Below are 70661 nucleotides of genomic sequence, written 5' to 3'. Positions count from 1 at the left end.
CCTCTGGAGGGACTTTGCTACAAACTGAAGCTCTGCACAAAGGACTGAATGACCCATCCCAGCGGGGGATGTTCCAGAGACTTGATTTGAACTGCAGTTTACTCCATCACTGCTACAAGCCTGAACTAAGAACTTTGCCATTACTGTATGTAATTGATTCCATTTAACCAATTCTAACTCTCATCTCTACCTTTTTCCCTTTATGAATAAACCTTTAGATTTAGATTCTAAAGGATTGGCAACAGCGTGATTTGTGGGTAAGATCTGATGTGTATATTGACCTGGGTCTGGGGCTTGGTCCTTTGGGATCGAGAGAACCTTTTTCTTTTATTGGGGTGTTGGTTTTCATAACCATTCATCCCCAGGACGGGTGGCACTGGTGGTGATACTGGGAGACTGGAGTGTCTAAGGAAATTGCTTGTGTGACTTGTGGTTAGCCAGTGGGGTGAAACCGAAGTTATTTTTGTCTGGCTGGTTTGGTTTGCCTTAGAGGTGGAAAAACCCCAGCCTAGGGCTGTGACTGCCCTGTTTGAGCAATTGGTCCTGAATTGGCACTCTCAGTTGGGTCCCGCCAGAACCGCATCGTCACAGAAGGGAACTCAGGAGATCATCTAGTCCAACTCCCTGCTCAAAGCAGGACCCATCCCCAGACAGATTTTTGCCCCAGATCCTTAAATGGTCCCCTCAAGGATTGAACTCACAACTCTGGGTTTACCAAGCCAATGCTCAAAACACTGAACTATTCCTCCCCCCAAACAACATGGAGGAATCCTGTATGAGACCTTGTTCTAACAGACAGAGAGGAGTTGATCACAGAACTAAAAAGTAATGGAGGCTTAGGTACAAGTGATCATGACTCAATCAGATTTATTATGTGCATGCAGAACAAAGTCCTGACCAGTAATATAGAAACTTGGTGCTTTAACAAGGCCAATTTCACAAAGCTGAAAATAATTATGAGCCATATCTGCTGTGAGGAAGCATTTAATCAGAAAAATGTCAGTGATAATTGGGAATCATTTAAGACGACATTACTAAAGGCCCAAAAAGGCACAGTCCCACAATCAAGGAAGAAGGCTGTGCTGGTTAAAATACTGACTTAGTTTAGAAAGGCAGGCAACAGTAAAAAAACAACTATATAAATTGATAATAATGAATATAAATCAATTAGGAATTGTAGAAAATTGATAAGGGAAGCCAAGAGACACAAGGCGAGGTCTATGGCCAACAAAATTAAGGACAGTTAGAGGGAGTTTTTTTAATATATTAGGAAAAAAAGTAATCCTGACAATGATTTTGGTCCATTACTAGATGGAAATGGTAGAATTATAAATAATAATGCAAAAATAAAGAAGTTCAATAAATATTTCTGTTCTGTATATGGGAGAAAACAGCTTATATAGTCCCCTCATATAGTGATGATAACACTCTTTCTATTCCATTAGTATCTCTGGAGGATGTTATAGAGAAGCTACTAAAGTTAGACATTTTTAAATCAGCCAGTCCAGATAACTTTCATCCAAGAGTTTAAAAGAACTGGCTGAGGCACTTGTGGGACCATTGCTGTTGATTTCTAGTAAGTCTTGGAGCACCAGGGAACATCCAGAAGACTGGGAGAAAGTGAATGTTGGGCCAATATTTACAAAGGGTAAAAAGGATGACCTGGGTAATTATAGGCAAAATAATGGAGTAGCTGACAGGGCATTTGAGTAATAAAGAACTAAAGATGGGTAATGTAATGAAAGCAAATCAACATGGGTTTATGGAAAATAGGTCCTGTCACACTAACAATATCTTTTTTTGTTGCGATTACACGTTGGCTGATAAAGATAATAGTGTTGATATAATATATTGAGACTTCTGTAAGCTGTTTGACTTGGTACCCCATGACATTTTGATTAAAAAACTAGCATGATATCAAATTACCACGGCACAATTTAAATGGATTAAAAATTGGCTGACTGACAGGTCTCAAAATATAACTGTAAATGGGGAATTGTCATAGAGAGGGTCTGTTCCAGTAGGGTCCCACTGAGACTGGTTCTTGGCCAGATGCTATTTAACATCTTTATAAATGACCTGGAAGAAAACATAAAATAATCACCGATAAAGTTTGCAGATTATGCAAAATTGAGAGACTGGTAAATAACGGAGAGGACAGAGCACTGATTCAGGACGATCTGGATTGCTTGGTAAACTGAACGCGAGCGAACAAGATGTGTTTTAATACAGATAAATGTAAATATATCCAACTGGAACAAGGAATATTGGTTGTAGGGGACTCTATCTTGGGACGCGATGACTCTGAAAAGGACTCGGGGTCATGGTGGATAATCAGCTGAATGTGAGCTCCCAGCCAAAAGAACCAATGTGGTCCTGGTATATATTAACAGGGAATCCCTGCGTGGGAGCAGAGAGGTTATTTTACCTCTGTATTTGGCACTGATGTGACCACTGCTGGAATCCTGTGTCCAGTTCTGGTGCCCACGGCTCGAGATGAACGTTGATCATTTGGAGACGGTTCAGAAAAGAGCCACAAGAATGATCACAGGATTAGAAAACCTGCCTGACAGTGTCAGATTCAAGGAGCTCAGTCTATTTAGCTTAACAAAGAAAAGGTTAAGGGATGACTTGTGTAACCCTTCTGCCAGGTGCAGTTGGCAGCAACAAGGGCCAGGTTCAATGTCTAGGGGTTTCTGTTAACAACATAAAATAGAACTGACTTGAATTCCCACTCAGTAATCTGGGAAACTAAACACGACCGCTGGTCACCTCTACCAGGCAATACTTCCCCTCTCACAAGCACTAAGTCTGTGTACAACAAATAAAACTTTGATTAAAAGGGACAAAGGGACCCAATATTAATTTGAGAAAATATCACAACCACAGTTCAGTAGTATGCAACTATAAGCAAACCCATAGGCACCGACTCTGTGGGTGCTTTGGGGCTGGAGCACCCACAGAAAAAAATAGTGGGTGCTTAGCACCCAGCAGCAGCCCTGCAGATCAGCTCCCCCGTCCCTCCCAGTGCCTCCTGTCCACCGCGATCAGCTGTTCAGAGGTGTTCAAGAGGCACTGGGGTGGAGCGGGAGGAGTGGGGGCAGGAAGAGGTGGGGCAGCAGTGGGGTGGGGGTTTCGGGGAAGGGGTGGAGTGGGGGCAGGGTCTGAGTGGAGTGGGGGTCTGGCACCCATGGAGAAATCACACAGTTGGCGCCTCTGAGAAAACCTGCCCCACAGTGTGTTGGGCAGTGTCCTTTGCCTCAGTTTCCCACCTTGCAGTGGGAAAGTCCAACCAGCAAATGTCCCTCAACGCATCACTCCCCTCTCCCTCTGCTGTGCCCCATTCACAGCTGGCTGGCCTTGGTCAGAGAAGACCCAGAGTTCAGAAGCGCGCTCATGGGGTTCACCTCCCACCCTCGGGGTGGGGGGAGGCACCTGATCAATGCCTCTGCTGCTGCCACCTCTGCAGCTGGTTCACAGCAGCTGCTCGCTCTCTGCCATCACTGGGCACCACGCCTTCTCTGCCACCACTTTCCGCACCTACTGTCCCTCTGCCTGTGCCTCTCTGCCGCCTCTACTGCGACATCACCTCCTCAGGCTCCGTCACTGAACCCCCTCTCAGTGAGTGTGGCAGACAGCGGGGAACCTGACTGCCAGGCCATTTGTGTGTTGTCTGTCACTGTACCCACACCAGGTCTAAGGTTTACCCCTAGACCCGCTCAGGACAGACCTAGGAACCCCAGCTGGAAACAAGGACTCTTAATCGAGTCTCATCAGTGTGGTGGAGTAGGGGCTGTCGAGATAGGTGAGAGACAGGCATTCAACCTGTAACATGAGTAGGCAGGGGGGAGGGGAGGCCGACACCCCTGCCCGGGAAGCTAGACAAAGGAAAGGAGCTGAGTGGAGAGGGTGGGGTCAGTGAGTCAGTTTTCGGTTTGGGAGCTGGGTGGGGGGTTTGCAGGAGAACCTGTGCTGGAATCCAGACACCCTGAACCCCCAGAAGGGCCAGATGGAGGGGCCCTGGCTCTGAACACGAGCTCTGCTGTATCCTGTGTTCCTGTTGTCCAATAAACGTTCTGTTTTACTGGCTGGCTGAGAGTCACTGTGAGTCCCAGCCGGACTCCCCCACACTCCGTGACAATCAGCTCCGCTATTGAACACTGACGAGCACCTACGACACTTTGAGCAGCAACCACGCCACAAAGCCGAAACACCTGCCCCCCTCTGTGACGTTATTGACTTGAACGGGAACTGTATAGAACATGGTTGCAACCGAGGTCCTGTAGTGGCACCAAATCCTGTATAAAGGGGGTCAAATGAGGTGTCTATGGAAAGGTTGTGGTTGGCTGGTTATGATTATGCTGTCTGTATGTGTGTATCATTTTTGTGGTTGAAGTTATGAGTATTGGCTCTGTCCTGTCTGTATTTCACACTTGTGCTGTGCTTCTGGGTGACACCCCAGACAAGTTGGTGTCAGCTCTGCCTAGCCTGCTTGATGGCCCATTAAGGACCATCAGCTACACAACTGACCCACTGAGAGAAGGCAGATCCGCCTTGTGACTAAGCAAGGCAGGGCCAGGCCTATGGACAGAACTCTAAGGGTACGTCTACACTACCCACCGGATCGGCGGGTAGCGATCGATCTATCGAGGATCGATTTATCGCGTGCAGTGTAGATGCGGTAAATTGATCCCCGATCACTCTGCCGTCGACTGCTGAAATCCAGCAGTGTGAGAGGCGGAAGCAAAGTCAATGGGGGAGCCGCGGCCGCGGCCGTCGATCCCGGGCCGCGAGGATGCGAAGTAAATAATTCTAATTCGATCTAAGATACGTCGACTTCAGCTACACTATTCTCGTAGCTGAAGTTGCGTATCTTAGATTGATTTCCCCCCAGTGTAGACCAGGCCTAAGGCTTTTTCTTGCCATGTGTCTGAATGCTTGTCTTTGGGGAAAAGGAAGAGAGGCCACATGACAAGAGACTATAAAAGGCTGCTGCAGCTCCTCCATCTGGTCTTCAACCCTGCTTCTGACCTCTGGAGGGACTTTGCTTCAAACTGAAGCTCTGAACAAAGGACTGAATGACCCATCCCAGCGGGGGATGTTCCAGAGACTTGATTTGAACCTGCAGTTTATTCCATCACTGCTACAAGCCTGAACCAAGAACTTTGCCATTACTGAATGTAACTGATTCCATGTAACCAATTCTAACTCTCATCTCTATCATTTTCCTTTTATGAATCAACCTTTAGGTTTTAGATTCTAAAGGATTGGCAACAGCGTGATTTGTGGGTAAGAGCTGATTTGTATATTGACCTGGGTCTGGGGCTTGATTCTTTGGGATCGAGAGAACCTTTTTCTTTTATCGGGGTGTTGGTTTTCATAACCATTCATCCCCAGGACGAGTGGGACTGGTGGTGATACTGGGAGACTGGAGTGTCTAAGGGAATTGCTTGTGTGACTTGTGGTTAGCCAGTGGGGTGAGACCGAAGTCCTTTTTGTCTGGCTGGTTTGGTTTGCCTGGGTGTGCAAAGGAACCCCAGCCTGGGGCTGTAACTGCCCTGCTCTGAGCAATTTGTCCCGAATTGATTCTCTCAGTTGTGTCCCACCAGAACCAGCCTCGTTATGACTACGCCACTGTAACTGTGTGAACCCGGCTGCTCCTTAAGTCCTCCCGCAGTTTGTCACTAGGGCTCAGGAGAGAGCCCACTCACACCCCGCTGTGCTAGCTGCACCTGTGTGGGGAACCAAGCTTTACCACTGGGCACAGGAAGGGCTGACACCACCCAGCAGCTGGACGTTGGAGCAGGATCATTTCAGGCAGGAAATCGGTGGTAGGTTTTTAACAGCAGGTAACGAACCGGTGGAACAACATCCCCAGGGTGGTGGGGGAGTCTCCAGCACTGACAACGTGTGAATCCAGAAGTCTCCATGCTCTGCTCCAGGAATTCCTGTGGGGCAGGGCTCTGGTCCGTGTGACACAGGGGGTCAGACCGATGTGGTTCCTACTGGCCTGAGATCTAGAAACCATCCCCAAGCCCTCCCCTGCATACACCCCCCACGTGCCCTGCACAAGTCACTCCCCTGTGCACCCTACACCCCTCCCTCCCCCATGTCCTCTCCACACCTCCCTCCCCCATACCCTCTGCCCTCCTGCCTCCCCCATGACCCCAGCCCTCCTGCCTTCCCCATGTCCCCTACACACCTCCTGTCATAGAGTGCCCGGGCGCTGCTCTGGAACTGCTCCCCACCAAGCCAGGCAGGACTCTGGGAGCCGCCTCTCCCTCGGAGCAGCCTGTCTGCAGGGCAAGCAGCTCCCATGGCTTCACCTCCTGGGTCTCTCCTTGGAGCATTCAGCATAGATTCATAGAATCTCAGGGTTGGAAGGGACCTCAGGAGGTCATCTAGTCCAACCCCCTGCTCAAAGCAGGACCAAACCCAACTAAATCATCCCAGCCAGGGCTTTGTCAAGCCTGACCTTAAAAACCTCTAAGGAAGGAGATTCCACCACCTCCCTAGGTAACCCATTCCAGTTCTTCACCACCCTACTAGTGAAAAAGTTTTTCCTAATGTCCAACCTAAACCTCCCCCTCTGCAACTTGAGACCATTACTCCTTGTTCTGTCATCTTCTACCACTGAGAACAGTCTAGGTCCATCCTCTTTGGAACCCCCTTTCAGGTCGTTGAAAGCAGCTATCAAATCTCCCCTCACTCTTCTCTTCTGCAGACTAAACAATCCCAGTTCCCTCAGCCTCTCCTCATAAGTCATGTGCTCCAGCCCCCTAATCATTTTTGTTGACCTCCGCTGGACTCTCTCCAATTTATCCACATCCTTCTTGTAGTGTGGGGCCCAAAACTGGACACAGTACTCCAAATGAGGCCTCACCAGTGCTGAATAGAGGGGAATGATCACGTCCCTTGATCAGCTGGAAATGCCCCTACTTATACAACCCAAACTGCCATTAGCCTTCTTGGCAACAAGGGCACACTGTTGACTCATATTCAGCTTTTCGTCCACCGTAACCCCTAGGTCCTTTTCTGCAGAACTGCTGCCCAGCCATTCGGTCCCTAGTCTGTAGCAGTGCATGGGATTCTTCCGTCCTAAGTGCAGGACTCTGCACTTGTCCTTGTTGAACCTCATCATATTTCTTTTGGCCCAGTCCTCTAATTTGTCTAGGTCCCTCTGTATCCTAGCCCTACCCTCCAGCGTATCAACCACTCCTCCCAGTTTAGTGTCATCTGCAAACTTGCTAAGGGTGCAGTCCACACCATCCTCCAGATCGTTAATCCACTGCCCCTCCGTGCCCTTCCCACAGCGAGTCCGCCCAGGCGGGGTCCTGGGGAAGCCACAGGGTCCTGCCCCCCCACTTTGCAGTCAGACGTGACTCTCAGCCAGCCAGTAACACAGAGGTTTATTCGATTACAGGAACAGGGTCTAAAACAGAGCTTGTAGGTACAGAGAACGGGACCCCTAGGCCGGGTCCATTCTGGGGGGCAGGGAGTCCAGACTGTGGGTCTGGGCCTCCCTTTCTTTCCCCAGCCAGCTCCAAACTGAAACCCCCTCCAGCCCCTCCTCTCCCTTTGTCTATTTCCGGGGCCAGGAGGCACCTGATCTCTTTGCTCTCCAACACCTTCAGTTGGCACCTTTGCAGAGGAGGGACCCAGGTCATCAGTTGCCAAGAGACAGAGTGTCGGCCATTCTCTATGCAGACGGCATCACAGGGGCCCTCTTGCAGCAATCACACACCCTGATCCCCCCACCTAGATACTTAAGAACTGCATAGGGGAAACTGAGGCACCCACCCAGTATTCAGAGAAAACATTGAGAACATTCCCATGTTGTCACACCTCCCTCCCCCATGTCCCCTGCACACCTCCCTCCCCCACACCCTCTGCCCTCCTCCCTCCCCCACGCACACTACACACTCCCTCGTCCACACCCTCTGCCCTACCTCTCTCACCCCCGACCCCAACCCTCCTCCCTCCCTCATGCTCCTGAGCACTTCCCTCCCCCACACCCTTTGCACACCTCCCTCCCCCACGTCCCCTGCACACCTCCTTGGCGCGCTGCTTCGCTGGGAAGCTGGACGGCCAAGGGGCTGGCTGGCTGGGGTACCGCACCAAGGCATAGGAAGAGCTGGTGTCTGACCGGACGGAGCGAGGCTTCATCCCTCGCTGTGTTAGCCCGGGGCCTGCGCGTGACAGGAATGCGCTCTCAGTGCAGCTCAGGGTGGGAGCGGGAGGCCAGCTGCTGCTGGTCCCTGGGCCGCGAGAGGGGCCACTGGGTTTGGCTGGTGTTACCAGGGAAGCGGTTTAAGCTGCATTGAGCACAGCCCTCCTATCCCCGACTGTGCACTCCCCGGCCGGGACTGGGCCGGGCTAGCAGCGCCCACCGCTCGGTGCCGCTCACACGTCCCTGGAGACCTCTGGGGCAGAGCTGGGGCCTGCCCCCAGCCCTGAGCCAGACGCACCAGGCCTGCTCCCAGCCCAGCCCTGGAGAGGTGTCCCCGTCTGGCCCCAGGGAGCTGGGGAAATGGCCACGGCGTGGGGCAGGGAGGAGCAGGCCAGGTGGGCCAGGTGCACTGGAGGCCCCTGTGCTGCAGCAGGGCTGGCTGAGGCAGCCGAGGGGGTGGGGAGCGGGGGAAGCTGTCTGCCTTGCTAGCAATGGGGCCGGGCTGATGTGTCATCCCCAGGGGCGGGGCAGGGAAGGGTTTAAATCAGGCTCCCGGCCCAGGGGCTCAGCCTGGTGCAGCTGCAGGCCGGAGAGCACCTCGCCCAGCCCAGCCCAGCCCAGCAGGTAGGACAGAGCTGGGTGGAATGGGGGAGGAGGGCACCGTGCTCACAGTGCGGCTGCAGCCCTGGGGCGTTGGTGTAGCAATCAGAGCTTTGCTGCTGCCTCTGGCAGGGCTGCACCTGGGTAGGGGGCAGGAGGGGAGTCACAGGCACCTGGGCTGGCTGCTGCCAGGGCCAAATGTTCGGGAGGAACCAGCCGGGGCGGTGCTGGGCTCTGACCCCAAAGGGGCCTGAAGTGGAGACTCCTAGGCCATGGGTCTGGAAGGGCCCTGGTGGGTCAGCACGTCCCACTCTGCTATCGCAGGCAGCCCCGTCATTTCATCCTGCTCCGAACTGGCTCGTCAGCCCCACACCTGGGGGAGGCCTCGTGCCTCGGGCAGCAGGGGCTGTACGAAATGCTCAGCAAAACCCTGTAAACCAAGGGACATCTGGGGAGTGGGGCTCAGAGCCTCAGGCAGGTCTGACGGGGGCAGCCGGGGCTCAGAGCCAGAGGGCAGGCTCCCGGGGGCAGTGCAGAGGCCCCAGGCTCCCCCATACTCTTGGGAGCTTGCCCTGTAGGGAACAGGCCCATCTGCTGCAACTCCTGTGCCCAGGCTGCTCTGCTCCCGCTGGCGGGGTCACAGGCCTGCTGCTGTTCCCTTACAGCGCACGTTGCTGCCTGCTGCTCCCGCCAAACAGACCTGGGGCCAGATAATGCTCCTCCCGACTGCCCCTGCTGCTCACTGCCCCGTGCCCCTGCTGCTCACTGCCCCGTGCCCCTGCTGCTCACTGCCCCGTGCCCCTGCTGCTCACTGCCGCTCACTGCCCCGTGCCCCTGCTGCTCACTGCCCCGTGCCCCTGCTGCTCACTGCCCTGTGCCCTGTGCCCCTGCTGCTCACTGCCCCATGCCCCTGCTGCTCACTGCCCCGTGCCCCTGCTGCTCACTGCCCCGTGCCCCGTGCCCCTGCTGCTCACTGCCCCGTGCCCCTGCTGCTCACTGCCCCGTGCCCCTGCTGCTCACTGCCCTGTGCCCTGTGCCCCTGCTGCTCACTGCCCCGTGCCCCTGCTGCTCACTGCCCTGTGCCCCTGCTGCTCATTGCCCCGTGCCCCGTGCCCCTGCTGCTCACTGCCCCGTGCCCCGTGCCCCTGCTGCTCATTGCCCCGTGCCCCGTGCCCCTGCTGCTCACTGCCCCGTGCCCCTGCTGCTCACTGCCCCGTGCCCCGTGCCCCTGCTGCTCACTGCCCCGTGCCCCTGCTGCTCACTGCCCCCTGCCCCTGCTGCTCACTGCCCTGTGCCCTGTGCCCCTGCTGCTCACTGCCCCGTGCCCCTGCTGCTCACTCCCTTGTGCCCTGTGCCCCTGCTGCTCACTGCCCTGTGCCCCGTGCTCACTGCCCCATGCCCCTGCTGCTCGCTCCCCTGTGCCCCGTGCCCCTGCTGCTCACTCCCCTGTGCCCCGTGCCCCTGCTGCTCACTCCCCTGTGCCCCGTGCCCCTGCTGCTCACTCCCCTGTGCCCCGTGCCCCTGCTGCTCACTCCCCCGTGCCCCTGCTGCTCACTGCCCCGTGCCCCTGCTGTTCGCTCCCCCTCATGCTGCTGCTGCTTGCTCCCCCATGCCCCATTCACCAGCAGCTCATGCCTCTCCGTGCTGCATGCCCCTGCCGCTCACTGCCCCGGCCCTGTGCCCCTGCTGCTCGCTCCCCCCCCCCCGGTGCCCCTGCTGCTCGCTCCCCTCTGTGCCGCATGCCCCGGCTGCTCACTGCCCCGGCTGCTCGCTCCCCCCATGCCGCTGCTGCTCACTCCCCCCCTGTGCCCCTGCTGCTCGCTCCCCCTGTGCCCCTGCTGCTCGCTCCCCCATGTCCCGTGCGCCTGCAGCTCACTCCCCTCCATGCCGCATGCCCCGGCCTCGTGCCCCGGCTGCTCGCTCCCCCCTCTCCAAACGGAATGTCAGCATGCTGCCCCCTGGCTGTTGGCTGGCGTGTGTGCACGTGCTCTCTGGGTGCGCTGTGCAGGTAGCGGGTGCCACAGCCCTCGCCAGCACTACCCCGTTGGTTAAGTGCTGAAGGCTGGAAGGCGTCTGAGTAACGGCTGCCCAGAGCTGGGCTTGGAGCTCTGATGTTATCACTGTTACCAGCGGATACGGCAGCTGGCTCATTCAGCAGCCAGATAGACCCCAGGCACGGTTTAGTGACGAAGGCACCCAGCCAGGCTTGTTGCCCCCTAGGCAGTCCCAGCGCCCCGTCTCTGTGGTTACAGGCACACTGACACACCAGCACTTAGGAGCAAGGAGTGGCTCAGTCAGCAGCGGGAATTTCTGCATCCCTGTTCATTGCTCTGTTAAACCGTCGTCTCTTGTACCAGACTGGGATGGGACTGTACACGCGGGAATAGCTTTATGGAAATATCTGCTGCCTAGATATTGGCCAGCTTCATGTACTGGGAAGGGAACCTCTGAGCATCTGCTTTCATTCAGGGCCTGACTTTGGTTCTCAGCCTCTGGTTCAACCTCAGGCCTTGCACCAGGCCCAGTGCTCCAGGCTCACTCTCCCTACTACACCTCTGTGGATGTGTCAGGCTGCGAGCTTCCCGCCGGCAGTGACCAGCCCTGGCTGCTCCCGCCCCCCCAGCAGGGCCCAGCCCTGGCTGCGAGCTTCCCCCCCACCCCCAGCAGTGACCAGCCCTGGCTGCTCCCGCCCCCCCAGCAGGGCCCAGCCCTGGCTGCGAGCTTCCCCCGCACCCAGCAGTGACCAGCACCCAGCAGTGACCAGCCCTGGCTGCTCCCGCCCCCCCAGCAGGGCCCACCCCTGGCTGCGAGCTTCCCCCCCACCCCCAGCAGTGACCAGCCCTGGCTGCTCCCCCCCCCCAGCAGGGCCCAGCCCTGGCTGCGAGCTTCCCCCCCACCCCCAGCAGTGACCAGCCCTGGCTGCGATCTTCCCCCACCCCCCAGCAGGGCCCAGCCCTGGCTGCTCCCGCCCCCCCAGCAGTTCCACAGACAGTGTGAGGCTGGGAGGCAGCAGGGCAGGAAAGGCAGGTGGGGCTGCCCCAGGCTGAGGGGCCCTTTCCCATGTGACAGCAGCCAGCACAGTCTGTGGTTCCCTGCTGGGGTGTCCCATCTGCTCCAGACTCTGCCACGCCCCCATCCGTGTGTGACCCCCCGCGCAGACCATGGGGCAGCAGGTCAGTGCATGAGCCTGAGACTAGCACATCAACAGGCACAGCCAGCCGGGGGTCAGGGCCCCCTGGAAACATGCCCCACCCAGCATCACCCCCACATCACATCTCCCTTGCCCCTCCCCGATCCATCATCAGCCCCCTCTGCAGCCCCTCCCCCCCACAGCCAGCATCAGCCCCCCTCCTCTGCCCCTCATCCCCTTCTCTGAGTTCCCCCCACATCACAGCTCCTCCCCAGCCCCTCCCCCATCCAACATCAGCCCCCCGCTGCTAAGCTCACTGCCCCCCACCCTTTCTCATCAATGGGCTTAAATTGCAGCAAGGGCGGTTTAGGTTGGACATTAGGAAAAACTTCCTATCAGGGTAGTTAAGCACTGGAATAAATGGCCCAGGGAGGTTGTGGAATCTCCATCACTGGAGACGTCTAAGAGCAGGTTAGACAAACCCCTGTCAGGGATGGGCTAGATCGGGGTCAGCAACCTTTGAGCAGTGGGGTGCCGAGTCTTCATTTATTTACGGTAATTTAAGGTTTCATGTGCCAGTCAAACATTTTACATTTACAGCGGCCGGCGGACGGAACCCCAGACCGGCAGTGGGCTGAGCCGCTCATCCCACTGCCGGTCTGGGGTCCCGGCTGCCGGCCCCGCTCGGCCCGCCGCCAGTCTGGGGTCCTGGCTGCCGGCCCCGCTCGGCCCACCGCCGATCTGGGGTCCCGGCTGCCGGCCCCGCTCGGCCCGCCGCCGGTCTGGGGTCCCGGCTGCCGGTCTGGGGTCCCGGCTGCCGGCCCCGCTCGGCCCGCCGCCGGTCTGGGGTCCCGGCTGCCGGCCCCGCGCGGCCCGCCGCCGGTCTGGGGTCCCGGCTGCCGGCCCCGCTCGGCCCGCCGCCGGTCTGGGGTCCCGGCTGCCGGCCCCACTCGGCCCGCCGCCGGTCTGGGGTCCCGGCTGCCGGCCCCGCTCGGCCCGCTGCCGGTCTGGGGTCCCGGCTGCCGGCCCCGCTCGGCCTGCTGCCAGCCCAGGGTTCTGTCCATCCTGGCCGGCAGCAGGCTGAGCGGGACTGGCAGCAGGGACCCTGGCTAGTGGCAGCGTGACACTGAAAATCAGCTCACGTGCCGCAGGTTGCCGACCCCTGGTCTAGACAATACTTAGTCCTGCCGTGAGTGCAGGGGACTGGACTAGAGACCTCGTGTCCCTGCCAGTCCTACGGTTCCACGAGTCTCTATGGCTGCCCATGCAGAAGCCCCAGGTGCACGAGGCGTTACGGGGGCAGGGCTGTGGTGGGTGCTGCACTGGCTGCCAAAGCAGATCCCCCAACGGGCCCGTCTGGCCTGAGCCTGGGAACAAGCCGGGCCCACATGCCCCATCCTGGGAGCAGCTGGGGCGAGTCTGCCCTGAGCCCTGCACCTGAGGGAGTGGCAGGTGCCGGCAGCCTTTGAAGCCCAGCCAGGAAATTCCCTCATTTGTTAGGAAAAGTCAATTATTAAAAGTTTCCACAGGACCAACACCCTTTGAGAGTGCTGAGAAGCATCCGCCCCCACCCAGCTCCTCCCTATTGCCCCCGCCCCCATCGCCTGGGACTTGGCACGCAGCCTGCTCTGCAGTGCGGCAACCGAGAGCAGGCCTGAACCCATGTGCCAACCCCAGCCCTCGCTGCTGGGCCGGGGGGGGAATCCTGGCAGGCAGGTCCCTCTGCTGGGAGAGGCCGGGGCAGAGTAACCGGGAGCTGCCCCTCTGCCCCGCTCCTATCCACAGCGCCCCCTGCTGGGAACCCCCCCCCACCCATACTGCTGCCCTGCCCCCCACGGCACCCCCTGCTGGGAACCCCACCCATACCGCTGCCCTGCCCCCCACAGCGCCCCCTGCTGGGAACCCCCGTCACCCATACTGCTGCCCTGCCCCCCACGGCACCCCCTGCTGGGAACCCCCCCCCATACTTCTGCCCTGCCCCCCATGGCGCCCCCTACTGAGAACCCCCGTCACCCATACTGCTGCCCTGCCCCCCATGGTGCCCCCTGCTGGGAACCCTGCCCCCCACACTGCTGCCCCCCCACAGCGCCCCCTGCTGGGAACCCCCGTCACCCATACTTCTGCCCTGCCCCCCACGGTGCCCCCTGCTGGGAACCCCCCCATACTGCTGCCCGGCCCCCCACGGTGCCCCCTGCTGGGATCCCCAGTCACCCATACTGCTGCCCTGCCCCCCACAGCGCCCCCTGCTGGGAACCCCCATCACCCATACTGCTGCCCTGCCCCCCACGGTGCCCCCTGCTGGGAACCCCCCCATACTGCTGCCCTGCCCCCCACGGCACCCCCTGCTGGGAACCCCCGTCACCCATACTGCTGCCCTGCCCTCCTCGGCACCCCCTGCTGGGAACCCCCCCCACCCATACCGCTGCCCTGCCCCCCACAGCGCCCCCTGCTGGGAACCCCCATCACCCAGACTGCTGCCCTCCCCCCCCCGGCACCCCCTGCTGTGAACCCCCACCCATACTGCTGCCCTGCCCCCCACGGCGCCCCCTCGTGAGAACCCCCGTCACCCATACTGCTGCCCTGCCCCCCACGGTGCCCCCTGCTGGGAACCCTGCCCCCCACACTGCTGTCCCCCCACGGCGCCCCCTGCTGGGTTCTGAGGTCTCACATTGCCCCTACCTGACCTCACCTCTCTGTGTGGCTAGGAACGGGGCGGCGTTAGCTCACAGAAGTCCCCACGGTCCTAGTGCAGCTGCAGGAAGAGCCCGTAGCTGGCCCTGCTCCCTGAGCAGCAGCAGGCAAAGCCCCCCTGGCCCAGCACGGCCCTCGTGGCATCCAGCCCTGGTGACTGGGGCAGGCGCCATGCACAGGCAGGGCCGTGCCCAGCCGAGAAGCTGGCAGGCCTGTTGGGCATTGAGCCTGGGCCTGGGTCTGGCAGAGGAAGCGTCACATCTTTTAAGCCGCAGTCCATGGGGCAGAGGGAGGCCCCTGACCAATTCCAAGCCTGCCCCCTCCCTGCCCAGTGCTTGTCCCGTCCCTGCATGGTGTCGGGCTGGCGGGGGAATGGGGTTCCTGGGACGGACTCAGCCTACGGTGGTGCGCTGGGCTGGCGACACAGAATGCTGCAGCCAGGTCTAGTGCTCCCGGGACTCGCTCATGGTCTTGTGCATGTGGCTGGGTGTGCCAGTGCCGGCCGTGTCTGCACAGGGCTGTTCACACAGCACACGCTGGGCTCGGTCAGACTGGCAGCAACCGACGGCACCGCCCATTGGACACGGAACCAGGCCACAGCCCTGTGCAAGCGCGGCCATTCCCACCCCGGGGATCCTGCAGCACAGGGACCAGGGACTCACACAGCACCACAGCCGGAAACCGTCCTGGCGCCCAGCCCCACTGCCAGGGCTGGCTCTACCATTTTTGCCGCCCCCAAGCAAAAAAAAAAAAAAAAGGCCACCTGGACTGTGCTGCCCCAAGAATGGCCGGACTGCTGCCCTGTAGCATGTGCTGCCCTGTAGCATGTGCTGCCCGTAGCATGTGCCGCCCTGTAGCATGTGCTGCTCCAGGCACGTGCTTCCTCCGCAGGTGCCTGGGGCTGGCCCTGCCCACTGCTGTAGCTACTAGACCCCACTCCCCTCCCAGAGCTCAGGCTAGAACCCAGGAGTCCTGGCTCCCAGTCCCCTACAGAGCCAGCCGGCTGCACGCTGGTCAGCCAGGCTCTCGTGCAGTCTCCAGGCCGGGCGTGCGCAGGGAGACACTTGTAAATATTCTCTGTGATCTGCACAGGGCAAACCCAAGCACGTTCTGGCCAGGCAACTTCCTGCCATGAATGGGGCACGCACAGGATTGTGGGGCTCATATCGCTGGGGGCTGCCGGAGCCCCGCTGCCCCCCCGGGAGCTTCCCCAGAGAGATCCAGGGCTTCCCATTTACTGGCGGGGGGGGGGACGGGGGCGGGGAAAAGGAGCTAGAGTCAGAGTGAGAGAGTAACAGGGCCCCTGGGCGGGGGGGAGGGTTGCCAACTTTCTACTAGCACAAAACTGAACCCCCTTGCCCTGCCCCTGCCCTGCCCTGCCCCTGCCCCGCCCCTCCTCTGAGGCCCCCACCCCCACTCACTCCATCCCCTCCCCCTCTGTTGCTCGCTCTCCCCATCCTCACTCACTTGCTCATTTTCACCGGGCTGGCTCAGGGGGCTGGGATGGAGGAGGGGGTGAGGGCTCCAGCTGGGGGTGTGGGATCTGGGGTGGGGCCAGGGATGAGGGGCTAGGGGTGCAGGAGGGGGAGCCAGGCTGGAGGGGGTGGAGCTGAGGGGTTCGGCATATGGGAGGGGTCTCCAGACTGAGGCTGGGGGTTGGGGTGTGGGTGGAGGTACAGGCTGTGGGCTGGGGGTGAGGGTTCCAGGGTGGGGCCAGAAATGAGGGGTTCAGGGTGCAGGAGGGGGCTTTGGGCTGGGGCGGGGGTTGGGGTGCAGGGTGGGTGGATGAGGGCTCTGGCTGGGGGTGCAGACTCTGGGGTGGGGCTGGGGATGAGGGTTTTGGGGTGCAGGAGGATGCTCCGGGCTGGGATTGAGGGGTTCAGAGGGGGAGAGGGGGATCAGGGCTGGGGCAGGGGATTGGGATGTGGGGGGAGGGCCTCAGGGGTGCAGGCTCTGGGTGGCACTTACCTCAAGCAGCTCCCAGAAGCAGCAGCATGTCCCTTCTCTGGCTCTTATGTGGAGGCGCGGCCAGGCGGCTCTGCACGCTGCCTCGTCAGGTGCCACCACGCTGCCTGCACGCTGGTGCCACCCCTGCAGCTCCCGTTGGCTGCAGTTCCTGGCCAATGGGAGCTGCAGGGGTGGTGCTTGGGGCAGGGCAGCATGCAGAGCCCCCTGGCTGTCCCTACGTGTAGGAGCTGGAGAGGGGACATGCCAGCTGCTTCCTGGGAGCCGCACGGCGCAGAGGCACTGCCAGCCGGACAGTCAACGGCCCGGTCAATGGGAGCTGCAGGGGCAGCACTTGCAGGCAGCGCGCAGAGCCCCCCCAGCCCCTACACCTGGACCAGGGCGGGACCAGCCTCTCTGTACAACTCAGGGCATCCTAAGCTCAGTTATCACAATGAACGTATGGTCCCTACTGGGGAGATCAGCCCCATCCCCCCCTCCGACAAGTAGCAAAGCCAGACCCCGCCTCAGAGAATCCCGATCTAGGGCCAGGCAGGCCCCAGCAGGTGGCACACAGACGGGAGGGGGTGGCTCTGGGCTGGAGGAGGTGGTGACGGCAGTTCCGGGTGCCTCGATGCAGGGGGGAGAGGCCCGGTGCACAGCTCTGGGCACAACCTCACTGGCTCGGAGCAGAGCGACCGCCAGGCTGCTGCGGGGGCTGAGCCGGGAGAGCAGCACCCCTTTGGCTTGGTGCAGGGGGCATGGGCTTGGCGAAACGGGCGCTGCTCTCAGGGCGATGGCTCCAGCTGGGCACATCCCCCCCGCCCGCAAGGGGCGCGGCAGGAGGGGCAGGGACTCAGCGGTGCCCCAGAGAGGCCGGCGGGAACAATCCTGCCCTGGAGCCCAGCTGGCTGGTGCCCTGTCTCCAGCCCTGGTAGAGCCTGAGACCCCGCAGCTTGGGCCCCGCCCGCAGGCCTAGAGGTGCCAGTTCTCAGCGCGCGTCATGACACAATCGTTACCGAACATGAAGCTGTAATTCCTGGGGCCGCAGACAGCCCTGAGTGTTGGCATGCGAGGCAGCCGCGCTGGCTCTGCCCTGCAGAGCAGGAAGCCGGCAGGCGGTGATGACCCATGTCCCTTTGCCGGGGGACACGCAGGCCGGCTAACGGCAGCGGCCTAAGGCGGTGCCCGGCGTCTCTTTCAAGTCCCCTGGGTGGCTACATGACACTGCTTGGGGGCATCTTCCCCCAGCATCTCAACCCTTCCCCGACGCTCCCTGCATGGGGTGGGTCGCCGGGTCCCCTGCACTGGGGGGGGGGTCGCCAGGTCCCCTGCGCCGGGGGGGGGGTAATCGCCGGGCTCCCTGCATGGTGGGGTTCGCCGGGTTCCCTGTGCAGGGCAGATCGCAGGGCTCCCTGTGCAGGGGGGAAGAAATCGCTGGGCTCCCTGCGCCGGGCAGATCACCAGGCTCCCTGCACGGGGCGAATCGCCGGGCTCCCTGCATGGTGGGGTTCACCGGGCTCCCTGCATGGGGGGGTTCGCCGGGTTCCCTGTGTGTGGGGGGGCATCGCCGGGCTCCCTGCGCCGGGGGGATTTGCCGGGCTCCCTGAGTGGGGGGGGGGTCGCTGGGTCCCATGCGTGGGGGGGGGGGTCGCCGATCTCCCTGCGTGTGTGTTGGGGGGAAATCGCCGGGTTCCCTGCGCTGGGCAGATCATTGGGTTTCCTGCGCTGGGCAGATCACCGATCTCCCTGAGTTGGGGGGATTACTGGGTTCCCTGCGTGGGGGGGGGGGGGGAATTGCCGGGTTCCCTGCGCTGGGCAGATCACCGATCTCCCTGAGTTGGGGGGGATTACTGGGTTCCCTGCGTGGGTGGGGGGATCGCTGGGTTCCCTGCGTGGATGGGGGGATCGCTGGGTTCCCTGCTTGAAGGGCCGGATTAACCATTTCTGGGCCTGGCGCCAAACATATTTGTGAGCCCCCATGGGGGCAAAGGAGCAGGGCGTGGGGAGGTCAGTCCCCGGAGAGAGGGGCCAGCCAGGGGCAATGGGGCAGAGCATGGGGGCCAGCCCCACCCCGCCCAGTGCAGGGCACTATTTACAAACCAGCAGTTGCCAGACACATAGTGACCTGCCCGGCCCTGTGCTGCCAGCCTGCCCCTTCTCCTCGGGGGCAGGTCTATGCCACAACACACAGCCCCCCCGCCCAACACCCCCCGACTCCCTATGCCCAGCGCCCCCCAGCCCCCTCCACAGAAATGCACAGCGCCCTGCACACCATCCCTGCCCAGCACCCCCCCCGCCTACAACCGCCCAGCACCCCACACAGATCTTCCCTGCCCCCTCACAGCCCAGCACCCCCCTGGATCCCCCAGAGACCCACTCCCCCAAGCCCAGCTGGGAGGCGACTGTATCTGCTGGGCTGAGCCGGCAGCGTGGCCAGGGCTGGTTCCGGGGCAGGGAATCGCTCCAGCCCCTCGGGAGCGGTGGGATCACCCAGGCCAGGGCCTGCCCCAGCCAGGCTCCCTGAGCACCCACTTGCCTGGAGAGGCCCAGCCAAGGCCCCCCTCCTCCCTCGCCCCCGCCCCACTGTCATCCCCCCTCACTGGCTGAGACCTGAGACTGGCCAGGCTTCTGCACCATCCCAGGCGGCTCAGCTCCAGGGAGACCCACAGGTGGTGGGAAGCAGAGACTGCCCGGAGCTGGACGTGCCCTGGGGTCCGGCCAGGAGGCAGAGAAGCCGGGGGGTGGGGACGGGGACAGAGAGGAGCCCTCGGCCAGTTGGCGGGCAGGCTAAGCGGAGCAAGCGGTGGGTGGGTGGGGAGCTTGTGGGGGGTCTCGGGGTGCAATGCAAGCGGAGCAGGTCGGGGCCCCTTCTGAGCATGGGCCCGGCTCCATGGCGCCATTGTAAACCCGGCCCTGCCTGCGCGGGGCGGATCGCCGGGTCTCCTGCGTGGGGGGGGATCGCTGGGTCCCCTGCACGGGGCGAATCGCCAATCTCCCTGCGTGAGGGGGGATCGCTGGATTCCCTGCATGGGGGGGGGAAATCGCCGGGTCTCCTGCATGTGTGTGTGTGTGGGGGGGGGGTTGCCAGGCTCCCTGCGTGGGGCAGATCGCCGGGTCCCCTGCGTGGGGGGGTGGATCACCAGGTTCCCTGCACGGGTGAGATTTCCGGGTTCCCTGCACGGGTGAGATCGCTGGGTTCCCTGCGTCGGGGGGGTCGGGGGGGGGAATTGCTGGCCTCCCTGTGCAGGGGGAGGGGAATCGCCGGGTTCCCTGCATGTCTGCCAGGAGCCGGGTGGATCCTCATGGTGGGCGGCTGAGCCTCTCCCTGCCACTCCTGAATTCCAGGCCTCTGTGCACACAGTTTTGCTCCTTGTGGCGCAGACAGTGGGGCTGGGAGAGACCTGGATTCCACCCCCCTCCCCCGCGAACGTTTGGCAAACAGCAGCCCACAAATGGGGTGGAAGCAGCAGAGGGGAGGGGAGCTGGACCCACCTCTCAGCCTGTGCTGAGCCTGCAGCTCTCTGGGCAGGGGCTGTCCCACCTGGCCCTCACTGCTCCCCCAGAGACCGGGCCCAGGCAGCTCCCTGCTCCTGCCCCCCCCGGGGGGTGGCTCTCAGGGGTGGGGGGCCTGTGCGAGGGGTGGGAGGCAGGGGCCTGGGAGCCGGGCCAAGTGGCTGGGGGTGGCTCAGGATGGCCAGGGGCGGCTGGAGACTCCAGGCTGCAGTTGGGTGAATTTCAGGTTATTTTCTCCTTTCTAAGGAGAGCTGGGACACACCAACCCCATGAAGTGCTCATGTAAGCGGGGGAACGGTCCCACTATTGTGGGGAACTTTCCTGGCTTCTGCACTACCCCGGGGAAGCAGGCTAGTGAAAGGAGCTGAGTCCTCACTCCCACTTCCTTCACCCAGAGGCCTCCCAGCCCTTGAGGGCTCCCCTGCCACTCTCCTGTGTGGCAGAGTCCTCGTAACCCCAACAAGGCTGGGCCCAGGATTCCTGGGGGGCTCGACCCCCAACCCTGCTGTGGTCACCCAGGACAGGGGCTAGGGTGTCCCCACTCCGGGGTGCCCTCTCTGCACGGGGCACCTCCCTGACCCACTGATCATTTCATACAATTTAAAGCAAATGCAAGTTGTTCAATTAACAATTAATTAAAAAAAGGAATAAGGGAAAATGGGGAAGGTTAAAGGAAAACCCATCACCCCACTCTGGGGCAGGGACCATCACAAACAATGTCTCTGGAACGTCAGGGCCATTCACAGTCTGTTCCTCGTAGGTCCCAGGTCTCCTCCTCAGGCCCTGACTTTGCCGCAGGGACGCTGCGGGTTGGACACTTGCAATGGTGGTGGCCACACACCTCCGGGCTTTGGGTGGTGGGACCCTTCTTCCCAGCGCCAGCCCCCCGTCGGGTTAAGATCCCCCTCCCAGCCTGGCCTGCAGGGACCCTTGGCAGGGGGCGTCTTTCTGCGCTGGGCCCTTTGCCCAGGGTCACCCCTTGGCTGGCCCCAGTTGCTCACCACAGGCTCTATGGCTGCAGCTCTGCTCCCAGCACAGGATCTGCTCCCCCTGGGCTGCTTCTGTGACTTTGCTCCCAACTCTGACCTGCTTCCTGGGCTGTTTCTCTGGCCCCTCTGGCTCTGGCCCAGCTCTGCTCCCAGCTCAGCTTGGGCCCCTGCTCTCTCCTTAGCTCGGCCCCACCCTGTCTGACCCAGGCAATTCCAGCTCACACAGAGGATGGGACCCCCCTGGCCTCCTGTCTCCCTCATTATCCTGCCCGCCCTGTCAATCAGGCTGACCTGGAGCATTGGCCTCTCCCCATTGTTCCTGGGGACTGTCAGTCTCAGGTTCCTGATTTCCCCTCGACCCCTCCCCTTTTAGTGCTGGGAGCTAGCAACCAACCCCCCCCTGAATGTTAGTAAGGGGGCAACAGTCCCCTCACACCCAGATAAAACCCTGCCGGGGCTGGCAAGGGGCGGCCCTGACTCCATCCCCATGAACGTGTACGCCAGCCTTGCCCTGCTCTTTCAGAGCCTCCTCTCCTTCCACCCCCAACCCACAGGGCGTCTGCCTTTCTCTGCCCGCATGTGTAGCCCGTCTGCCAGGTGGTGTTGGCAGTATCGCGCTGGGTTCAATATCTAGGGATCCGCTTAACATTACAGAACAGAACCGGCTCGAGCCCCGAGCCAGAGACCTAGCGACCAAGCCCCGGGCGTCCCTCAGAGGCAGCGCTGGGTCTGCGGGTAACAGAGTAACTGTTACTAAAAGGGAGAGGGAACCCGGCATTCGTTTGGGCAAACACCAACAATGCCAAAGTATGGAAACCCCCTAAACGCCCGCCCCGTGGTGTCACAGGCAGTGTCTTTTGCCTCAGTTTCCCACCCTGCTGGGTGACAGCCCAACAGCCAAATGTCCCTTTCCCACGGCGGCACCCACTCAGCATTGGCTGGCTGAAGTCCCAGGATCCAGGGGGCGGGGGCAGCAGTCCCAGGGGTCACCTCTTTCCCCTGAGGGGGCTGGTGGTTGAGCGGTGCCTCCACTGTGGCTGCGGGCTCTGCCCCCAGCACTGTCGCTGCGCCGTCACTGCTGCGTCTAACTGCGATGCCACGGGCTGGCTGTCCATCGCCTCGTCTACCTTGTCTGTCCCCCAGCCCAGGTCTCGGGTCACCCCTCCACCCCACGCCCCGGCCAGCTGATCGGTGGGTCCAGCTCTGGCCATCCGAGAAAGCGCCAGGATTCTCAGGTGGCGCTGGTCAGCGGGCACGGCACCAGCCAGGAACCAGCTCAACCGCTCTGTCTGTCCCTTGGCTTCGGCATCACTTCCCGCTTAGTGCGTGTGGTTCATCCGGGTGACCCCCCCTTGGGCCCATTCAGTGCAGTTCCGCTGCCCATACTCACCCACCCAGGAAAATAACTGCCTTGCTCCTGAGCTAAAGGGAAGCTTAAACCCAAACCGGGCACTTTGGGCTGCTGGTCACCTCGCCACAGTAGGGCACCCATGCAAATACTGGGGTTCCTGAGGTTTCTTCCCGCAATTCATCACTGGATGGCAGAGGAGAGCTCGTTCAGACCCCCAGCATAGTGACTGGACCCCGTCTCGCAGGCTGCCCGTCCCCCAGCAGCGCCAGCTCCCGCTGCCCGTCCCCCAGCAGCGCCAGCTCCCGCCGCTCGCCCCCTGTCCACTGAGCAGCAGCTGCAGCCGGGGAGGCACAACTGGAGCTGGTGCTGCTGGGCACAGAGGAGAGGCAGCAGGGGCAGCTGCCCCAGCGCTGTCCCCGGGACACTGGCCAGGACGCCAGCCTCCCAGGGATGCCCCCTTGCAAAGCCCAGCTCCGTACCAGACAGCGCCACGCTAACCCTGGGCAGGCTGCTGCTCAGCTGCGAATCCCCCAGACTCGGCACTGGCTCCTGCAAACAAGGCAGCCACTGCCCCAGGGCCAACGGGGAGAGCACAAATCCCCAGTGCAGTGACCTGGGCCTGCAAGTACAGCCCAGGCTGGAATGTCACTGAGCCGCCAGCATCCGGCCCTGCCCTGATTCCGCACACTCATGGGAACCCACTCCGGCCCATTCCCTCCCCCAGAACCCTCCCCCAGCCACCTCAAAGCACGCAGCCTCCAGCGCTTCCCGCTCCAGGGGGTTTCCAGCTGGCTTCCCCCCCGGTGCTGCTGTACTCTCCATCCCCACCCTCCCATCAGGGAGAGACGGTTGGAGTCTCAGCCTCAGGCTGCTGCTTGTACAGGGCAAAGGGGGGTCAGTGAGCCCCTTCCCGCTCGTCTCTGACACCTCTAGGCCGCTCCGTGTCACTTCTCTGGCCACGCTGGTGGCTACACAGGAGCAGGGCTTGCGGGGAACGGGTGCCTCCACACAGGCAATGGCCTTGCGGGCGCACGGACACTCCCAATGGGCTCCTCGCACGGCAGGCACGGCAGTGCACTGGGCCAGCATGTGCCGTGCGAGGGTGGGGGCTCAGGGGGAAGGGCTTCAGGGAAAGGGGCGTGGCCTCAGGGGAAGGGGTGGGGCTTCAGGGGGAAGGGGTGGCCCCGCCATGTTTAGGGGCCTTCTGCTGCTAATCCAGCCTGCAGGGGGGAGTCTTGCCTCTGGCATTTCTCATCTCACTCTCACTGTTGCCTGGATGCCCCCAGCCCAGGGAGCTGCACTGGTTCCGCTCCCTGCCTCTAGTCCAGTTCCTGGCATTGTGTCTGCAGAGATGCTTCTCTTGTCCACACGTACCATGTCTCATGGAGCCTCTTTTCTCTCCACAGAGACGCGGGCGCTGCCCCAGGAGCTGAGCGAGGCCCCACCGGAGCGGAGTGTGGCAGCCGGCATGGCGCACAAGCAGGCAGTGAATGGACATGCCACCCCCACAGCTCACCCAGAAGACATCCCAGGAGGAAGTCACTTCCATCAGGTCATGCAGCCTGGCAAGCAGGGACAGACGGATGTGGAGCCACACAGTGTCAGAGAGGCCCAGCCGGGGACTGGGACCATTGCTGGGGTGTATGTGGAGGCTTCCAAGAAGACAATGAGTTTTTATGATGCCACCAGAGAGCATTTCCTGATGTCTGAGCCAGCACTTGCTCTTCTGGAGGCTCAGGCAGCCACAGGCTTCCTCATTGACCCGGTGGGGAACAAGCAGCTCTCCGTGGCAGAGGCTGTGAGATTGGGGCTGGTAGGCCTGGAGCTGAAAGAAAAGCTGCTGTCTGCAGAGAGAGCAGCAACTGGCTTCATGGACCCCTACACGGATGAGAAGATCTCGCTCTATCAAGCCATCCAAAAAGAGCTGCTTGGGCGGGAGCAGGGTGCCCGTTTGCTGGAGGTCCAGATCGCCACAGGGGGCCTTGTGGATCCAGTCACCAGCCACCGCGTCCCCATGGAGGTTACCTACGAGCAGGGACACTTTGGTGACGAGATGAGCCAGCTCCTCTCTGACCCCAGCTCTGCTGCTGCCAGAGGGTTTCTTGACCCAAACACCAGCGAGAGGGTCACCTATCGGGAGCTTAAGAAACGGTGCATCATCGATCCGACCACAGGGCTCCTCCTCTTGCCTCTGAAAATCACCTTCCCGGGGCTGAGAGGGAGAGTGAGCAGCAGTGAGCTGCTCAGCTCCAGCATCATCGACATGGAAACATTCAGGGCCCTCCAGGAAGGCCGAGTCTCTGTCCAGGAGGTAGCAGAGATGGACCATGTCAAGCAGTACCTGGAGGGCACGGGAAGCATTGCAGGTGTTGCCGTACTGCCTACTGGAGAAAGGAAGAGTCTGTACCAGGCGCTGACAGAGCATCTCCTCATGCCAGGCACAGCACTGGCCCTCCTGCAGGCCCAGGCTGCCACCGCCTGCCTGACAGAGCCCACCAAGACCCAGAGACTCTCAGCTGATGATGCTGTCAAGGCTGGTGTGGTTGGGCCAGAGCTCTATGAGAAGCTGTCGTCCGCTGAGAGAGCCGCCACTGGGTACCGAGACCCCTGCACTGGGGAGCTGCTCTCTCTGTTTCAAGCCATGAGTAAGGGGCTCGTTGCCAGGGACCAGGGGACTTACCTACTAGAGGCCCAGCTGGCCACTGGTGGCCTCATCGATCCAGTCCACAATCACCGTGTCCCAGTGGAGATGGCCTGCCAACGGGGCTACCTCGATGAAGACATGAAGCAGCTCCTCTTCCATCCCACCCATGACATCAAAGGGTTCTTCGACCCCAACACGAAGGAGACCCTGATGTATGCAGAGTTATTGGAGAGGTGCGTCACTGACCCAGACACCGGTCTCTGCCTGCTGCCACTCTTCGGAGATGATGGGGAAGGGTCTCGGGGCGTGCAGTCCTTCATTGACCACAGGACCCGAATGGCTTTGGAAAACACAACAGTACCTGTAGCCTGTGGCAAATTCAAGGGGAAGTCGGTGTCGCTCTGGAAACTCCTCTTCTCAGACTACTTCACAAGTGAGCAAAGGGCCACACTTACCCAGCAGTGCCTCACCGCGACTCTCTCCATGCAGGAACTGGCTAAGACCGTCAGCACCGCCGTTCAGCAAATGGCTTCCACTGCCAATATCACCTTTGAAGGCCTGAGGCACAAGGTGACCCCTAGCCAGCTCTTGAGTGCTGAAATCATCAACAGGGATTTGTTTGAGAAGCTGAGCCAAGGGGAGACATCAGCCAGAGAAGTTGTCGGCATGGACACAGTCAGGAAGTACCTGGAAGGGACAGGCAGTATCAGTGGGCTGCTGCTGCCCGATTCCCAGGAGAAAATCAGTATCTACCAGGCAAAGAGGAAAGGCCTTCTAATGCCAGGGACGTCCCTCATCCTCCTCGAGGCACAGGCTGCCACTGGATTCATCATCGACCCAGCTGCTAACAAGAAATATTCTGTGGAGGAGGCTCTGCGAGCCAACATCATCGGCCCAGATATTTACAACAAGCTGCTGGCAGCAGAGAAAGCAGTCACTGGCTACAAAGACCCCTACACTGGCAACAAGATTTCCCTCTTCCAGGCCATGAGCAAAGGCCACATTGTCAAAGACCACGGCATCCGCCTGCTGGAGGCCCAGATCGCCACCGGCGGCATCATCGATCCCATGCACAGTCACCGAATCCCTGTGGAGGTGGCTTACAAGCGAGGCTACTTCGACAAGAAGATGAACCTGATCCTCTCTGACCCCAGCGATGACACCAAGGGCTTCTTCGACCCCAACACGCACGAGAACCTCACGTACTTGCAGCTGAAGGAGAAGTGCATCACAGAGCCCTCCACCGGACTCTGCCTCCTCCCTCTGAACAGCAAGAAGCGCCAGTTCATCGATGACACCACCAAACAAGCCTTCAGGAGCACCTGGCTCCTCGTGAAGTACGGGAGATTCCGAGGAGAAAGGGTCTCCGTGTGGGACCTGTTGAATTCTGAGTATTTCAGCGAGGGAAAGCGGCGGGAGATATTTAATCACTACCAGCTGCGGAAGCTCACTCTGGAGCAGATCAGACTCATGTTGGAGGAAGAGATGAAAAAATGGGCCCACATCAAATTCCCAGCCATGAGAGGCAGCGTCACGGCCTACCACCTGCTAGAAACTGGCATCATAGACAAGGCCCTATTTGAGAGGGTGCTGGAGGGAGCCGTGAGCCCGGAGGATGTCCTGCGCATGGACTCTGTCCATAAATACCTCTATGGCTCTGGCAGCATCGGGGGGATTGTGCTCCAGCCATCAAACCAGAGAATGAGCATCTATGAAGCCATGAAGCAGAAGATTGTGATGCCAGGGGTGGCTCTCCCACTGCTTGAGGCCCAGGCCGCTACTGGTTTCGTCATTGACCCAGTGAACAACCAGAAGCTGTGCGTTGATGAAGCTGTAAGGGAAGGGGTTATTGGGCCAGAACTCCATGAGAAACTGCAGCACGCGGAAGGAGCCGTAATGGGCTATAAAGACCCTTTCACTGGGGAAAAGATCTCCATCTTCCAAGCCATGAAGAAGGGCCTCATCACCAACAAACAGGCTGTTCAGCTCATGGAAGCCCAGATTGCCACAGGAGGCATCATTGACCCCCACCGCGGCCACTATGTCCCTGTGGAATTTGCCCAGAAACAAGGCTACTTGGATGAGGACATGAGCAAAACCCTCTCTAGTGCCTCTGACAATACCAGGGTCTACTGCGTTCCCAACAGCAAGGAGCCTGTGACCTACGCTCAGCTCATCGCACGCTGCCAGAAGGACAAAAACTCTGGCCTCCACTTGCTGCCTTTGCCACAGACAGCGATGCCTGTCCGCACGGATGAACAGATCCAGCAGCTATTCAAGGAGACCATGGTGAAGGAGAAAGGAGTCTCCCTCTGGGAGCTGATCCACTCTGGCTACTTCACTGAGGAGCAGAGAAATGACTTTGTGGAGAAGTACCGGTCTGAGGACGTGTCTGTCTGGCAGCTGGTCACTCTTGTCCTGAAGCTTGTTGAGGAAATAGAGATGAAAGCCCATACCCACATCACCTTCGAAGGCCTCAGGGGCAGCGTGCCTGCCGTCTGGCTGCTCGATGCTGGCATCATTACCGAGAAGACGTTCGAGGATCTGGCTCAGGGAACACGAACAGCCAGAGAAGTAGGCGAGATGGAGAGCGTGAAGAGATACTTACAGGGCACGGGGAGCATTGCTGGGATTTTCATACAGGCCTCCAAGAAGAGGATGAGCATTTACCAAGCAATGAAAAACAATCTCCTCCTGCCAGGGACAGGGGTGTTGTTGCTAGAGGCTCAAGCAGCTACAGGAGCTGTTATAGACCCAGTAACAAACCAGAAACTTGGTGTGGAGGAGGCGGTCAAAGCAGCCATTGTCGGTGAGGAACTCATGGAGAAGCTGCTTCTAGCAGAGAGAGCAGTGACCGGTTACACAGACCCATACACGGGGAACTCAATCTCAGTCTGTCAAGCAATCAGGAAAGGCCTCATTCCCATGAGCGATGGTGTTCGCTTAATAGAGGCCCAGCTGGCTACAGGAGGGGTCATCGATCCCATCCACCATCATCATCTTCCTCTTCCTGCTGCCTACATGCACGGCTTTTATGATGAAGAAATGAACCAGGCCCTATCCCAGCCCACTGACAACACCAAAGTCTTCTTTGATCCAAACACAAAGGAAAACTTGACCTACCAGCAGCTGAAAGACAGGTGTGTCCCTGATGCTGGGACAGACCTCTGGCTGCTACCTCTGTCTGAAACTGCAGCATTCTATGTGGACAAACAAACCATGGAGGTGCTGAAATCTGTGACAGTCTGTGTTGCAGTAGGACGGTTCAAAGGGCAGACAGTTTCCGTCTGGGACCTTCTCAACTCCGAGTACATCACAGACTGCAAGCAGAGAGAGCTGGTGGAACTATACAAACAGGAGAATGCTGTGGCCCTGCAAGAAATCATCACCACCGTTACCACAATCATTGAAGAAACTGAGAAGCAAGGCAAGAGGTTCACGTTCAAGGGCCTGCGGAAGCAGGTGTCTGCCAGCGACCTCTTCCAGTCTCAGCTGATAGACAAGAAAACCCTGGATGAACTCAAGCAGGGACAGAAAACTGTCAAAGAAGTCACGGAGATGGACTCCGTCCGGAGATACCTGGAGGGGGGTAACTTCATAGCTGGAGTCCTAGTACAGCCAGCCAATGAGAAGATGAGCATCTACCAGGCTATGACGAGAGGAATGCTGAGGCCGGGCACTGCGCTGGTGTTGCTGGAGGCACAGGCTGCCACCGGGTTTGTTATTGACCCGGTGAAGAACAAGAGGCTGTCAGTGGAGGAGGCACTCGCTGCTGGGCTCATTGGACAACAGGTCTATGAGAAGCTGCTGTCAGCAGAGAGAGCAGTGACTGGATACACTGACCCCTGCACAAAAGGCCAAATCTCCCTCTTCGAAGCCATGAACCAGGGGCTGATCCTCAAGAGCCACGGCATCCGCCTGCTGGAGGCCCAGATCGCCACCGGCGGCATCATCGACCCCGTGCACAGTCACCGCCTCCCCGTGGAGGTGGCTTACAAGCGGGGCTACTTCGACGAAGAGATGAACCGGATCCTCTCTGACCCCAGCGACGACACCAAGGGCTTCTTCGACCCCAACACGCAGGAGAACCTCACCTACATGCAGCTCCTGGAGAGATGTGTGCAAGACCCTGAGACTGGACTGTACATGCTCCAAATAGTAAAGCATGGGGGGACATACTTCTATATCGATGAGTCAATGAAACAATTTTTACACTCAAAACCCATTAAAATGCAAGTTGGGAAGTTCAAAGGCCAAACTGTGTCCCTCTGGGACCTGCTCTGCTCTCAGTACATCTCAGAACAGAAAAGAAAAGAACTGGTGAAGCAATATAAATGTGAAACTCTGACAATAGAACAGCTCATCACAGTTATCACCACCATCATTGAGGAAATGGAACTCAGAACCCAAGCCCTTCAGGTTAAAGGACTCAGAGGACATGTATCTGTGTCAGAGTTATTCAACGCTGAGATCATTGACAAGACAACACTGGACAATCTGCAAAAAGGAACTCTCACAGTCCATAAACTGACACAAATGGACTCTGTCAAGAGGTATCTGGAAGGAACGGGCGGCATTGCTGGAGTTCTGCTGCCAGCCAAGAAAGAGAAGATGAGCATCTACCATGCCCTAGAGAGGGGTTTCCTAAAACCAGAATCAGCGCTGGTACTGCTGGAGGCGCAGGCTGCCAGCGGCTTTATCACTGACCCGCTGAAGAACGAGAAGCTGTCCGTCGATGAAGCCGTCTCCACCGGCCTGGTGGGCCGTGAGATTCACGAGAAGCTGCTCTCTGCAGAGAGAGCAGTGACCGGATACACTGACCCCTACACAGGCAACAAGATCTCCCTCTTCCAGGCCATGAAGAGAGACCTGATAGTCAAGGACCACGGCATCCCGCTGCTGGAGGCCCAGATCGCCACCGGCGGCATCATCGACCCCGTGCACAGTCACCGCCTCCCCGTGGAGGTGGCTTACAAGCGGGGATATTTGGACGATGACACATTTCTTCTTCTTTCTGATCCAGAACATGGCAACAGAAGATTTATGGATCCTAACACCCATGAAAAACTCAGTTATGCCCAGCTCCTGCAGAGATGTAGCAAAGACCCAGACACAGGACTGTGCCTGCTCCAGATAACAGAAAAGAAGGAAGACTATTTCTACATTGATGAGCAAACAAAAAACACAATGTTATTAACCATGGTTCAAGTACCAGTACGGAAATACGAAGGACATACTCCATCTCTATGGGAACTTCTGTGTTCTGACTATATAAGTGAGGAACAGAGGAAGGAATTGGTAAAACAATACAAAAAAGAATGCACAGCTATCCTACAAAAGATCACTGATACAATCTTAACCATTATACATGAAAAAGAGAGGAGCAGACAAGATATATGGTTCCAGGGAATAAGACAACAAGTCACTGCATCAGAACTATTCAATGCACAGATAATTACAAAAGACACAATGGTAAATCTAGACGAAGGAAAACAGACTGCAAAAGATATAGCAAAGATGGATTCTGTAAAGAGATACCTCGAAGGAACTAGCTGCATCGCCGGAGTCCTTGTGCCATCCAACACGGACCCGTCCAAGACAGAGAAGATGAGCATCTACCAGGCCATGGGGAAGGGGATTCTGAGGCCGGGCACCGCGCTGGTGCTGCTGGAGGCGCAGGCTGCCAGCGGCTTTATCACTGACCCGCTGAAGAACGAGAAGCTGTCCGTCGATGAAGCCGTCTCCGCCGGCCTGGTGGGCCGTGAGATTCACGAGAAGCTGCTCTCTGCAGAGAGAGCAGTGACCGGATACACTGACCCCTACACAGGCAACAAGATCTCCCTCTTCCAGGCCATGAAGAGAGACCTGATAGTCAAGGACCACGGCATCCGCCTGCTGGAGGCCCAGATCGCCACCGGCGGCATCATCGACCCCGTGCACAGTCACCGCCTCCCCGTGGAGGTGGCTTACAAGCGGGGCTACTTCGACGAAGAGATGAACCGGATCCTCTCTCACCCCAGCGACGACACCAAGGGCTTCTTCGACCCCAACACGCACGAGAACCTCACCTACATGCAGCTCCTCAGCAGATGCGTCCCAGACCCAGACACGGGGCTCCTGATGCTTCAGCTGATGCACAAAGGCTCCGTGCTCTTCCAGCTAGATGAAAAAACACGAATCTCCTTACAGTCTGCCCCTGCCAGCGTCAGCGTGGGACTCTTCCAGGGGCAGAACGTGACCGTGTGGGAGCTTCTCTTCTCCAGATACGTCCCTGACCAAAAAAGGCAGGAGCTTCTGAGGAAGTACAAAGCGGGGACGCTAACCATTCAGGAAATGACAACCATCATCACCGCCCTCATCACCGAGGCAGAGCAAAAGAGCAGCAGAGAGCCCAGGCACGTGAAAAGTCCGAGCACGCAACGGGCAACGTCACAGAACGCCGAGGCTGCCCGTTCGCAGAGAGACGAAAAACGGGAGAAGGCCTTGAAGACTACGACAGTCGACGGGCCGGGGGGCGAGTTCCAAGGGCGAAAGGTCTCTGTGTGGGATCTGCTCTTCTCCAAATACGTCCTTGAAGAGAAAAGACAAGAGCTTCTAAAGAAGTACAAAGCAGGGACGCTAACCATTCAAGAAATGATCACCGTCGTCACCACCCTCATCACCGAGAGAGAGAAAAAGAGCGGCCAACAGCCCGGAGGCGTGGAAGGCCCCTGCCGAGAGGAGAGAACATCCGGGAGAGCTGCCAGCGCCCCTTCTCCACAGGACCAACAAGCGGAAAAGACTCTCCGGCTCGCGACCGTCGATGTATCGGTCGGCGAGTTCCAAGGGCGAAAGGTCTCCGTGTGGGAACTTCTCTTCTCCAAATACCTCTCGGAAGAGAAAAGGCAGGAGCTCCTGGAGCAGTACCGAGCAGGGACGGTGACTCTGGAGGAGCTGGTCAGAATCCTCACCACCATCGTTGAGGAGACAGAAGAGAGAAGCAGCAAAGTGAAGTTCTCAGGCCTCAGGAGGCAGGTGACTGCCTCAGAGCTGTTCAGCTCTGACATTATTGACCAGAACACGCTGACTGAACTCACCCAGGGCACCAAGACGGTGCAGGAGATCACGGAAATGGATTCCGTAAAGAGATACCTCGAAGGAACTAGCTGCATCGCCGGAGTCCTTGTGCCGTCCAACACGGACCCGTCCAAGACAGAGAAGATGAGCATCTACCAGGCCATGGGGAAGGGGATTCTGAGGCCGGGCACCGCGCTGGTGCTGCTGGAGGCGCAGGCTGCCAGCGGCTTTATCACTGACCCTCTGAAGAACGAGAAGCTGTCCGTCGATGAAGCCGTCTCCGCCGGCCTGGTGGGCCGTGAGATTCACGAGAAGCTGCTCTCTGCAGAGAGAGCAGTGACCGGATACACTGACCCCTACACAGGCAACAAGATCTCCCTCTTCCAGGCCATGAAGAGAGACCTGATAGTCAAGGACCACGGCATCCGCCTGCTGGAGGCCCAGATCGCCACCGGCGGCATCATCGACCCCGTGCACAGTCACCGCCTCCCCGTGGAGATGGCTTACAAGCGGGGCTACTTCGACGAAGAGATGAACCGGATCCTCTCTGACCCCAGCGACGACACCAAGGGCTTCTTCGACCCCAACACGCACGAGAACCTCACCTACATGCAGCTCCTCAGCAGATGCGTCCCAGACCCAGACACGGGGCTCCTGATGCTTCAGCTGATGCACAAAGGCTCCGTGCTCTTCCAGCTAGATGAAAAAACACGAATCTCCTTACAGTCTGCCCCTGCCAGCGTCAGCGTGGGACTCTTCCAGGGGCAGAACGTGACCGTGTGGGAGCTTCTCTTCTCCAGATACGTCCCTGACCAAAAAAGGCAGGAGCTTCTGAGGAAGTACAAAGCGGGGACGCTAACCATTCAGGAAATGACAACCATCATCACCGCCCTCATCACCGAGGCAGAGCAAAAGAGCAGCAGAGAGCCCAGGCACGTGAAAAGTCCGAGCACGCAACGGGCAACGTCACAGAACGCCGAGGCTGCCCGTTCGCAGAGAGACGAAAAACGGGAGAAGGCCTTGAAGACTACGACAGTCGACGGGCCGGGGGGCGAGTTCCAAGGGCGAAAGGTCTCTGTGTGGGATCTGCTCTTCTCCAAATACGTCCTTGAAGAGAAAAGACAAGAGCTTCTAAAGAAGTACAAAGCAGGGACGCTAACCATTCAAGAAATGATCACCGTCGTCACCACCCTCATCACCGAGAGAGAGAAAAAGAGCGGCCAACAGCCCGGAGGCGTGGAAGGCCCCTGCCGAGAGGAGAGAACATCCGGGAGAGCTGCCAGCGCCCCTTCTCCACAGGACCAACAAGCGGAAAAGACTCTCCGGCTCGCGACCGTCGATGTATCGGTCGGCGAGTTCCAAGGGCGAAAGGTCTCCGTGTGGGAACTTCTCTTCTCCAAATACCTCTCGGAAGAGAAAAGGCAGGAGCTCCTGGAGCAGTACCGAGCAGGGACGGTGACTCTGGAGGAGCTGGTCAGAATCCTCACCACCATCGTTGAGGAGACAGAAGAGAGAAGCAGCAAAGTGAAGTTCTCAGGCCTCAGGAGGCAGGTGACTGCCTCAGAGCTGTTCAGCTCTGACATTATTGACCAGAACACGCTGACTGAACTCACCCAGGGCACCAAGACGGTGCAGGAGATCACGGAAATGGATTCCGTAAAGAGATACCTCGAAGGAACTAGCTGCATCGCCGGAGTCCTTGTGCCGTCCAACACGGACCCGTCCAAGACAGAGAAGATGAGCATCTACCAGGCCATGGGGAAGGGGATTCTGAGGCCGGGCACCGCGCTGGTGCTGCTGGAGGCGCAGGCTGCCAGCGGCTTTATCACTGACCCGCTGAAGAACGAGAAGCTGTCCGTCGATGAAGCCGTCTCCGCCGGCCTGGTGGGCCGTGAGATTCACGAGAAGCTGCTCTCTGCAGAGAGAGCAGTGACCGGATACACTGACCCCTACACAGGCAACAAGATCTCCCTCTTCCAGGCCATGAAGAGAGACCTGATAGTCAAGGACCACGGCATCCGCCTGCTGGAGGCCCAGATCGCCACCGGCGGCATCATCGACCCCGTGCACAGTCACCGCCTCCCCGTGGAGGTGGCTTACAAGCGGGGCTACTTCGACGAAGAGATGAACCGGATCCTCTCTGACCCCAGCGACGACACCAAGGGCTTCTTCGACCCCAACACGCACGAGAACCTCACCTACATGCAGCTCCTCAGCAGATGCGTCCCAGACCCAGACACGGGGCTCCTGATGCTTCAGCTGATGCACAAAGGCTCCGTGCTCTTCCAGCTAGATGAAAAAACACGAATCTCCTTACAGTCTGCCCCTGCCAGCGTCAGCGTGGGACTCTTCCAGGGGCAGAACGTGACCGTGTGGGAGCTTCTCTTCTCCAGATACGTCCCTGACCAAAAAAGGCAGGAGCTTCTGAGGAAGTACAAAGCGGGGACGCTAACCATTCAGGAAATGACAACCATCATCACCGCCCTCATCACCGAGGCAGAGCAAAAGAGCAGCAGAGAGCCCAGGCACGTGAAAAGTCCGAGCACGCAACGGGCAACGTCACAGAACGCCGAGGCTGCCCGTTCGCAGAGAGACGAAAAACGGGAGAAGGCCTTGAAGACTACGACAGTCGACGGGCCGGGGGGCGAGTTCCAAGGGCGAAAGGTCTCTGTGTGGGATCTGCTCTTCTCCAAATACGTCCTTGAAGAGAAAAGACAAGAGCTTCTAAAGAAGTACAAAGCAGGGACGCTAACCATTCAAGAAATGATCACCGTCGTCACCACCCTCATCACCGAGAGAGAGAAAAAGAGCGGCCAACAGCCCGGAGGCGTGGAAGGCCCCTGCCGAGAGGAGAGAACATCCGGGAGAGCTGCCAGCGCCCCTTCTCCACAGGACCAACAAGCGGAAAAGACTCTCCGGCTCGCGACCGTCGATGTATCGGTCGGCGAGTTCCAAGGGCGAAAGGTCTCCGTGTGGGAACTTCTCTTCTCCAAATACCTCTCGGAAGAGAAAAGGCAGGAGCTCCTGGAGCAGTACCGAGCAGGGACGGTGACTCTGGAGGAGCTGGTCAGAATCCTCACCACCATCGTTGAGGAGACAGAAGAGAGAAGCAGCAAAGTGAAGTTCTCAGGCCTCAGGAGGCAGGTGACTGCCTCAGAGCTGTTCAGCTCTGACATTATTGACCAGAACACGCTGACTGAACTCACCCAGGGCACCAAGACGGTGCAGGAGATCACGGAAATGGATTCCGTAAAGAGATACCTCGAAGGAACTAGCTGCATCGCCGGAGTCCTTGTGCCGTCCAACACGGACCCGTCCAAGACAGAGAAGATGAGCATCTACCAGGCCATGGGGAAGGGGATTCTGAGGCCGGGCACCGCGCTGGTGCTGCTGGAGGCGCAGGCTGCCAGCGGCTTTATCACTGACCCGCTGAAGAACGAGAAGCTGTCCGTCGATGAAGCCGTCTCCGCCGGCCTGGTGGGCCGTGAGATTCACGAGAAGCTGCTCTCTGCAGAGAGAGCAGTGACCGGATACACTGACCCCTACACAGGCAACAAGATCTCCCTCTTCCAGGCCATGAAGAGAGACCTGATAGTCAAGGACCACGGCATCCGCCTGCTGGAGGCCCAGATCGCCACCGGCGGCATCATCGACCCCGTGCACAGTCACCGCCTCCCCGTGGAGGTGGCTTACAAGCGGGGCTACTTCGACGAAGAGATGAACCGGATCCTCTCTGACCCCAGCGACGACACCAAGGGCTTCTTCGACCCCAACACGCACGAGAACCTCACCTACATGCAGCTCCTCAGCAGATGCGTCCCAGACCCAGACACGGGGCTCCTGATGCTTCAGCTGATGCACAAAGGCTCCGTGCTCTTCCAGCTAGATGAAAAAACACGAATCTCCTTACAGTCTGCCCCTGCCAGCGTCAGCGTGGGACTCTTCCAGGGGCAGAACGTGACCGTGTGGGAGCTTCTCTTCTCCAGATACGTCCCTGACCAAAAAAGGCAGGAGCTTCTGAGGAAGTACAAAGCGGGGACGCTAACCATTCAGGAAATGACAACCATCATCACCGCCCTCATCACCGAGGCAGAGCAAAAGAGCAGCAGAGAGCCCAGGCACGTGAAAAGTCCGAGCACGCAACGGGCAACGTCACAGAACGCCGAGGCTGCCCGTTCGCAGAGAGACGAAAAACGGGAGAAGGCCTTGAAGACTACGACAGTCGACGGGCCGGGGGGCGAGTTCCAAGGGCGAAAGGTCTCTGTGTGGGATCTGCTCTTCTCCAAATACGTCCTTGAAGAGAAAAGACAAGAGCTTCTAAAGAAGTACAAAGCAGGGACGCTAACCATTCAAGAAATGATCACCGTCGTCACCACCCTCATCACCGAGAGAGAGAAAAAGAGCGGCCAACAGCCCGGAGGCGTGGAAGGCCCCTGCCGAGAGGAGAGAACATCCGGGAGAGCTGCCAGCGCCCCTTCTCCACAGGACCAACAAGCGGAAAAGACTCTCCGGCTCGCGACCGTCGATGTATCGGTCGGCGAGTTCCAAGGGCGAAAGGTCTCCGTGTGGGAACTTCTCTTCTCCAAATACCTCTCGGAAGAGAAAAGGCAGGAGCTCCTGGAGCAGTACCGAGCAGGGACGGTGACTCTGGAGGAGCTGGTCAGAATCCTCACCACCATCGTTGAGGAGACAGAAGAGAGAAGCAGCAAAGTGAAGTTCTCAGGCCTCAGGAGGCAGGTGACTGCCTCAGAGCTGTTCAGCTCTGACATTATTGACCAGAACACGCTGACTGAACTCACCCAGGGCACCAAGACGGTGCAGGAGATCACGGAAATGGATTCCGTAAAGAGATACCTCGAAGGAACTAGCTGCATCGCCGGAGTCCTTGTGCCGTCCAACACGGACCCGTCCAAGACAGAGAAGATGAGCATCTACCAGGCCATGGGGAAGGGGATTCTGAGGCCGGGCACCGCGCTGGTGCTGCTGGAGGCGCAGGCTGCCAGCGGCTTTATCACTGACCCGCTGAAGAACGAGAAGCTGTCCGTCGATGAAGCCGTCTCCGCCGGCCTGGTGGGCCGTGAGATTCACGAGAAGCTGCTCTCTGCAGAGAGAGCAGTGACCGGATACACTGACCCCTACACAGGCAACAAGATCTCCCTCTTCCAGGCCATGAAGAGAGACCTGATAGTCAAGGACCACGGCATCCGCCTGCTGGAGGCCCAGATCGCCACCGGCGGCATCATCGACCCCGTGCACAGTCACCGCCTCCCCGTGGAGGTGGCTTACAAGCGGGGCTACTTCGACGAAGAGATGAACCGGATCCTCTCTGACCCCAGCGACGACACCAAGGGCTTCTTCGACCCCAACACGCACGAGAACCTCACCTACATGCAGCTCCTCAGCAGATGCGTCCCAGACCCAGACACGGGGCTCCTGATGCTTCAGCTGATGCACAAAGGCTCCGTGCTCTTCCAGCTAGATGAAAAAACACGAATCTCCTTACAGTCTGCCCCTGCCAGCGTCAGCGTGGGACTCTTCCAGGGGCAGAACGTGACCGTGTGGGAGCTTCTCTTCTCCAGATACGTCCCTGACCAAAAAAGGCAGGAGCTTCTGAGGAAGTACAAAGCGGGGACGCTAACCATTCAGGAAATGACAACCATCATCACCGCCCTCATCACCGAGGCAGAGCAAAAGAGCAGCAGAGAGCCCAGGCACGTGAAAAGTCCGAGCACGCAACGGGCAACGTCACAGAACGCCGAGGCTGCCCGTTCGCAGAGAGACGAAAAACGGGAGAAGGCCTTGAAGACTACGACAGTCGACGGGCCGGGGGGCGAGTTCCAAGGGCGAAAGGTCTCTGTGTGGGATCTGCTCTTCTCCAAATACGTCCTTGAAGAGAAAAGACAAGAGCTTCTAAAGAAGTACAAAGCAGGGACGCTAACCATTCAAGAAATGATCACCGTCGTCACCACCCTCATCACCGAGAGAGAGAAAAAGAGCGGCCAACAGCCCGGAGGCGTGGAAGGCCCCTGCCGAGAGGAGAGAACATCCGGGAGAGCTGCCAGCGCCCCTTCTCCACAGGACCAACAAGCGGAAAAGACTCTCCGGCTCGCGACCGTCGATGTATCGGTCGGCGAGTTCCAAGGGCGAAAGGTCTCCGTGTGGGAACTTCTCTTCTCCAAATACCTCTCGGAAGAGAAAAGGCAGGAGCTCCTGGAGCAGTACCGAGCAGGGACGGTGACTCTGGAGGAGCTGGTCAGAATCCTCACCACCATCGTTGAGGAGACAGAAGAGAGAAGCAGCAAAGTGAAGTTCTCAGGCCTCAGGAGGCAGGTGACTGCCTCAGAGCTGTTCAGCTCTGACATTATTGACCAGAACACGCTGACTGAACTCACCCAGGGCACCAAGACGGTGCAGGAGATCACGGAAATGGATTCCGTAAAGAGATACCTCGAAGGAACTAGCTGCATCGCCGGAGTCCTTGTGCCGTCCAACACGGACCCGTCCAAGACAGAGAAGATGAGCATCTACCAGGCCATGGGGAAGGGGATTCTGAGGCCGGGCACCGCGCTGGTGCTGCTGGAGGCGCAGGCTGCCAGCGGCTTTATCACTGACCCGCTGAAGAACGAGAAGCTGTCCGTCGATGAAGCCGTCTCCGCCGGCCTGGTGGGCCGTGAGATTCACGAGAAGCTGCTCTCTGCAGAGAGAGCAGTGACCGGATACACTGACCCCTACACAGGCAACAAGATCTCCCTCTTCCAGGCCATGAAGAGAGACCTGATAGTCAAGGACCACGGCATCCGCCTGCTGGAGGCCCAGATCGCCACCGGCGGCATCATCGACCCCGTGCACAGTCACCGCCTCCCCGTGGAGGTGGCTTACAAGCGGGGCTACTTCGACGAAGAGATGAACCGGATCCTCTCTGACCCCAGCGACGACACCAAGGGCTTCTTCGACCCCAACACGCACGAGAACCTCACCTACATGCAGCTCCTCAGCAGATGCGTCCCAGACCCAGACACGGGGCTCCTGATGCTTCAGCTGATGCACAAAGGCTCCGTGCTCTTCCAGCTAGATGAAAAAACACGAATCTCCTTACAGTCTGCCCCTGCCAGCGTCAGCGTGGGACTCTTCCAGGGGCAGAACGTGACCGTGTGGGAGCTTCTCTTCTCCAGATACGTCCCTGACCAAAAAAGGCAGGAGCTTCTGAGGAAGTACAAAGCGGGGACGCTAACCATTCAGGAAATGACAACCATCATCACCGCCCTCATCACCGAGGCAGAGCAAAAGAGCAGCAGAGAGCCCAGGCACGTGAAAAGTCCGAGCACGCAACGGGCAACGTCACAGAACGCCGAGGCTGCCCGTTCGCAGAGAGACGAAAAACGGGAGAAGGCCTTGAAGACTACGACAGTCGACGGGCCGGGGGGCGAGTTCCAAGGGCGAAAGGTCTCTGTGTGGGATCTGCTCTTCTCCAAATACGTCCTTGAAGAGAAAAGACAAGAGCTTCTAAAGAAGTACAAAGCAGGGACGCTAACCATTCAAGAAATGATCACCGTCGTCACCACCCTCATCACCGAGAGAGAGAAAAAGAGCGGCCAACAGCCCGGAGGCGTGGAAGGCCCCTGCCGAGAGGAGAGAACATCCGGGAGAGCTGCCAGCGCCCCTTCTCCACAGGACCAACAAGCGGAAAAGACTCTCCGGCTCGCGACCGTCGATGTATCGGTCGGCGAGTTCCAAGGGCGAAAGGTCTCCGTGTGGGAACTTCTCTTCTCCAAATACCTCTCGGAAGAGAAAAGGCAGGAGCTCCTGGAGCAGTACCGAGCAGGGACGGTGACTCTGGAGGAGCTGGTCAGAATCCTCACCACCATCGTTGAGGAGACAGAAGAGAGAAGCAGCAAAGTGAAGTTCTCAGGCCTCAGGAGGCAGGTGACTGCCTCAGAGCTGTTCAGCTCTGACATTATTGACCAGAACACGCTGACTGAACTCACCCAGGGCACCAAGACGGTGCAGGAGATCACGGAAATGGATTCCGTAAAGAGATACCTCGAAGGAACTAGCTGCATCGCCGGAGTCCTTGTGCCGTCCAACACGGACCCGTCCAAGACAGAGAAGATGAGCATCTACCAGGCCATGGGGAAGGGGATTCTGAGGCCGGGCACCGCGCTGGTGCTGCTGGAGGCGCAGGCTGCCAGCGGCTTTATCACTGACCCGCTGAAGAACGAGAAGCTGTCCGTCGATGAAGCCGTCTCCGCCGGCCTGGTGGGCCGTGAGATTCACGAGAAGCTGCTCTCTGCAGAGAGAGCAGTGACCGGATACACTGACCCCTACACAGGCAACAAGATCTCCCTCTTCCAGGCCATGAAGAGAGACCTGATAGTCAAGGACCACGGCATCCGCCTGCTGGAGGCCCAGATCGCCACCGGCGGCATCATCGACCCCGTGCACAGTCACCGCCTCCCCGTGGAGGTGGCTTACAAGCGGGGCTACTTCGACGAAGAGATGAACCGGATCCTCTCTGACCCCAGCGACGACACCAAGGGCTTCTTCGACCCCAACACGCACGAGAACCTCACCTACATGCAGCTCCTCAGCAGATGCGTCCCAGACCCAGACACGGGGCTCCTGATGCTTCAGCTGATGCACAAAGGCTCCGTGCTCTTCCAGCTAGATGAAAAAACACGAATCTCCTTACAGTCTGCCCCTGCCAGCGTCAGCGTGGGACTCTTCCAGGGGCAGAACGTGACCGTGTGGGAGCTTCTCTTCTCCAGATACGTCCCTGACCAAAAAAGGCAGGAGCTTCTGAGGAAGTACAAAGCGGGGACGCTAACCATTCAGGAAATGACAACCATCATCACCGCCCTCATCACCGAGGCAGAGCAAAAGAGCAGCAGAGAGCCCAGGCACGTGAAAAGTCCGAGCACGCAACGGGCAACGTCACAGAACGCCGAGGCTGCCCGTTCGCAGAGAGACGAAAAACGGGAGAAGGCCTTGAAGACTACGACAGTCGACGGGCCGGGGGGCGAGTTCCAAGGGCGAAAGGTCTCTGTGTGGGATCTGCTCTTCTCCAAATACGTCCTTGAAGAGAAAAGACAAGAGCTTCTAAAGAAGTACAAAGCAGGGACGCTAACCATTCAAGAAATGATCACCGTCGTCACCACCCTCATCACCGAGAGAGAGAAAAAGAGCGGCCAACAGCCCGGAGGCGTGGAAGGCCCCTGCCGAGAGGAGAGAACATCCGGGAGAGCTGCCAGCGCCCCTTCTCCACAGGACCAACAAGCGGAAAAGACTCTCCGGCTCGCGACCGTCGATGTATCGGTCGGCGAGTTCCAAGGGCGAAAGGTCTCCGTGTGGGAACTTCTCTTCTCCAAATACCTCTCGGAAGAGAAAAGGCAGGAGCTCCTGGAGCAGTACCGAGCAGGGACGGTGACTCTGGAGGAGCTGGTCAGAATCCTCACCACCATCGTTGAGGAGACAGAAGAGAGAAGCAGCAAAGTGAAGTTCTCAGGCCTCAGGAGGCAGGTGACTGCCTCAGAGCTGTTCAGCTCTGACATTATTGACCAGAACACGCTGACTGAACTCACCCAGGGCACCAAGACGGTGCAGGAGATCACGGAAATGGATTCCGTAAAGAGATACCTCGAAGGAACTAGCTGCATCGCCGGAGTCCTTGTGCCGTCCAACACGGACCCGTCCAAGACAGAGAAGATGAGCATCTACCAGGCCATGGGGAAGGGGATTCTGAGGCCGGGCACCGCGCTGGTGCTGCTGGAGGCGCAGGCTGCCAGCGGCTTTATCACTGACCCGCTGAAGAACGAGAAGCTGTCCGTCGATGAAGCCGTCTCCGCCGGCCTGGTGGGCCGTGAGATTCACGAGAAGCTGCTCTCTGCAGAGAGAGCAGTGACCGGATACACTGACCCCTACACAGGCAACAAGATCTCCCTCTTCCAGGCCATGAAGAGAGACCTGATAGTCAAGGACCACGGCATCCGCCTGCTGGAGGCCCAGATCGCCACCGGCGGCATCATCGACCCCGTGCACAGTCACCGCCTCCCCGTGGAGGTGGCTTACAAGCGGGGCTACTTCGACGAAGAGATGAACCGGATCCTCTCTGACCCCAGCGACGACACCAAGGGCTTCTTCGACCCCAACACGCACGAGAACCTCACCTACATGCAGCTCCTCAGCAGATGCGTCCCAGACCCAGACACGGGGCTCCTGATGCTTCAGCTGATGCACAAAGGCTCCGTGCTCTTCCAGCTAGATGAAAAAACACGAATCTCCTTACAGTCTGCCCCTGCCAGCGTCAGCGTGGGACTCTTCCAGGGGCAGAACGTGACCGTGTGGGAGCTTCTCTTCTCCAGATACGTCCCTGACCAAAAAAGGCAGGAGCTTCTGAGGAAGTACAAAGCGGGGACGCTAACCATTCAGGAAATGACAACCATCATCACCGCCCTCATCACCGAGGCAGAGCAAAAGAGCAGCAGAGAGCCCAGGCACGTGAAAAGTCCGAGCACGCAACGGGCAACGTCACAGAACGCCGAGGCTGCCCGTTCGCAGAGAGACGAAAAACGGGAGAAGGCCTTGAAGACTACGACAGTCGACGGGCCGGGGGGCGAGTTCCAAGGGCGAAAGGTCTCTGTGTGGGATCTGCTCTTCTCCAAATACGTCCTTGAAGAGAAAAGACAAGAGCTTCTAAAGAAGTACAAAGCAGGGACGCTAACCATTCAAGAAATGATCACCGTCGTCACCACCCTCATCACCGAGAGAGAGAAAAAGAGCGGCCAACAGCCCGGAGGCGTGGAAGGCCCCTGCCGAGAGGAGAGAACATCCGGGAGAGCTGCCAGCGCCCCTTCTCCACAGGACCAACAAGCGGAAAAGACTCTCCGGCTCGCGACCGTCGATGTATCGGTCGGCGAGTTCCAAGGGCGAAAGGTCTCCGTGTGGGAACTTCTCTTCTCCAAATACCTCTCGGAAGAGAAAAGGCAGGAGCTCCTGGAGCAGTACCGAGCAGGGACGGTGACTCTGGAGGAGCTGGTCAGAATCCTCACCACCATCGTTGAGGAGACAGAAGAGAGAAGCAGCAAAGTGAAGTTCTCAGGCCTCAGGAGGCAGGTGACTGCCTCAGAGCTGTTCAGCTCTGACATTATTGACCAGAACACGCTGACTGAACTCACCCAGGGCACCAAGACGGTGCAGGAGATCACGGAAATGGATTCCGTAAAGAGATACCTCGAAGGAACTAGCTGCATCGCCGGAGTCCTTGTGCCGTCCAACACGGACCCGTCCAAGACAGAGAAGATGAGCATCTACCAGGCCATGGGGAAGGGGATTCTGAGGCCGGGCACCGCGCTGGTGCTGCTGGAGGCGCAGGCTGCCAGCGGCTTTATCACTGACCCGCTGAAGAACGAGAAGCTGTCCGTCGATGAAGCCGTCTCCGCCGGCCTGGTGGGCCGTGAGATTCACGAGAAGCTGCTCTCTGCAGAGAGAGCAGTGACCGGATACACTGACCCCTACACAGGCAACAAGATCTCCCTCTTCCAGGCCATGAAGAGAGACCTGATAGTCAAGGACCACGGCATCCGCCTGCTGGAGGCCCAGATCGCCACCGGCGGCATCATCGACCCCGTGCACAGTCACCGCCTCCCCGTGGAGGTGGCTTACAAGCGGGGCTACTTCGACGAAGAGATGAACCGGATCCTCTCTGACCCCAGCGACGACACCAAGGGCTTCTTCGACCCCAACACGCACGAGAACCTCACCTACATGCAGCTCCTCAGCAGATGCGTCCCAGACCCAGACACGGGGCTCCTGATGCTTCAGCTGATGCACAAAGGCTCCGTGCTCTTCCAGCTAGATGAAAAAACACGAATCTCCTTACAGTCTGCCCCTGCCAGCGTCAGCGTGGGACTCTTCCAGGGGCAGAACGTGACCGTGTGGGAGCTTCTCTTCTCCAGATACGTCCCTGACCAAAAAAGGCAGGAGCTTCTGAGGAAGTACAAAGCGGGGACGCTAACCATTCAGGAAATGACAACCATCATCACCGCCCTCATCACCGAGGCAGAGCAAAAGAGCAGCAGAGAGCCCAGGCACGTGAAAAGTCCGAGCACGCAACGGGCAACGTCACAGAACGCCGAGGCTGCCCGTTCGCAGAGAGACGAAAAACGGGAGAAGGCCTTGAAGACTACGACAGTCGACGGGCCGGGGGGCGAGTTCCAAGGGCGAAAGGTCTCTGTGTGGGATCTGCTCTTCTCCAAATACGTCCTTGAAGAGAAAAGACAAGAGCTTCTAAAGAAGTACAAAGCAGGGACGCTAACCATTCAAGAAATGATCACCGTCGTCACCACCCTCATCACCGAGAGAGAGAAAAAGAGCGGCCAACAGCCCGGAGGCGTGGAAGGCCCCTGCCGAGAGGAGAGAACATCCGGGAGAGCTGCCAGCGCCCCTTCTCCACAGGACCAACAAGCGGAAAAGACTCTCCGGCTCGCGACCGTCGATGTATCGGTCGGCGAGTTCCAAGGGCGAAAGGTCTCCGTGTGGGAACTTCTCTTCTCCAAATACCTCTCGGAAGAGAAAAGGCAGGAGCTCCTGGAGCAGTACCGAGCAGGGACGGTGACTCTGGAGGAGCTGGTCAGAATCCTCACCACCATCGTTGAGGAGACAGAAGAGAGAAGCAGCAAAGTGAAGTTCTCAGGCCTCAGGAGGCAGGTGACTGCCTCAGAGCTGTTCAGCTCTGACATTATTGACCAGAACACGCTGACTGAACTCACCCAGGGCACCAAGACGGTGCAGGAGATCACGGAAATGGATTCCGTAAAGAGATACCTCGAAGGAACTAGCTGCATCGCCGGAGTCCTTGTGCCGTCCAACACGGACCCGTCCAAGACAGAGAAGATGAGCATCTACCAGGCCATGGGGAAGGGGATTCTGAGGCCGGGCACCGCGCTGGTGCTGCTGGAGGCGCAGGCTGCCAGCGGCTTTATCACTGACCCGCTGAAGAACGAGAAGCTGTCCGTCGATGAAGCCGTCTCCGCCGGCCTGGTGGGCCGTGAGATTCACGAGAAGCTGCTCTCTGCAGAGAGAGCAGTGACCGGATACACTGACCCCTACACAGGCAACAAGATCTCCCTCTTCCAGGCCATGAAGAGAGACCTGATAGTCAAGGACCACGGCATCCGCCTGCTGGAGGCCCAGATCGCCACCGGCGGCATCATCGACCCCGTGCACAGTCACCGCCTCCCCGTGGAGGTGGCTTACAAGCGGGGCTACTTCGACGAAGAGATGAACCGGATCCTCTCTGACCCCAGCGACGACACCAAGGGCTTCTTCGACCCCAACACGCACGAGAACCTCACCTACATGCAGCTCCTCAGCAGATGCGTCCCAGACCCAGACACGGGGCTCCTGATGCTTCAGCTGATGCACAAAGGCTCCGTGCTCTTCCAGCTAGATGAAAAAACACGAATCTCCTTACAGTCTGCCCCTGCCAGCGTCAGCGTGGGACTCTTCCAGGGGCAGAACGTGACCGTGTGGGAGCTTCTCTTCTCCAGATACGTCCCTGACCAAAAAAGGCAGGAGCTTCTGAGGAAGTACAAAGCGGGGACGCTAACCATTCAGGAAATGACAACCATCATCACCGCCCTCATCACCGAGGCAGAGCAAAAGAGCAGCAGAGAGCCCAGGCACGTGAAAAGTCCGAGCACGCAACGGGCAACGTCACAGAACGCCGAGGCTGCCCGTTCGCAGAGAGACGAAAAACGGGAGAAGGCCTTGAAGACTACGACAGTCGACGGGCCGGGGGGCGAGTTCCAAGGGCGAAAGGTCTCTGTGTGGGATCTGCTCTTCTCCAAATACGTCCTTGAAGAGAAAAGACAAGAGCTTCTAAAGAAGTACAAAGCAGGGACGCTAACCATTCAAGAAATGATCACCGTCGTCACCACCCTCATCACCGAGAGAGAGAAAAAGAGCGGCCAACAGCCCGGAGGCGTGGAAGGCCCCTGCCGAGAGGAGAGAACATCCGGGAGAGCTGCCAGCGCCCCTTCTCCACAGGACCAACAAGCGGAAAAGACTCTCCGGCTCGCGACCGTCGATGTATCGGTCGGCGAGTTCCAAGGGCGAAAGGTCTCCGTGTGGGAACTTCTCTTCTCCAAATACCTCTCGGAAGAGAAAAGGCAGGAGCTCCTGGAGCAGTACCGAGCAGGGACGGTGACTCTGGAGGAGCTGGTCAGAATCCTCACCACCATCGTTGAGGAGACAGAAGAGAGAAGCAGCAAAGTGAAGTTCTCAGGCCTCAGGAGGCAGGTGACTGCCTCAGAGCTGTTCAGCTCTGACATTATTGACCAGAACACGCTGACTGAACTCACCCAGGGCACCAAGACGGTGCAGGAGATCACGGAAATGGATTCCGTAAAGAGATACCTCGAAGGAACTAGCTGCATCGCCGGAGTCCTTGTGCCGTCCAACACGGACCCGTCCAAGACAGAGAAGATGAGCATCTACCAGGCCATGGGGAAGGGGATTCTGAGGCCGGGCACCGCGCTGGTGCTGCTGGAGGCGCAGGCTGCCAGCGGCTTTATCACTGACCCGCTGAAGAACGAGAAGCTGTCCGTCGATGAAGCCGTCTCCGCCGGCCTGGTGGGCCGTGAGATTCACGAGAAGCTGCTCTCTGCAGAGAGAGCAGTGACCGGATACACTGACCCCTACACAGGCAACAAGATCTCCCTCTTCCAGGCCATGAAGAGAGACCTGATAGTCAAGGACCACGGCATCCGCCTGCTGGAGGCCCAGATCGCCACCGGCGGCATCATCGACCCCGTGCACAGTCACCGCCTCCCCGTGGAGGTGGCTTACAAGCGGGGCTACTTCGACGAAGAGATGAACCGGATCCTCTCTGACCCCAGCGACGACACCAAGGGCTTCTTCGACCCCAACACCCACGAGAACCTCACCTACATGCAGCTCCTCAGCAGATGCATCCCAGACCCAGACACGGGGCTCTGTTTGCTGAAAGTGGGGATGGACTAATTATATTTCATTTTATCACTCTGATCCCAGTTTTGTTTTGTTTTGCAAATAGCACTTTTCAGTCCTTTGTCTCCACTCATTCTGTCTCTGTGAGCACTGGAATTCTGTCCCTCTAATTGTGTGGTGAAGTTCCCAGCATTCTTTGCAGTTCAAAGGTCTTAGTGAGTCTTCTCTTTATTATCACCCCCTTTTACGCAGGACTGTCCACTAGCTGCTTGCTGTGGAATACCATGTTATTTGTCTCCCAGGTTGTCCGGGATATTGGGTCCCTGATTTGTACAGTGCTCAGGGTCATGCGGGAATCGTACGGAATAACCTTAGGGAATCTCAGGGTAACGTGCAATCCCTGTGATGCTCCTGGACCAATCAGCGCATCGTGACCACTGTGGGAAGGATAAGCACTCAGCGTACGCTAGGGTAAGGGAGGAAGGGCTGGATCTTCTCTTTAGAGTTTCTGCTCAGGATAGTTCTAGAACTGGAATTCCAATATTTATGCAGGTCAGAGTTGAGGTGCAGGAGCTGAGCCATGGGTGGGCTAACCCTGGACTGGAGTGGCGGGGGAGACTGTGGATCTGGACTGAGGAGTAGCAGCAGCAGAGCTGGGTGAAAGTCAGAACTGGAAGATCATGGGGACTTGGTGGGAGTGTGGTGTATTGACGAGCAGCAGAGGGGTGCACAGCATTGGCCTGCACTCGTCTAGTCGATTAGATTTAGTTTCTCCAGGTGCAATCGTTCCTGAGTGATCCAATCCTATGTGAGTCCTTAGCTGGGATATTGTGTCCCTCCCGTTACAAGCACTAGACTCACTCACAAACACAGTAGTATGTTGTTTTCAAAGTCCCCCTTCCTGCCTGACAGCTGCCCTCGAGCTGAGCTCTGTGGAATCTAGCCAGGAGCTGAGGAATCACGAGGCGAATTTTCATGAGGGTTTGTTTATTCAAACTTGGGTTTGCAACATGCACTTTTCAGTGGAGCAGCCAGAAGTAAAGGGGCCTTTCCCCTCTGACAGGGCATTTCCAGACAGCTCGACCCCAGCCTCAGCTTCTCTGCTCCTTCCAACTCCTGAGCTCGCTTTGCCAATGTTCTATGCCTGCTTGGAGCCTCCCTGGGGCAAGGGCCATGTGCTGCCCATGCCGCATTCGCCCGGAAGAAATGTTTCCTGCACTGGGGTTTGTCACAGGGGGTGCCCAGGCGCTGACTAGCTCTCCTGACTCAATAAAGGGAATCTTTCAAAACCTGCAGAGGATGACGTGAGTAGTATGGATCTTTGTCTTAATTAACCCATCCAAAGCGGCCTCTGCAGCTGTATTATGGAAAATGGATTCAACCCCAGGACTTCTACAGCTGACACTGGATAAAGGGCAGCGCTTCAGTGCTCAGATCCAGATCAAGCCCAGAGCCGAGGGGAGAACAGAGATCTTAGCAGAAGGGGAGGCAGCTTTGTTCCAGTAGGAAAACTCTGTCTCCCTATTCCAGACCCTGAGACCCTCAGAAGCCAACGCTGTGCCTTGTCTGTGGACAAACCCAGAGAGATTTGGGGAGCAGGGAACAGGCCCAGAGTTGCCCTGTTACGGTGACAGCAGCAGGGTGCAGCACTAGGAGTATGGAAGGCACTTTATGGGTTAACTACCTGGTTAGTCCCTGGGCCCTCCCTCCGCACGAGGCAGGTCAGTCCCTGTCCCCATCCCCAACCCAGGGATAAGGACTCGAGGCACAGAGCGGAGGTGACTCTCCCATAGCATCAGTGTCAAAATCGGGACTGGTACCTGGAGGTCCTAGAGCCCAGGAGGCTAAACCACACCTGTCTGTGTTGGGATTAGGGCCGAGCAGCCTTCGCCGCCCTCGCCTGTGGCAGGGCAGTGCCATCTGCAGGCAGCCACAGTTCCTGAGCTCGTGCAACCTGACAGCTTTAAAACCTCCCTCCAGATTGCTGGGAACTCTGTGCTTCTCCCGTCCCTGGGGATGGAGATAACCTGGAAGGAAGATACCCTTACAGCCTGTGTGCAGAGACCCCTAAACTGCAAGAGGTTACCAGGCTTTCCTCCTGAGTGAGCCCACACGTGAAATTATTGCAGCTGCTCAGGGCTGGAGCACACCAAACGCCAAGGTGCCAGCAGCATGCCAGGTGCAACCGGGCTCAGAGACAGCACTGCAGGCACTTCAGCAGCTCGGGCTTGTAGGTCCTAGCCCTGGTGGGTGCCAATAACCACTCAAAGCCACGGCTGAGGGAAAGGTTTGTACTAGGCTGGCAGGCAGGGGAAAGGCTGCAGAAGCACAGACAGTCACAGTTCGTGGTGAGCAGCGGTGGGACCTGGTTGGGGCTGGTCCCACGGAGAGTCAGGGCTTCTCAGGCCTAGGGTCTGGGCTGCCCTTTCCAGGCCTGTGTCTATTCAGGCTTGCGGGAGCTGGCGGTTTCCAGGACAGGCTCAGTTCGTGTCTCTCAGCGAGTACCACACCAGTCCCCCCAACTGCACCCCCCCCCCGACCTGAACTATGGAGCCCTACAGGCAGACCTGCCCCAGCTGTAATGGCCGGCGCTCCCAGCCCATCCCAGGCACGGCTCTGTGCACCATCCCAGGAGCCCCTCTCTGCAGCTCCTGGCCAGCCAGGGTGTGGCTGCTGCGGCCCAAAGGCCCAGTCGCTTCCAGGCTCGAAGTCCTTCCTCCTGCCTGGCCAGGGCAATGGAAAGCGTCCTGGGGAGGAGGCTGCTGGGAACCGTAGTGCCCTGGCCAGACGCACCTGGACAGGTCCTGGGCCGGGGGGAGGGGGCTGATGGGAATCAGGCTCCTGCTGAGCAGGTTCATTACCACTGTCACTGTCTCTCTGAAACCCCAGAGCCCAGCTGGGGACACATGGGTGGCTTGCCAGCGAGCCGCAAGCACACCCCACCTGGCTCCTGGGGCCTCGAAAGCGCAGCCCATGGAGAGCAGCTCTTCCAGAGGTGCCAATTCTTTGCCCTGTTCCCATAGACCAGGCTGTGGGCCGAGGCCTCGCGCCGTCCCTGGGGCTCCTAGGGAGACTGCCACACCTGTGCGATTCTCCCGCGCACCGCGGTGTGCCCAGAGCACCGGCCCGGGTGCGTGCCAGGGCTGGACATGGCACTGCAGAGCGATTGGTGTCACGGAGTGTGGGGAAGTCCGGTCCTGCACTCCTCTTCCTGGGACTCACCGTGACTCTCAGCCAGCCAGTAACACAGAAGGTTTATTGGGCAACAGGAACACAGGCTACAGCAGAGCTTGGAGATACAGCCAGGACCCCTCAATCTGGTCCTTCTGGGGGTTCAGGGTGCTTGGATCCCAGCTTGGGATTCCCTGAATTCCAAGCACCCAGCCCAAAACCAAAACTGAACTGCACTTCCTCCAGCCGGCCCCTTCCTTTGTCCGGCTTCCCGGGCCAAGGTGCTGACACCTTCCCCCACTACCTGGCTCAGGTTACAGCCTTAAAAATCCTGTCCCTCACCTAAAGTCCTCCCCGGCTCTCCCATCCCCCACACAGACAGTCCCTACTGCATCACAATTGGTACCGTCACAACATGCCATGAAACCGCTTGGCCAGGGGCTCTAGGTCCGGTGCCAACCTCCCGATTTCGCCGATCTGTCACAGGGCAGAGAGCTGGGGAAACTCCAGCAAAATCAACCCCCAGAGCCCCCACCCCACAGCCTGACCCCCCCACCCGCAGCCATGGCGCCCAATTCCCACAGAGCCGACAGCCCCACAGCCTGAACCCCCATCCCAAGCTACGGGCCTGATCCTACAGAGCCCCCACCCCATAGCCTGACCCCCCCACCCCCAGCCATGGGGCCTGATCCCCCAGACTGACCCCCCCCAGCCATGGGGCCTGATCCTACAGAGCCCCCCTCCCCTCCAGCCTAACCCCCACACACACTCCAAGCCATGAGGCCTGATCCCACAGAGACACCAGCCCCACAGCCTGAACCCCCCACCCCAAGTCATGGGGCCTGAGCCACCCCAAGCCATGGTGCCTGAGCCCACAGAGACACCAGCCCCACAGCCTGACACCATGGGGCCTGGCCCCACAGAGCCGACAGCCCCTTGTGAGGTCAGAGGTGTGAGTATGTGGTGGGGTGTCCACAGGGAGCTGGCGACGTCCCTTCGCAGGGGGCAAAGACTGAGCAGCTGGATATGGGGCAGAGCCGGCTGTGCTGAGCAGTGGCCATGCGTGTGGTGAAGTCCCCCGGGCGGACGCTGCTGCGGATCTGTCCCCCGGCTCGGGTCAGAAGGGGATGTGCCAGCAGGAGCTGACTGCATGGCCGTGAGAAGGGGAGTGTGTCAAGGGGCAGGGAGAGCGGGGGTGTGCTGTGGGCCATTGGGGCGTGTCACCAGGGCAGGTGTTGGGGGGCAGGGGGATTGTGGACATCCCTGGGGGCCGTGGCAGAGTGGGGAGCTGGAGGCAGTTGGATGAGGGGTCCCAGCACCCCCCTCGTGTATTGCACTTTGAGACTGGCTGCCCCTTGCACAGGCAGAGCGCACTGTGCACGCCTCACTGAGCAGTTGAGGCTGGCAAGCAGCAGCGACGGGGGGTGTCCCCCATCTGGCTGGGGCGGGGGGGGGCTGTGCTAACTCACAGCGGGGCCTGGCTTGATAAGGGGAGACACTGCCTGCACAGAGGAGCCACGAGCCCGAGCCGCCACCAGCTAATGCAGCGCATGCTCCTCTCCGGGACACCGCCAGGCAGGAACATGCCCAAGCAGCAGAGCCTGGGGAGTGACTCCAAGCAGCATCAACAACTGCGAGGCAGTCGAGACACACAGGAGACCGACTCTGGACTAGTCCCACTGCATCTGCATGGGAGGCAAGTCAGGGTTCAGGCCAGACGGGCCCAGCAGATCTGCCAGTATGGCGGGGGGGGGGGGCTCCTAGGGGAGGCGATGATTTTCATACACACTCCCCAGGTTCCGAAGAGAAAACAGGAGGAAAGTTAAACTGAGACGCACACACAGAGCGATGCTTGCACACTGCTAGTGTAACCCACTGACAGCCAACGTGCTGTGCAGGCGCTGCTCTCTCCCGGCTGGAGGGTAAGCGTCTGGCGTGGTGCGCTACAGTGCTGGAGGAGTCAGGTTCTGCCTCAGGAATATGGCACAAAACTCTGCCCTCCCCTGGCGAGCCGGGTCCCGTGCACCCAGCTGCCCAAGGTAACAACAGTCCAGTTTGGCCTGTTCCATACAGTCATGATGCAAGTCAGCACCCACTGGAGACAAGACAGATGGGTTAACTGGGCTAGGGGCCCTCAAAGTCCCGGGAGGAGGTTTCCAGCCCTTTTGAGAGATTGGTTACCTGGGGCTCATTGGAAGAGCCCGTGTCTGGCGGGCCGGGCGGTAGGGACAGGCTTTGGTGTGCTGGGGTGGGAGAGACAAGCGGACAGGAGTGGTAGGGATGGGCCATCCCCTCCCATGGGCTGGGGCTACGGAGGGATGTGCACACCCACCCCCTCCTGGTGCCAGCAGGGTAGGGGTAGGAGAGATGGGCAACCAGCAGCGGGAGGGACCAGGCAGGGCGAGGGCAGGAGGGATGGGCGGCCCCATCCTGGGGCGGGGGTTAAAGAGAAGCTGGGACGGGAGGGTGGGTGCAGCCAAGGGGAAGAAGGATGGGGGCAGGGCTGGACATGCTGCGCTGCTAGCTAGAGTCCCCCGCCCCCGCCAGGCACTGGGTGGGAAGGGGGACAGCTGCCCACAGCCTCCTTCCCATGGTCCCAACACCTTCGGCTGTGTCCTGCCCTCTAACTGGCTGCTGGGACTGCTGTCTCCCATCCTCCCCTTGAATGAGGGACGAGTGCCAGGGTGACTTGTGGGGGGGCGGGGGGGATCATGTACCCCTCCCCTTCCCCCGCACTGGCTGGGCAAGGGCTCTCATGGGGCCCCCAGGGGCGTCTCTTCAGGCACCGCCCCCTTGCGTGGGGTGGGGGCAATCCCCAGAATTGCTGGGCACCTGCCTGTCTGCAGACTGCAGCTCTGAGCGCCCAGCCAGTGGCGTGAGCATGCCAGGGATGCCCATTGCCCTCTGTTGTCTGGTTCTTGCTGGGTGCACCCCAAAGAGCTCCGCCCCGCCAGGCCAAGCCGGGAATGAGAGCAGGGTTTTAAGGAAAGGTTGAAAGTGAGGAGGCAGCTCTGTTCCAGGCCAAGGGGGGAAGCAGCCCCAGGCAGTGATGGGTTCGATCTCACAGACCCCCTTGGGACCGTCACCTGATGTCCTGGAATTACCTCTGAGCCCATTTTCCCTGCCAGCTTGGGGCTCCAGAACCCTGCCTTGTTGAGCCAGACATGCAAGCCTGCTGCAACACATGCAAAGTTTCCCAAATGCAAAGTTTTCCTTCTCCGGCCTTGAAGAAACAGTTTTATCTCTTACAAGCATAGCAGGAACAACATCTTTTAATAGAGTGCTTTGGATTGGTAAGGTCCCCTCGGTCACCCCATTCTCTTTTCCCAAAAGGTCAGCTGGGAGGATTCTACCCTCCAGGAGATCTGACCCCCAGTCTTTCCTTAAAACCTGATCCACAGGTGAGGGGCCTGGCATTTCAGATGCAGATCCTTCACCCACCTCCTGGGGAAAAGCCTTCCTACAAAAGGTGGGCAGACTCTCCTGTCCCCCCTCACCTTCCGGCTGGACTTCCCTCTCTGAGCTCCCCTCTGGGGTAGACACTCCTGTGTCCTCCAAAAGGGAAGGTGACCCTGATCCAGCTGTGGGCTCACAGCTACCAGCCATGACAGATCCTTCACTGGCCAGCAAAATCCCCCTGCTTTAACTCAGGTTGGGCTGGCACCCAGCTACAGAGTCCTTGGGGTCTGTTCCCACCGCAGCGGTCACCAGGACCCCAACTTCCATCTCTTGGATACATGTTTCTGTGCGCCCCAGGGCAGGACCTTTCCCCAGCTGACCTGCAACTTCCTGGCAGTCAGCAGCTGGGAAGGCCTCCCTGTTACGAGGTGGAACATCCCCCTCCCCCAGGGAGATGATCACAGGACAGGAGCTGGCTTTATCCAGCCCCTCCGTAGGGACTTGCCTTGAACCCCGGGGCTACAAGAACTAGTTACGACCATCCTTTCTGCTACCGAGGAATTAAAGAGACACTCTCCTATTTCCCCAGCAGCACTTGTGACGTTACCCTCCCCTCTGGGGCTTTCAGCACAAGATTCCTTCTTGGTGCTAACAAACCCTGGGACAGATTCTGCCACATTAGAGAAATCATTCCCCAGTAGAAATGGTGCAAAATTGTGTACCACCGCTGCAACAGTCAGTTCAGCCTGCAGATCACCAGTTTCCATGTGTACCTTAGCTAAAGGTGCAAGGACTTTGTAACCTCCCACCCGTTCTAATTCTGCCATTTTTCCTGGTAGCAGAGCCTTCTCCTGGATCAGGTCTCTCCTGACCACAGAAATCTCTGCACCAGTGTCCTTAAACCTTGGAGCACTTTGCCATTAAGCTTAACAGCATGCACATGCTCACTGCTTGGTTGTGTAGAAGCAACCTTTACAAATCCTGCATGGAAAGAGGCAGTAGCCTGGGATACCCTTGTGCTCTGAGAAACAGCAGCTTCATGTGTTACCTGGTGTCTGTTTCCACTTGGCCAAGAACATTTATTCCTCGGGTGCTCAGTAGACTTACAATAGCATTTTGGGCTCCGGTTTGTACAGGAGACTTGGGACGAGTAACAGGGGAAGGGGGAGGTGAATGTCCAGCCTCCCTTTTCCCAGGGGTAAAATGGTGATTCTGCTTTCCCCAACCCTGTACCCCTCTGTGATGTTATTGATATAAACTGGGAGCATATAGAACATGGTTTGCAACCAAGGTCCTGTAGTGGCACCAAATCTTAGACACCTTATATGACCCCCTTTACCTAAGACCAGGTTATGGGTTGCTGGTTATGATTATGCTGTCTGTATGTGTGTGTATATCATTTTGTAGTTAAAATTATAAGTATTGGCTCTGTACTGTCTGTATTTTGTATTGTGCTCTGCTTCCGGGTGACACCGCAGCCAAGTTGGTGTTAGCCCTGCCCAGCCTGCTTGATGGCCCATTAAGGACCATCAGCTACACAATTGACCCATGGAGAGAAGGCAGATATGCCTTGTGACTCAACCAAGTATGCAGGGACTGGTCCATGTGACTCCAGACTCCATTTTGCTGTAATTTTCCACAGTAAGGACAAAGAGGTTCTTACATCTGGAAGAGCCTATATAAGGCTGATGCCTCATCTCCATCTTGTCTTCAATCCTGCTTCTTACCTCTGGAGGGACTTTGCTACAAGCTGAAGCTCTACACAAGGGACTGATGACCCATCCCAGCGGGGGATGTTCTCCAGAGACTTGATTTGAACCTGCAGTTTATTCCATCACTGCTACAAGCCTGAACTAAGAACTTTGCCATTACTGGATGTAATTGATTCCATTTAACCAATTCTAGCTCTCAGCTCTACCTTTTCCCCTTTATGAATAAACCTTTAGGTTTTAGATTCTAAAGGATTGGCAACAGCGTGATTTGTGGGTAAGATCTGATGTGTATATTGACCTGGGTCTGGGGCTTGATTCTTTGGGATCGAGAGAACCGTTCTCTTTTATTGGGGTGTTGGTTTTCATAACCATTCATCTCCAGGACGGGTGGCGTGTCTGCCTTCTCTCCATGGGTCAATTGTGTAGCTGATGGTCCTTAATGGGCCATCAAGCAGGCTAGGCAGGGCTAACACCAACTTGTCTGCGGTGTCACCCGGAAGCAGAGCACAATACAAAATACAGACAATACAGAGCCAATACTTATAATTTTAACTACAAAATGATACAGACACACAGACAGCATAATCATAACCAGCAACCCATAACCTGCTCTTAGACACCTTATATGACCCCCTTTACATAAGATTTGGTGCCACTACAGGACCTTGGTTGCAAACCATGTTCTATCTGGGCCCAGTTTATATCAATAACGTTACACCCTCTGGCAGTGGTTTATGTTTAATTGCAGCTTGTGGTTGCTTGAAAGAGTCTGCAAACCAGCTAATCCACCCACTGCATCCACCTTTTTGTCCCGCAAATACTGTTTACATCATCACTGCACATATTCAGGAACTGTTCCTGGGTAGCCAAATCACACATTTGTTCAAAGCTTGTAATGCCTTTGCTCCTCACCCACTTATCTACCAAATCTCTCATTTCATTTACATAGGCCACATGTCACAACGGTGACATGGCCCGGTGCAGGAATGCTGGGATTGGGGTGCGGTGATCTGGCCTGGCCCAGGGAATGCTGGGATTGGGGTGCGGTGTCCTGGCCCGGCACAGGGAATGCTGGGATTGGTGCACAGGGTGGGGCCTGGCACAGGGAATGCTGGGATTGGGGTGCCGTGATCTGGCCCGGCACAGGGAATGCTGGGATTGGTGCACAGGGTGGGGCCTGGCACAGGGAATGCTGGGATTGGGGTGCCGTGATCTGGCCTGGCACAGGGAATGCTGGGATTGGTGCACAGGGCGGGGCCTGGTGCAGGGAATGCTGGGATTGCAGTGTGGTGACCTGGCCCGGCGCAGGGAATGCTGGGATTGGTGCACAGGGTGGGGCCTGGCACAGGGAATGCTGGGATTGGGGTGCCGTGATCTGGCCCGGCACAGGGAATGCTGGGATTGGTGCACAGGGTGGGGCCTGGCACAGGGAATGCTGGGATTGGGGTGCCGTGATCTGGCCTGGCACAGGGAATGCTGGGATTGGTGCACAGGGCGAGGCCCGGTGCACGGAACGCTGGGATTGGTGCACAGGGCGGGGCCCGGCACAGGGAATGCTGGGATTGGTACACAGGGTGGGGCCTGGCACAGGGAATGCTGGGATTGGGGTGTGGTGACGTGGCCCGGCACAGGGAATGCTGGGATTGGTACACAGGGTGGGGCCTGGCACAGGGAATGCTGGGATTGGGGTGTGGTGACGTGGCCCGGCACAGGGAATGCTGGGATTGGGGTGTGGTGACCTGGCCTGGCACAGGGAATGCTGGGATTGGGGTGTGGTGACGTGGCCCGGCACAGGGAATGCTGGGATTGGTGCACAGGGCAGGTCCTGGCACAGGGAATGCTGGGATTGGGGTGTGGTGACGTGGCCCGGCACAGGGAATGCTGGGATTGGGGTGTGGTGACCTGCCCCGGCACAGGGAATGCTGGGATTGGGGTTATCACATGCTGGATACCCACTGTGCTGATTTGCATATCGTTCCCCTGAAAGGCGTGCTCTTATCTCTAACAGCTGGTGTCTGAGCCTTGGGACAGGAGGGCCCACGGTGCCCGTGGGCCGTGTGTGCCAGCTCTTCAGCTGCAGAAATTGCCCTTGGAGCTGGAGTTTGTCCTGGTTGCTCATGAGCCTTTTGCCCATGATTAGCTGCATGAGGCCCAGGCCCCACTGCCTGAAAACGCGGGGACACGTTTGTGTCTGAATTTCAGACAGGGGCAGCTGGACTCTGTAACTAGCTGTGAGAAGCAGGCCTGGTGGGAGTGATTGCTAACACAGAGAAGGACCAGGATATCATACAGGAAGATCTGGATGACCTTGTAAACTGGAGTAATAGTAATAGGATGAAATTTAATAGTGAAAAGTGCAAGGTCATGCATTTAGGGATTAATAACAAGAATTTTAGTTATAAATTGGGGACACATTAGTTGGAAGTAACGGAGAAGGAGAAGGACCTCAGAGTATTTATTGATCACAGGATGACTATGAGCCGCCAATGTGATATGGCCGTTAAAAAAGCTAATGCAGTTTTAGGATGCATCAGGCGAAGTATTTCCAGCAAAGATAAGGAGGTGTTAGTACTGTTGTACAAGGCACTGGTGAGACCTCATCTGGAATACTGTGTGCAGTTCTGGTCTCCCATGTTTAAGAAGGATGAATTCAAACTGGAACAGGTTCAGAGACGGGCTACTAGGATGATCCGAGGAATGGAAAACCTGTCTTATGAAAGGAGATTCAAAGAGCGTGGCTTGTTTAGCCTAACCAAAAGAAGGCTGAGGGGAGATATGATTGCTCTTTATAAATATATCAGAGAGATAAATATCAGGGAAGGAGAGGAATTATTTAAGCTTAGTACCAATGTGGACACAAGAACAAATGGATATAAACTGGACACTAGGAAGTTTAGACTTGAAATTAGACGAAGGTTTCTAACCATTAGAGGAGTGAAGTTCTGGAACAGCCTTCCAAACGGAGTAGTGGGGGCAAAAGACATATCTGGCTTCAAGACTAAGCTTGATAAGTTTATGGAGGGGATGGTATGATGGGGTAGACTAATTTTGGCAATTAATTTGGCAATTGATCTTTGATTATCAGCAGGTAAGTATGCCCAGTGGTCTGTGATGGGATGTTAGATGGGGTGGGATCTGAGCTACTACAGAGAATTCTTTCCTGGGTGTCTGGCTGGTGAGTCTTGCCCACACGCTCAGGGTTTAACAGATCGCCATATTTGGGGTCAGGAAGGAATTTTCCTCCAGGGCAGATTGGCATAGGCTCTAGGGGTTTTTTGCCTTCCTCTGCAGCATGGGGCACGGGTCACTTGCTGGAGGATTCTCTGCAGCTTGAGGTCTTCAAACCACAATTTGAGGACTTCAATAGCTCAGACATAGGTTAGGGGTTTGTTACAGGAGTGGGTGGGTGAGATTCTGTGGCCTGCGCTGTGCAAGAGGTCAGACTAGATGATCATAATGGTCTCTTCTGACCTTAAAGTCTATGAGTCTATGACAGGGGCACAGAAAGGACGGGGGGGTGTTACTATGATTTCTTAGTCTGCAGTCCCTGTGAGCAGCTAGTCAGGACAGGCCCTGCTGTGCTGGGAGCCCACCCACCTGTATGAGAGACAGTGGCTATTTTATCAATACCTAGTGGCTTTGTCTGTGCAGCTCCATGGCCACTGCTTCTGCTGCTGTCTCCGGTCTGGGGGGCTGCAAAGAGGAACATTCTCTCCTGCCGGGAACCTGGGAAAGCAAATTCAGAGCATTTTCCGAACAGCCTGGAAAGGGTGAAATGGAGCAGCTACTGCTGGGCAGAGTGCTGGAGACCCTGCAGAACAGGATAGCGACAAGTCGGTTGGGTCCCTCCCCTCCCAAGCGAGGGAGGCAGCCAGGCCCCAGTTCTCAGGAATCCCAAGCAGGGGGTGGGGTGTTCTGTTTCCCTTAGAGTTCAGAGTTGTGAAATCTTTTTCCTGGAGCCAGGGAGTGACAGGAGTTTGCTCTCTGTCTGCCCACGCTCTCCTGAGCCCCTCAACTGAGCCCTAGACCCTGCTGGGGGAGGAAAAAGGGGGTTGAGTTTTTGGGGGTGTGTGTAAAAAAGCATGTGATTGCACTTAATTAAGTGGGGTTGAAACTGGAAAGCAGCAAGTGCACACACACAGGCTTTAACAGCTTTACCTGCTAAGGCTGCCTGTCGCCAGCTCCCCTTTCTCAGGCTTTGTCTACACTGGAACTTCAGCAGCAAAATGTCTGTCGTTCAGGGGTGTTAAAAACACACACACACACACACACCATCGGCGCTGTGAATAGCACTTTCTCGCTCCTGCCGACAAAGCTGCTGCTGCTTGTGGGGGTGGAAGTTTTTTGTCAGCAGGAGAGCGTTCTGCTGCCGACAAACGGGGGCTACACTGTGCCTTTTAGCGGCACGGCTGTAGCAGCACAACCATGTCACTAAAAGCTGTGAGGTCTAGACAAAGCCTAACAGTGTTAAACCCACGCTGCACAAGAGACCCGACTTCCCAAAACGTCAGCACATGCAGCACTGAGCTCTCCCGAGCATCCGGCCAGGCACGGCCCAACGGGGGTGGGGGGCCGCCGAGCGTCCGGCCAGGCACGGCCCAACGGGGGTGGGGGGCCGCCGAGCGTCCGGCCAGGCACGGCCTAACGGGGGTGGGGGCCGCCGAGCGGCCGGCCAGGCACGGCCCAACGGGGGTGGGGGGCCGCCGAGCGGCCGGCCAGGCACGGCCCAACGGGGGTGGGGGCCGCCGAGCGTCCGGCCAGGCACGGCCCAACGGGGGTGGGGGGCCGCCGAGCGTCCGGCCAGGCACGGCCCAACGCGGGTGGGGGCCGCCGAGCGTCTGGCCAGGCACGGCCCAACGCGGGTGGGGGCCGCCGAGCGTCTGGCCAGGCACGGCCCAACGCGGGTGGGGGCCGCCGAGCGTCCGGCCAGGCACGGCCCAACGCGGGTGGGGGCCGCCGAGCGTCCGGCCAGGCACGGCCCAACGCGGGTGGGGGGGGCCGCCGAGCGTCCAGATAGACATGTAACCCTTCTGCCCATCTGAGTCAGCAGCAACAAGGGCCGGGTTCAGTATCCAGGGGTTCCGTTTCAATAACGCAATGCAAACCGCCTCGAGCCCCCACCCAGTGACCTGGGACAATTACATACCACCCCCCCCGGTGCCTCTAGGAGGCAATACTTCCCCTTTCACAAGTACAAAGTCTGAGTGTAGCAAAATCCTTTTAATAAAGGAGGGAAACAATGCGGCATTATGTTGGGGAACCACCACAAACAGGATTCATAACACAAACCATGAGCAAAAGACCCACTCCGAAGTAAATTTAGCAGTATCCTTTTCCCCCTCATACCCAACAACCCAAAAGTCTCTGTCCCTGGTCAGTGCAGCCCCAGAGTTCAAAAGTTTATCTGCAGAGTTTTACCTCCCAATTAGCGTTTCATGCTCTCAAAAGGGGCCCATACCATCAGGTACAAATACCTACCCCCAGCGCCTGCCTGCTTGCCCACCTGCCCTCCCTCCCTGTTTGGGCATTCCAAGATGGCGCACCTACGATGTTAAGCACCAAAGTTCTTCCCCTACAAGGGGGCCCACGGCAGAGACGGGCGTGCTGACGGCTCAGAGCGGTGCGGTTCCAGGAGGCAGAGGCTTGACCCTAAGAGAGAGTGGACCCCCGAGCGGGGCTGTCGCAATGAAGGGGTTTCCTCCCGGGGACCATACAGAGCTGAGAGAGATCACGAGTCCTGTGAGTCCATGACACAAGCCACACTCACCCAGTCTCTGCTCAGCAGGCAGGCTTTCCATTGCTCTCCTCAGCCTCACAGCCCTGCTTTGCGCCTGCCCTGGGGGCTTCCTGCCAGCTCTGGCACACGGGCGAATTCTCAGCACCCTTGCAGTGAGACTGATAGTTATCAAAGGTTTCACACTCAGCGGACATGCACGGGGTTTTGCCTTCTGGCAATGAAGCTGCACCAGGTGCCCAGAACGGCACAGATAAGGGACATATGTCACCACCTCAACTCTAGGGAAAGAGGTTTTCCCAACTCAACTACCCAAGAAGGACACACCCAAGACAGCCCCATGCCACAGAGTGCTTGAGAAACCAGAGTCTCTGCAAAGTTCTCTCTCATGTTGTTCCAGGCTCCTGCAGCCTGGGGCGTTCTCAGCAGCACCTCTGTCCCGCATGACTCACCCATCCCACTGCATACAAGCTGCGAACAGGGCCTCCCCTGCCCTGCTTGCTGAGGCCTCGAAAGGGAGCCAGCAGCTGACACTGGAGATTTACCGAGCACTGTGAAGAGGCCTGGTCTGGATTAATGTGCCTACAAAGCAGGGTCCGGCTACACCAAATTGAGATGTAAAGTGCACCTCGGCCATGCTCCTGGAGCAGCCAGGCACCAGCCGCAGCACTCCCCTGCCTCCTTGTACCCACCTTTCGTTGCCATGTTAAACCTCCTGCATCCTTCAGCTCTGAGAGCTAACTTGCCTCCAGAACGGCTGAGTACAGAGCACAGGGCTCCCCAGTCCTGCAACCACACAGCAGAGCCAAAGCACTAGCCCAGCTAACGCACTGGACTAGTTGCTCCCGTGCAACAAGCCTCTGCAGAGAACTGCCATGTGCTCACATCGTTCACTCTGCCTAGGCGCTCTGTGGTCAGTGTTACAGGGCAGTGTCTGCACAGCATCCAACTGCCAACCACTGCCCTGGAGAAGCCAGGGTCAGTTACAAGTATTCAAGCTTTTGAGCTACACAACACAGAGTTCTCCTTCAGGGCCATCACCACTAAATACAAGGGGACGGATTGTTTAGCACAGGTAGTTAACACAGGGTCTACCAGTTTATGCTAAGCAATCTGTTACCCCTTGAATTTACTGGTGAGACACTGGGTTCCTTTCCTAGGCCCAGAGAAGAGCTCTGTGTAGCTTGAAAGCTGGTCTCTCTCACCAACAGAAATGGGTCCAATAAAAGATATTCCCTCACTCACCTGGTCTCTCTAATATCCTGGGACTAATAAGGCTACAACAATGCAAACAACAACCTGAAGGTTGATCAGGGATGTGGTTCTAGACTGAGACCCCCATCAAGCACTGAGCAAAAGAAGGCTTCAGTGATGGAGGGGGTCAACAAGCACGTGGACAAGATGGATCCAGTGGATATAGTGCACTTAGATTTCCAGAAAGCCTTTGACAAGGTCCCTCACCAAAGGCTCTAAAGCAAAGTAAGCTGTCATGGGATAAGAGGGAAGGTCCTCTCATGGATTGGTAACTGGTTAAAAGATAGGAAACAAAGGGTAAAAATAAATAGCCAGTTTTCAGAATGGAGAGAGGTAAATAGTGGTCTCTCCCAGGGTCTGTACTGGGTCCAGTACTGTTCAACATATTCATAAATCATCTGGAAAAAAGGGGTAAACAGTGAGGTGGCAAAATTTGCCAACGATACAAAATTACTCAGAATAGTTAAGTCCAAAGCTGACTGCAAAGAGCTACAAAAGTATCTCACAAAACTGGCAACAAAATGGCAGATGAAATTCATTATTGATAAATGCAAAGTAATGCACATTGAAAAACATAATCCCAACTCTACATACAAAATGATGGGGTCTAAATTAGCTGTTACCACTCAAGAAAGAGATCTTGGAGTCACTGCGGATAGTTCTCTGAAAACATCCACTCAATGTGCCGTGGCAGTCAAAAAAGCAAACAGAATGTTGGGAATCATTAAGAAAGGGATCGATAAGGGAGAAAATATATTGCCTCTATATAAATCCATGGTACACCCACAGCTTGAATACTGAGTGCAGATCTGGTTGCCCCATCTCAAAAAATATATACTGGAATAGGAAAAGGTTCAGAAAAAGCAACAAAATGATTAGGGGTATGGAACAGCTGCCATATGAGGAGAGATTAGTAAAACTGGGACTTTTCAGCTTGGAAAAGAGATGGCTAAGGGGGGATATGCTAGAGGTCTATAAAATCATGACTGGTGTGGAGAAAGTAGATAAGGAAGAGTTAGCAAAGAATCCTGTGGCACCTTATAGACTAACAGACGTTTTGCAGCATGAGCTTTCGTGGGTGAATACCCACTTCTTCGGATGCAAGTAGTGGAAATTTCCAGGGGCAGGTATATATATGCAAGCAAGAAGCAAGCTAGAGATAACGAGGTTAGATCAATCAGGGAGGATGAGGCCCTGTTCCAGCAGCTGAGGTGTGAAAACCAAGGGAGGAGAAACTGGTTCTGTAGTTGGCAAGCCATTCACAGTCTTTGTTTAATCCTGAGCTGATGGTGTCAAATTTGCAGATGAACTGGAGCTCAGCAGTTTCTCTTTGAAGTCTGGTCCTGAAGTTTTTTTGCTGCAGGATGGCCACCTTAAGATCTGCTATTGTGTGGCCAGGGAGGTTGAAGTGTTCTCCTACAGGTTTTTGTATATTGCCATTCCTAATATCTGATTTGTGTCCATTTATCCTTTTCCTTAGAGACTGTCCAGTTTGGAAACGGATCAGCAGAGCCAGACGTGTACCCAGAAGCCTCCTACTGCAAGACAAACCCAAGAAAGAAACCAACAGGACTCCACTGGCCATCACATACAGTCCCCTGCTAAAACCCCTCCAACGCATCAGGGATCTACAACCCATCCTGGACAATGATCCCACACTTTCACAGGCCTTGGGTGGCAGGCCAGTCCTCGCCCACAGACAACCTGCCAACCTGAAGCATATTCTCACCAGCAACTGCACACCGCACCATAGTAACTCTAACTCAGGAACCAATCCATGCAACAAACCTCGATGCCAACTCTGCCCACATATCTACACCAGCAACACCATCACAGGACCTAACCAGATCAGCCACACCATCACCGGTTCATTCACCTGCACGTCCACCAATGTAATATATGCCATCATATGCCAGCAATGCCCCTCTGCTATGTACATCGGCCAAACTGGACAGTCTCTAACTGCTGTGTGAAGAAATACTGCCTTTTGTTTGCTTTAAACCTGCTGCCTGTTCATTTCATTTGGTGACCCCTAATTCTTGTGTTATGAGGCGGAGTAAATAACACTTCCTTATATCAGAGGGGAGCCGTGTTAGTCTGGTTCTGTAGAAGCAGCAAAGAATCCTGTGGCACCTTATAGACTAACAGACGTTAGTCTATAAGTCAACTTGTGGAACTCCTTGCCAGAGGATGTTGTGAAGGCCAAGACTATAACAGGGTTCAGAGAAGAATTAGATAAGTTCATGGAGAATAGGTTACAAGTTGCAGCCTTCATGAAGGACATTTCAGTCTGCAGCCCAATCCTATTACACAAAGCACAACTCCCCCCAACACTGGCTACAGAGAAATCCTAGACCCTGGACAAATAAACCCCAAGCAGAACAGAGCATCTCCATGACACAGAGCCACACTCACCCCAGGAGTAAGTTGGTCCAGTGATCCCTGGCCTGTGCACTCTGACAGCAGCCCTAGTACAGAACATGCCGCTGCTGCAGATGCTGAGAACAGTCCCACACATCTAATCATGGCAGCAGAGACTGGTCTGGGCTGAGCCCCATGCCCTTCCCAGGGGACATGCACCAGGGCGGTGGATGTTTGGAGATAGCCCAGCTCACTGCAATAACCAACACAGCAATGGCAGCTGCTGGCTCTGTGCAAAGGTCCAGTGCATCAGCTGGTGCAATCCACCCTCTGGGCTTCGAGCAGCAAGACCCCCACAAGAACTGGGGGTGTGGCTTGATCTGCCTGATGCAAACCACAGAGTGGGTGGGGCTGGGTCAGGAGGGGGCAGGGCCAGGCTAGCAGAGGATGTGGCAATTCATTGCCTCTTCTGAGCAGCTGCTCAGCCCTGGCCAGATTATAAACTGCCTTCCCTTGGTGGCACTGCTGCTGTCTCCTGACCCTCCAAGTCTGGGGTGTGTGCGCTTCACATACACATGCACTTGCACATGTGCACACACGCACACACACACTCTGAATCAAGCCCTCAAGGGCAACAGCGAGACCTCAACTGCAGGAGAAGAACAGGGCTGGACGCCTGGGGTCACGTCATAAGAACATGAGAAGATAGAGCGGCCAGACTGGGTGAGACCAAAGGTCCATCTAGCCCAGTATCCTGTCTACCGACAGTGGCCAATGCCAGGTGCCCCAGAGGGAATGAACAGAACAGGGAATCATCAAGTGATCCATCCCCTGTTGCCCATTCCCAGCTTCTGGCAAAACAGAGGCTAGGGACATCGTTCTTGCCCATCCTGGCTAATAGCCACTGATGGACCTGTCCTCCATGAACTTATCTAGTTCTTTTTTTAACCCTGTTACAGCCTTGTCTTTCACAACATCCTCTGGCAAGGAGTTCCACAGGTTGACTGTGCATTGGGTGAAGAAATACTGCCTTTTGTTTCTTTTAAACCTGCTGCCTATTCATTTCATTGGGTGACCCCTAGTTCTTGTGTTATGAGAAGTAGTAAACAACACTTCCTTATCTACTTTCTCTACACCAGTCATGATTTTATAGACCTCAATCATATCTCCCCTTAGCTGTCTCTTTTCTAAGTTGAAAAGTCCCAGTCTTATTAATCTCTCCTCATACGGAAGCCGTTCCATACCCATAATCATTTTTGTTGCCCTTTTTCAAACCTTTTCCAACTCCAATATATCTTTTTTGAGATGGGGGTGTAACGGGTCAGACTCACCCCTGCGGCGCCTCCTGCTGGCGACTCCGGGGAATTAGCTCAGTTTCCAGCCCCATAGCGCCCCCTGCAGGCCAGTGATCCGCCTGTTCTCTGGCCCCAGGTCCCTCCCTGGACCCCGGTGCCCTTTTACCTGGGGTGCTGCCCCCTGGCAGTAACTCCTTTCTCTCAGGGTCTCCCCTCCCCGGGGAACCCCCATCCTCTATCCCCACCTTGCCTCAGTGTATGGCCACTGCCAGTCATTGTCTAGCCCCACGCCCTGGGGCAGACTGCAGTATCAGCCCTCATCACGACTGGCAAGGAGGGTTTGGACCTGCTGCCTTGGCCTACCCCTGGGCTGCCCCCTGCAACTCCCAGTACCTATTGGCATTGTGCTAGGCCGCAGCCTGGGGCTTTCCAGGCTGGAGCTCCTCAGCCTTTCCCCAGCCCTGCTTCACTCAGGTATCCAGTCTCTAGCTCCTTACAGCCAGGCCCATCTCCCTCTTCAGGCAGAGGAAGACTGTATTGGGTTTCTGGCTTCTCTGCCTCTTATAGGGGCCAGCTGTCACTCAGTTTGGGGCATGGCCCCAGCTGCAGCCACTTTCCAATCAGCCCAGCCTAAAAGCTGCTTTCTCGAGCCTTGGCCTCTTCCCAGGGCTGTTTTTAACCCCTTCAGGGCCAGAGCAGGGGTCCACCCTGCTACAGGGCGACAACATCTGCACACAGGATTCAAGCTGTGGGGGTACCATGGATTTATATAGAGGCAACATGATATTTTCTGTCCATTATCTGTCCCTTTTCTAATTATTCCCAGCATTCTATTCGCTTTTTTGACTGCCACTGCACATTGAGTGGATCTCTGCTACAAGCCTGAACCAAGAACTTTGCCATTACTGTATGTAATTGATTCCATTTAACCAATTCTAGCTCTCAGCTCTATCTTTTTCCTTTTATGAATAAACCTTTAGATTTTAAAGGATTGGCAACAGCGTGATTTGTGGGTAAGATCTGATGTGTATATTGACCTGGGTCTGGGGCTTGGTCCTTTGGGATCGAGAGAACCTTTTTCTTTTATTGGGGTGTTGGTTTTCATAACCATTCATCCCCATAAGGAGTGGGACTGGTGGTGATACTGGGAGACTGGAGTGTCTAAGGGAATTGCTTGTGTGACTTGTGGTTAGCCGGTGGGGTGAGACCAAAGTCCTCTTTGTTTGTCTGGTTTGGTCGCCTTGGTGTGCAAAGGAACCCCAGCCTGGGGCTCTAACTGCCCTGCTTTGAACTGACGCTCTCAGTTGAGTCCCGCCAGAACCACATCGTTACAAAAGGGAAGAACTATTATTCCAAAAATTTGCAAGTTCTCTACTCACCCCTAGACTTTATTTTTTGATTTACAGCAGTGGTGTCTAAGATACCCACTTTTACATGTTAAAAAAAATCAAACCAATAAGTAAACAGATGTTTTAATTTAGCAAGACTGGGGAAATTAATGCTCCAAAATCAATATTGTACCTTTCCATGCCAGTTCTTATGCAACAGAAATCATGTGCTGTATCTCCATTTGAGTGATGCCCCTTCATAAGAAATGCTTCACTTGACACTCAAAGGTATCTTGAAATATTGTGTAGCCAAATGAAGAAGTTACTCACCTTGTGCAGTAACAATGGTTCTTCGAGATGTGTGTCCCTATGGGTGCTCCCCTGTAGGTGTATCTCTGGCCCGGCGCTGCTGATCGGAGAACTTGAGTAGCCGACTGTCCCACCCGCGCATGTGCTGCTCCTCACCTGCCACAGGCTAACCAGCAAGCACAGGCAATCCCGCCTCAGTTCCTTCCCTACTGCAGAGTCAACTATTCAAACTCCGAAGTAAAGGGGAGGTGGGTGGGTCGTGGAGCACCACAGGGACACACAGTGAGTGGGCCAATGTACCAACCTGTGTATAAAACCCACACCCAGAACAGCTGCTTTCAGCCCCTTGTCTTCAGCCCCTTTCATCCTCCAGAATAAAACAGCTCAACTGTTTCCATGTGTGAACCAGGGTGTCATAGGCCCGAGGCGACTGTTAGATCACCTGGTCAGACCCCCTGTACGGCACACACCAAAGACTCACCCCCGACACTGAACCGAGCCCAGTCACTTCTGGTTGGCCAGAGCGTCTTCCAGCCAGGCAGAAAACAGCCAGAGACAGTGCCACCCCACCCCACCTTGTGCATTTGCGCCACTGGTTAATCACCCTCCCTGCTGGAAATTTACTTCTGATTTTAATGGGTTTGGCTTCAGCTTCCAGCCACTGGAGCTTGTTCTGCTTGGCTTGGCTAGATCACGGAGCTGTTTGGTAAGCAGTGTGTGCTCCCCGGACGGTACCTAGACACTGTAGTGACGGCTCCCCTCAGTCTGCGTTCTGATAAGCTAACAGCTTGAGCTCCTTACGCTGCTCACTGTCAGCCATTTTCTCCAGCCCTCCAGTCATTTCTGTGGCTCTTCTCTGCCCCTCTCCAATTTTCCAACAGCTTTTTAAAATGTGGACACACAAACTGTAGCCAGGCCCTGAACCAGGGCCTCTCCCCTGCCCTGGGGTCTCCTGGAGGAACCTAGTGACTTCCTGTGCATCTGGCTCCCCCAGCCCTCTGCCTGGGCATTACCAGGGGCGCCATTTCTGGGGGAGAAGGGGGGACTCTGCCCTCTCCCCCTGGAGTTTCATACAGGAGGTGTGCTCCCAAGTGGAATGTGACGTCTGTAGAGGAGAGGTCCTGCTCCCAGCTTGTGCTCCGGGGCAGGGAGTCAGTGTTTTGTTTACGAACAGAGGCAGGGTGATTAAGATAAGAAAGGACTTCTAATTAAATTAAGGATCTCAAAGTCCTTAGATGAGCCTGTAAAACAGGAATCCTCTGTGGGGTGTATAGTTATGGAGCACATTAATATCTGTGAGTGGAGGCGCTGATGGCAATGGAAGTTTTACTGGATTAAGGGCTAGACGATTTGATCCTCCAACTTTCTTTCAAGAGGAAAAGCTGCCCCGAGCTCCTGTGCCAGTTTGTTTCCTTTCCTGCCTGCAGTGACCCTGATAAACCTCAGAAGTCTCAATTTTTTTCTCAGCTTTAAAATATGGAAGTTTCTTAGTGTTTGGTTTTAAATATTCTCCTGTGAGAACTGCAACTCAATCGCTGTAGTGTTGTGTTTAAGAGCCTTCTGGGAAGTAACTAGCCTTTAAACAGCATTGAAAGCATTGTTGCCAACTCTCATGATTTTGTCATGAGTCTCATGGTAACTATTGTTTTGCTTAAAGCCTCAGCTCCTAGAGGCAAGTGATACGTGATGATTTCAACCTCCGTTCTTAAAGAAAAAGTGGCTGTGGAGAAAGCTTCAAAATGGGACCCCAGTGCACCCGAAAGGCTCAAAAAGCAGAAGGCAAATAAAAAGAACCCCAAATCTGTTATTTTTATATTGTGATGTTGCACTCCATATTTTTATAAAAATATGTTTATAAGTGGATATGATGTAACTGGAATGTGCTTTATGCAAAAAGTCTCTTGTAAGGTATCATTACAAAGCTTATAATCAACTGAGCGTGGTCATCCTAATTATATGACTGTATCATTCTTGTATCTGAAACTAGGAATATGAAATATAACTCTGAGGGCCTATTGTAATTACGTAAAGTGTGGGCCATTAATGTTGGTTTGGAGTCTTGATGGCTCCCATCAATGAGGACAATTGATTGTAAATGGCTCTGTTTACTTGTAAGACTTCCTGTATACCTGTGTGCCAGCCAGTGGGTAATGAAGTCTCACAGGAAATGTGACCATGTCACCTGAACTGGAATCCATCTTTAACCTGGTGCTTTTCCATTTAAAAGGAGGGACGAAAGATTCCCACTTTGTGCCAAAGCTGGATGGTCCCAGTCATGTGGACTCCCCTGCTTTTCACCTAAGGTGCCTGCTGGAACTAACAAGGTCTGTACCAGGGGAAAGGATGGGCCCAGACTGGGAAGGAGTCTAGTCCATGAATGAAGCTTATTGGAACATCTCTGGGGGTGAGATTTACCTGTATTCAGCTTCTTAATATATTCGGCTTAGACTTGCATGTTTTGTTTTATTTTGCTTGGTAACTTACTTTGTTCTATCTGTTATTACTTGAAACCACTTACATTCTACTTTTTACACTTAATAAAATCACTTTTGTTTATTAACTAACCCAGAGTAAGTGATTAATACCTGAGGGAGCAAACAGCTGTGCATAGCTCTCTATCAGTGTTATAGAGGGCGGCCAATTTAAGAGTATAAGCTTTATACAGAGTAAAACGGATTTATTTGGGGTTTGGATCCCATTGGGAGCTGAGTGTCTGGGTGCTGAAGACAGGAACACTTTCTGAGCTGTTTGCAGTTTACTCTGCAGCTTTGGGGACATGGTTCAGACCTGGGTCTGTGTTGCAGCAGGCTGGTGTATCTGCTCAACAAGGCAGGGTTCTGGAGGCCCAAACTGTCAGAGAAAAAGGGGTCAGAGCTAGTCTCAGCACATCAGGTGACAGTCCCAAGGCGGTCTCTGTGACCGAACCCATCACAGTACATAATCTCATGATTTTAAAGCCAGTCTCATGATTTTTGGTGACTCATCATTTTTGAACATTTGGGGTTGTCAATACTATGAAAGTGACTTGAAAGTGCCAATTTCA

At 56.9% G+C, this 70661-nt stretch overlaps 1 protein-coding gene across 1 annotated transcript; it reads left to right on the top strand.

Annotated features, from left to right (window-relative positions):
- Positions 1-23435: 23435 nt before the first annotated feature.
- On the top strand, positions 23436-48327 carry EPPK1 (epiplakin 1). Its single transcript, XM_045007789.1, has 2 exons — positions 23436-23493; positions 23798-48327. Exons 1-2 carry the CDS (start codon positions 23436-23438, stop codon positions 47107-47109), a joined length of 23370 nt encoding a protein of 7789 aa, XP_044863724.1. The 3' UTR covers positions 47110-48327.
- Positions 48328-70661: the final 22334 nt, after the last annotated feature.

This window comes from Mauremys mutica, chromosome 2, assembly GCF_020497125.1.
Source record: "Mauremys mutica isolate MM-2020 ecotype Southern chromosome 2, ASM2049712v1, whole genome shotgun sequence".
In the NCBI taxonomy this organism is placed as follows: Eukaryota; Metazoa; Chordata; order Testudines; family Geoemydidae; genus Mauremys; species Mauremys mutica.
Note: the sequence above shows the minus strand (reverse complement) of the source record. Positions and strands in the feature narration are given on the sequence as shown.

Excerpts from the sequence above, each read along its gene's own strand:
- EPPK1 (XM_045007789.1), top strand. The coding sequence starts at position 23,436 with ATGGGCTCCTCGCACGGCAGGCACGGCAGTGCACTGGGCCAGCATGTG. Across the intron at positions 23,494-23,797 it reads CCAGCATGTGCCGTGCGAGG|AGACGCGGGCGCTGCCCCAG; the intron begins GTGGGGGCTCAG and ends TTCTCTCCACAG.